This window comes from Oncorhynchus nerka, linkage group LG8, assembly GCF_034236695.1.
Source record: "Oncorhynchus nerka isolate Pitt River linkage group LG8, Oner_Uvic_2.0, whole genome shotgun sequence".
Lineage (NCBI taxonomy): Eukaryota > Metazoa > Chordata > Actinopteri > Salmoniformes > Salmonidae > Oncorhynchus > Oncorhynchus nerka.
The window spans coordinates 43,987,556-44,059,644 of record NC_088403.1 but is presented as its reverse complement, the minus strand read 5'-3'; the positions used below and the strand labels follow the sequence as shown (position 1 = coordinate 44,059,644).

General features: G+C 45.0%; 1 protein-coding gene across 1 annotated transcript; it reads left to right on the top strand.

Moving 5' to 3' along the window:
- Nucleotides 1-41,976: 41,976 nt before the first annotated feature.
- Nucleotides 41,977-70,191, top strand: LOC115133839 (uncharacterized). The gene is made up of 25 exons (XM_065021133.1): nt 41,977-42,211; nt 42,419-42,546; nt 42,789-43,135; nt 43,423-43,618; nt 46,739-46,834; nt 48,985-49,218; nt 49,911-50,058; nt 50,815-50,841; nt 51,192-51,459; nt 51,744-52,009; nt 52,962-53,057; nt 53,224-53,477; nt 53,645-53,742; nt 53,986-54,175; nt 55,599-55,775; nt 55,970-56,265; nt 57,207-57,280; nt 58,809-59,680; nt 64,194-64,289; nt 66,534-66,655; nt 66,777-66,888; nt 67,617-67,764; nt 67,913-67,939; nt 68,273-68,448; nt 68,579-70,191. The coding sequence occupies exons 1-25, from the start codon at nt 41,992-41,994 to the stop codon at nt 68,957-68,959; spliced, it is 5,049 nt and encodes a 1,682-aa protein (XP_064877205.1). The 5' UTR covers nt 41,977-41,991; the 3' UTR covers nt 68,960-70,191.
- The last annotated feature ends 1,898 nt before the right edge of the window (nt 70,192-72,089 follow it).

The following is a 72,089-nucleotide window of genomic DNA, read 5'->3' as shown; positions in this document are numbered from 1 at the left end:
GAGAACAAGTTCTCATTTGCAACTGCGACCTGGCCAAGATAAAACATAGCAGTGTGAACAGACAACACAGAGTTACACATGGAGTAAACAATTAACAAGTCAATAACACAGTAGAAAAAAAGGGGAGTCTATATACATTGTGTGCAAAAGGCATGAGGAGGTAGGCGAATAATTACAATTTTGCAGATTAACACTGGAGTGATAAATGATCAGATGGTCATGTACAGGTAGAGATATTGGTGTGCAAAAGAGCAGAAAAGTAAATAAATAAAAACCGTATGGGGATGAGGTAGGTAAAAATGGGTGGGCTATTTACCGATAGACTATGTACAGCTGCAGCGATCGGTTAGCTGCTCAGATAGCAGATGTTTGAAGTTGGTGAGGGAGATAAAAGTCTCCAACTTCAGCGATTTTTGCAATTCGTTCCAGTCACACGTAGCAGAGAACTGGAACGAAAGGCGGCCAAATGAGGTGTTGGCTTTAGGGATGATCAGTGAGATACACCTGCTGGAGTGCGTGCTACTGATGGGTGTTGCCATCGTGACCAGTGAACTGAGATAAGGCGGAGCTTTACCTAGCATGGACTTGTAGATGACCTGGAGCCAGTGGGTCTGGCGACGAATATGTAGCGAGGGCCAGCCGACTAGAGCATACAAGTCGCAGTGGTGGGTGGTATAGGGTGCTTTAGTGACAAAACGGATGGCACTGTGATAAACTGCATCCAGTTTGCTGAGTAGAGTGTTGGAAGCAATTTTGTAGATGACATCGCCGAAGTCGAGGATTGGTAGGATAGTCAGTTTTACTAGGGTAAGTTTGGCGGCGTGAGTGAAGGAGGCTTTGTTGCGGAATAGAAAGCCGACTCTTGATTTGATTTTCGATTGGAGATGTTTGATATGAGTCTGGAAGGAGAGTTTACAGTCTAGCCACATATTCAAGGTCGGAACCATCCAGGGTGGTGATGCTGGTCAGGTGTGCGGGTGCAGGCAGCGAACGGTTGAAAAGCATGCATTTGGTTTTACTAGCGTTTAAGAGCAGTTGGAGGCCACGGAAGGAGTGTTGTATGGCATTGAAGCTCGTTTGGAGGTTAGATAGCACAGTGTCCAAGGACGGGCCGGAAGTATATAGAACGGTGTCGTCTGCGTAGAGGTGGATCAGGGAATCGCCTGCAGCAAGAGCAACATCATTGATATATACAGTGAAAAGAGTCGGCCCGAGAATTGAACCCTGTGGCACCCCCATAGAGACTGCCAGAGGACCGGACAGCATGCCCTCCGATTTGACACACTGAACTCTGTCTGCAAAGTAATTGGTGAACCAGGCAAGGCAGTCATCCGAAAAACCGAGGCTACTGAGTCTGCCGATAAGAATATGGTGATTGACAGAGTCGAAAGCCTTGGCAAGGTCGATGAAGACGGCTGCACAGTACTATCTTTTATCAATGGCGGTTATGATATCGTTTAGTACCTTGAGCGTGGCTGAGGTGCACCCGTGACCGGCTCGGAAACCAGATTGCACAGCGGAGAAGGTACGGTGGGATTCGAGATGGTCAGTGACTGTCTAGTCTAGTCTCATGGTTCCATTGCGGTTCGTCTCTAGTCTCATGGTTCCATTGCGGTCCCTCTCTAGTCTCATGTTTCCATTGCGGTCCCTGTCTAGTCTCATGGTTCCATTGCGGTTCGTCTCTGGGGTCATGGTTCCATTGCGGTCCCTCTTGTCTCATGGTTCCACTGCGGTTCGTCTCTAGGGTCATGTTTCCATTGCGATCCCTCTAGTCTCATGGTTCCATTGCGATCCCGCTGTATTTTCATGTTTCTATTGCGGTCCCTGTCTAGTCTCATGTTTCCATTGCGATCCCTCTAGTCTCATGGTTCCATTGCGGTCCCTGTCTAGTCTCATGTTTCCATTGCGGTTCGTCTCTATGGTCATGTTTCCATTGCGATCCCGCTAGTCTCATGGTTCCATTGCGGTCCCTGTCTAGTCTCATATTTCCATTGCGGTTCGTCTCTAGGTTCATGTTTCCATTGCGATCCCTCTAGTCTCATGGTTCCATTGCGGTTCGTCTCTAGGGTCATGGTTCCATTGCGGTCCCTGTCTAGTCTCATATTTCCATTGCGGTCCCTGTCTAGTCTCATGTTTCCATTGCGGTCCCTGTCTAGTCTCATGTTTCCATTGTGGTCCCTGTCTAGTCTCATGGTTCCATTGTGATCCCTCTAGTCTCATAGTTCCATTGCGGTCCCTGTCTAGTCTCATGTTTCCATTGCGATCCCTCTAGTCTCATGGTTCCATTGCGGTCCCTGTCTAGTCTCATGTTTCCATTGCGATCCCTCTAGTCTCATGGTTCCATTGCGGTCCCTGTCTAGTCTCATGGTTCCATTGCGGTCCCTGTCTAGTCTCATGTTTCCATTGCGGTTCGTCTCTGTGGTCATGTTTCCATTGCGATCCCTCTAGTCTCATGTTTCCATTGCGATCCCTCTAGTCTCATGTTTCCATTGTGGTCCCTGTCTAGTCTCATGGTTCCATTGCGATCCCTCTAGTCTCATGGTTCCATTGCGATCCCTCTAGTCTCATGGTTCCATTGCGATCCCTCTAGTCTCATGGTTCCATTGCGGTCCCTGTCTAGTCTCATGGTTCCATTGCGGTCCTTGTCTAGTCTCATGTTTCCATTGCGGTTCGTCTCTGTGGTCATGTTTCCATTGCGATCCCTCTAGTCTCATGTTTCCATTGCGGTCCCTGTCTAGTCTCATGGTTCCATTGCGGTCCCTTTCTAGTCTCATGTTTCCATTGCGGTCCCTGTCTAGTCTCATGTTTCCATTGCGGTCCCTCTGTAGTCTCATGTTTCCATTGCGGTCCCTCTAGTCTCATGGTTCCATTGCGGTCCCGCTGTAGTCTCATGGTTCCATTGCGGTCCCTGTCTAGTCTCATGTTTCCATTGCAGTCCCTCTCTAGTCTCATGTTTCCATTGCAGTCCCTCTCTAGTCTCATGGTTCCATTGCGGTCCCTCTAGTCTCATGGTTCATTGCAGTCCCTTTCTAGTCTCATGGTTCCATTGCGGTCCCTCTCTAGGGTCATGGTTCCATTGCGGTCCCTCTCTAGGGTCATGGTTCCATTGCGATCCCTCTCTAGAGCTTGTGGTTCCATTGCGGTCCCTCTCTAGAGCTTGTGGTTCCATTGCTGTCCCTCTCTAGAGCTTGTGGTTCCATTGCGGTCCCTCTCTAGTCTCATGTTTCCATTGCGGTTCGTCTCTAAGGTCATGGTTCCATTGCGGTCCCTCTCTAGGGCTTGTGGTTCCATTGTGGTCCCTCTAGTCTCATGGTTCCATTGCGGTCCCTCTGTAGTCTCATGGTTCCGTTGCGGTCCCTCTAGTCTCATGGTTCCATTGCAGTCCCTCTGTAGTCTCATGGTTCCGTTGCGGTCCCTCTCTAGGGCTTGTGGTTCCATTGCAGTTCCCCTAGTCTCATGGTTCCATTGCGGTCCCTCTGTAGTCTCATGGTTCATTGCAGTCCCTTTCTAGTCTCATGGTTCCATTGCGGTCCCTCTCTAGGGTCATGGTTCCATTGCGGTCCCTCTCTAGGGTCATGGTTCCATTGCGATCCCTCTCTAGAGCTTGTGGTTCCATTGCGGTCCCTCTCTAGAGCTTGTGGTTCCATTGCTGTCCCTCTCTAGAGCTTGTGGTTCCATTGCGGTCCCTCTGTAGTCTCATGGTTCATTGGTTCCATTGCAGTCCCTCTCTAGTCTTGTGGTTCCATTGGTTCCATTGTCCCTCTCTAGAGCTTGTGGTTCATGGTTCCATTGCTGTCCCTCTCTAGAGCTTGTGGTCCCTCTCTAGTCTCATGTTTCCATTGCGGTCTAGGGTCATGGTTCCATTGCAGTCCCTCTCTAGAGGTTCTTGCAGTCCCTCTGTAGAGCTTGTGGTTCCATTGCGGTCCCTCTCTAGGGCTTGTGGTTCCATTGCTGTCCCCTCTAGAGCTCATGGTTCCATTGCGGTCCCTCTCTAGGGTCATGGTTCCATTGCGGTCCCTCTCTAGGGGTTGGTTCCATTGTCCCTCTCTAGAGCTTGTGGTTCCATTGCGGTCCCTCTCTCTAGATGGTTCTTTTCTAGTCTCATGGTTCCATTGCTCCCTCTCTATTGTTTCCATTGCGGTCCTTAGGGTAGTCTCATGTTTCCATTGGTTCCATGGTTCCATTTCCATTGCGGTCCCTCTCTAGGGCTTGTGGTTCCATTGCGGTCCCTCTAGTCTCATGGTTCCATTGCGGTCCCTCTGTAGTCTCATGGTTCCGTTGCATGGTCCCTCTAGTCTCATGGTTCCATTGCAGTCCCTCTGTAGTCTCATGGTTCCGTTGCGGTCCCTCTCTAGGGCTTGTGGTTCCATTGCGGTTCCCCTAGTCTCATGGTTCCATTGCAGTCCCTCTGTAGTCTCATGGTTCCATTGCGGTTCATCTCTAGGGTCATGGTTCCATTGTGGTCCCTCTCTAGGGTCATGGTTCCATTGCGGTCCCGCTCTAGTCTCATGGTTCTGTTATATATATATTTACAACTTTTTTTTCACATACATTTTATTTTTATTTTCCATCAACTCATCTTCAATACACTCTCCTGCAACCTGCCTCGGTCCCTCTGTAGTCTCATGGTTCCATTGCGGTTAGTCTCTAGGTTCATGTTTCCATTGCGGTTCGTCTCTCGGGTCATGGTTCCATTGCGGTCCCGCTCTAGTCTCATGGTTCCATTGCGGTTCGTCTCTAGGGTCATGGTTCCATTGCGGTCTCTCTGTAGTCTCATGGTTCCATTGCGGTTCGTCTCTAGTCTCATGGTTCCGTTGCGGTCCCTCTGTAGTTTCATGGTTCATTGCGGTTCGTCTCTAGGGTCATGGTTCCATTGCGGTCCCTCTCTAGGGCTTGTGGTTCCATTGCGGTCCCTCTGTAGTCTCATGGTTCCGTTTCAGTCCCTCTGTAGTCTCATGGTTCCATTGCGGTTCGCCTCTAGGGTCATGGTTCCATTGCGGTCCCTCTCTAGGGCTTGTGGTTCCATTGCGGTCCCTCTGTAGTCTCATGGTTCATTGCGGTCCCTCTGTAGTCTCATGGTTCATTGCGGTCCTTCTGTAGTCTCATGGTTCATTGCGGTCCCTCTGTAGTCTCATGGTTCATTGCGGTCCCTCTGTAGTCTCATGGTTCATTGCGGTCCTTCTGTAGTCTCATGGTTCATTGCGGTCCCTCTGTAGTCTCATGGTTCATTGCGGTCTCCTTGGGGTCTCCCTCTTGGTTTTTCTTTGGTCGGTCGCCACAGGGTGGTGTTTTTTATCTTGACCCCCTTTGGATGCTGCTCTATTAAATAGGCCTCCTAATGATAAGAGAGATGGGGAAGAGAGAGAGAGAGAACATAGAGAGAAAATGAAAAGAGAGAGAGAGAGACGATTCATTAGTGTCCCAGTCAGTCCCTACTGTCCCCTGGGGGCCACCGCTGTTCAGCAGCTACAGATACAGACACACATGCACGTACACGTGCACACATACACACACACACACACAATGAGAGAGGGGAGCTCCACAGAGAACTTGGCATATTTAGAAGGAAAAAAACTCCCAGGGAAAGGCGTATGACATGAAACATAATCTAAAGGCAAGACACACACACGCAGACACAAAGACACACACAGAGAGAGACACACATAGAGAGAGACACATGCACTGGAAACAGAAGCATCGGAATTCACTGGGCAATGACTGGAGAGATTGGACGTGATAAACGTGATTTTGTGTGGCGGGGATATGCAGTCCCCACACAAACACATGGTTATGCAGTTCTGTAGCCTATGAAAGGAATGGTAGCTATCCTCTTCATCCTTGTGTGGTCTTAACATTCTGTATATTCCCCTTGTCCTAAGGGTAAAAATGACCCACCTTCACTAAACCCCTAAAATAAAGCAGCTTAATTGAATTTTAAACCCCAAATCTATTTTGCATGAAGAAACAACCTGTCATTCATCACAAACTTTGTGAATATCTGGGTTTTCCCTCTTCACAGTACAGAAATACTGCATTTAATCAGTGGACACTTGTTTTCATTACATCACACCTGTCATAATTGTTTACTTTACTAAAGTAGAGGTTACTTATGATTATTATTGCTAAAGGTACTGCATAGGTGTAAACATATATTTTTTTTTAGCAAGAGATAGCACTTGTATAGCCTAAGAAAGTAGCAGAAATGTGCAGAAATGCATTTTATTGAAGGGAAACAATAACAGTCTTGAACTTTTTTCGCAACATAGATATATTCTTATATACTGTACAATGGGGAATTCAACTACAAAATACTAGTGTTCTCCCATTTTTGTTAACCTTTGCCCCCACCCACAAGGTGTATAAACAACAACAATAAATAAGAATCAAATAAGATAATAGATACAAAACAAAAACTTGAAGAGCAGAAATTAATCAACTCTAATTAGCACATGTAGGGCAAGTGTGTGTGCATGGACTTGATGTATTTCTCACATGTGCAGCACATAGTATTTGTTTTACTGTCCTTCTTTGTGGGGCAGAATTGGCATCTCCTCCTCTTGCCTGCCCCAGCTGCAGCCTCAGGTGGATCAGGACAAGATTCAGCCCCCTGAACAGCTTTCACAAGCGCTGCAGAGGCTGCTGTGTGGGGGAAGTGCTCCCTTCTTTGAATGTGTTAGGTTACAGTTGCCTTTCCCAGCTGCTCCAGGAACACCCTCCTGTTGTTCTGCTTATCAGGCATCCAGGTAGGGTTGATCTTGTTCCATATCACAAAGGCATTGTGTGAGGACACATCAATGATGTTATGGAAGATGACCAGGGGCCAGCGGGCGGTCATCCTCCTGCAGCTGTAAGTTCCAATCACCTTGTCCAGGTTGTCCACGCCTCCTTTGTTGTGGTTGTAGTCCAGGATGATGGCTGACTTCCTGTCCTCACGACCACTGATCTCAGCCGTTTTGTGCAGTGTGCTCAGGGGGACCGCATTCTTGCTCCTCTTTGGGAGGTAAGAAACTAGAGTGGTGGTGGGGGTGAAGGCTAACTTTGATGAGAAGGCCTCTCTCCCCCTTGTTGCGAGGAGTGCAGGGTGGAGCTCAGGCTTGTTCTTTCAAACCAACCATGGTGATTTTCCTCATCAGGAGCTGCTGGCTGAGTTCAATCAGTCCACTCATTATCATTGTGTGTGTATATGTGTGTGTGTTTTTTTGTGGTGGGTAAATGATTTTATAACTGCCGGGTCAAAAATGACCCTAAGACAATATTTGTACCCTGGTGGTATACAGCTTTCATGGAAATATGAACAAAGGCGATGTTTCACTTTTTAAAATTATTATTATTGTTTTTTTTATGTTGGGGTCACTCTAGGAAAAGTAATCACATTTCAAGTTGAAAAAATATAATTTAGGGTGTTTTCTCTGCTGTTCAACAGAGTGGCGGGTAATTTTTTGACCCTTAAGGCAACACAAGGGTATTAAAACTGCTTACAACACCAATTCTGTTAGTAATATCAAAAGTCTTCTCTTTTTTACTAGGCAAATCATTTAAGAACAAATTCTTATTTTCAATGGCAGCCTAGGAACAGTTGGTTAACTGCCTTGTTCAGGGGCAGAACGACATATTTTTCACCTTGTCAGCTCGGGGATTTGATCTTGCAACCTTTCAGTTGCTAGTCCAACGCTCTAACCACTAGGCTACTTGACACCCCAATAGAGCTCAACTGGTTCATACATTGCATGTTGTGTTAGCGAGGCAGAAGGCCGTGGCACGGACAGTTCACCCTGAGTTGTACTAAGAGAGGGAGGAAGGTATACTGCTAAGCTAGCACACTGACGTCGGTTTCACGTGCGCTTATCAAATTGTATCTTATCAAATTGTATTTGTCACAGGCACCGAATACAACAGCTGTAGACCTTACAGTGAAATGCTTAATTACAAGACCTTAACCAACAATGCAGTTCTAAGAAAAATACCTACAAATAATAATAAATAAAAGTAACAAATAATTAAGGAGCAGCAGTAAAATAACAATAGTGAGACTATATTCAGGGGGTACCGGTACAGAGTCTATGTGAAGGGGCACCGGTTAGTCAAGGTAATTGAGGTAATATGTACATGTCGGTAAAGTAATTAAAGTTACTATGCGTAGATTATAACAGAGAGTAGCAGCAGTGTAAAAGGGGAGGGGCAATGCAAATAGTCTGGTGGCCATTTGAATAGATGTTCAGTAGTCTTATGTCTTGGGGGTAGAAGCTGTTTAGTATCCTCTTGGACCTAGACTTGCCGCTCCGGTACCGCTTGCCGTGCGGTAGCAGAGAAAACAGTATATGACTAGGGTGGCTGGAGAATTTTTAGGGCGTTCCTCTGACACCACCTGGTATATCCTGGATGGCAGGATGCTTGGTCCCGGTGATGTACTGGGCCATACGCACTACCCTCTGTAGTGCCTTGCAGTCGGCGGCCGAGCAGTTGCCATACCAGCCAGTGATGCAACCTGTCAGGATGCTCTCGATGGTGCAGCTATAGAAACTTTTGGGTATCTGAGGACCCATGCCAAATCTTTTCAGTCTCTTGAGGGGAATGGGTTATGTCGTGCCCTCTTCACGACTGTCTTGGTGTGCTTGGAACATGTTCGTTTGTTGGTGATGTGGACGCCAATGAACTTGAAGCTCTCAACCCGCTCCACTTCAGCCCCGTCGATAAGAATGGGGGCATGTCTGCTTCCTTGTCCTGCAGTCCACAATCATCTCCTTTGTCTTGATCACGTTGAGGGAGAGGTTGTTCTCCTTGCACCACATGGTCAGGTGTCTGACCTCCTCCCTATAGGCTGTCTCGTCATTGTCGGTGATCAGGCCTACCACTGTGGTGTCATGGGCAAACTTAATGATGGTGTTGGAGATGTGCCTGGCCGTGCAGTCATGAGTGAACAGGGAGTACAGGAGGGGACTGAGCAGGCACCCCTGAGGGGCCCCTGTGTTGAGGATCAGAGTGGCAAATGTGTTGTTACCTACCCTTACCACTTTGGGGCTGTCCGTCAGGAAGTCCAGGATCCAGTTGCAGAAGGATGTGTTTAGTCCCAGAGTCCTTAGCTTAATGATAAGCTTTGAGGGCACTATGTTGTTCTCTGAGCTGTAGTCAATGAATAGCATTCTCACCTAGGTGTTCCTTTTGTCCAGGTGTGAAAGGGCAGTGTGGAGTGCAATAGAGATGGCATCATCTGTGGATCTGTTGGGGCGGTATGCAAATTGGAGTGGGTCTAGGGTTTCTATGATAATGGTGTTGATGTGAGCCATGACCACCCTTTCGAAGCATTTCATGGCTACAGACGTGAGTGCTACGGGTTGGTAGTCATTTAGGCAGGTTACCTTAGTGTTCGTGGGCACAGGGACTATGGTGGTCTGCATGAAACATGTTGGTATTACAGACTCAGACAGGGAGAGGTTGGAAATGTCAGTGAAGACACTTGCCAGTTGGTCAGCACATGCTCAGAGTACACGTCCTTGTAATCCGTCTGGCCCTGCGGCCTTGTGAATGAAGACCTGTTTAAATGTCTTACTCACATCGGCTATGGAGCTTGTGACTCACATCGGCTATGGAGCCGGAACAGCTGATTCTCTCATGCGTGTTTCAGTGTTACTTGCCTCGAAGCGAGCATACAAGTAATTTACCTCGTCTGGTAGGCTTGTGTCACTGGGCAGCTCTCGGCTGTGCTTCCCTTTGTAGTCTGTAATAGTTTGCAAGCCCTGCCACTTCCTACAAGTGTCAGAGCCGGTGTAGTACGATTCGATCTTAGTCCTGTATTGACACTTAGCCTGTTTGATGGTTCGTCAGAGGGCATAACGGGATTTCTTATTTCTTAATTCCGGGTTAGAGTCCCGCTTCTTGAAAGCGGCAGCTCTACCCTTTAGCTCAGTTCGGATGTTGCCTGTAATCCATGGCTTCTGGTAGGGGTATGTAAGTACAGTCACTGTGGAGACGACATCTTCGATGCACTTATTAATAAAGCCAGTGACTGGTGTGGTGTACTGAATTCCGTCGGAAGAACCCTGTAACATATTCCAGTCTGTTCTAGCAAAACAGTAGCTTAGCATCTGCTTCATCTGACCACTTTTTTATTCACCGAGTCACTGGTGCTTGCTGCTTTAATTTTAGCTTGTAAGCAGGAATCGCGAGGATAGAATTATGGTCAGATTTGCCAAATGGAGGGCGAGGGAGAGCTTTGTACGCGTCTCCGTGTGTGGAGTAAAGGTGGTCTAGAGTTTTTTTCCTGTGGTTGCACGTTTAACATGCTGGTTGAAATGAGGTAAAACAGGTTTAAGTTTCCCTGCATTAAAGTCCCCGGCCACTAGGAGCCGGGGACTCTGGATGAGCGTTTTCCTGTTTGCTTGTGGCCGTATACAGCTCATTGATTGCGATCTTAGTGCCAGCATCGGTTTGTGGTGGTAAATAGACATCTACGAAGAATATAGATGAAAACTCTAGGTAGATAGTGTGGTCTACAGCTTATCATGAGATACTACATCAGGCAAGCAAACGCTCAAGACTTTCTTAGATATCATGCACCAGCTGTTGTTAACAGATATACATAGACCGCCACCCCTTGTCTTACCAGAGGCTGCTGTTCTATCCTTCGATACAGTGTAAAAACCCGCCAGCTGTATGTTGTTCATGTCGTCGTTCAGCCACAACTCGGTGAAAAATAATATATTACAGTTTTTAATGCCCCGTTGGTAGTTTAATCTTGCTCGTAGTTCATCAATTTTATTTTCCAACGATTGCATGTTTGCCAATAGAACGGATGCCAGTGGGGGTTTGCTCACTTGCCTACGAATTCTCAGAAGGCAGCTCGACCTCCACTCCCTTTTTTCTGTCTTCTCTTCACACAAATGATGGGGATTTGGGCCTGTTCCCGAGGAAAGCAGTATATCCTTCACGTTGGACTCGTCGGACTCATTAAAGGAAAATGCTTCTACCAGTTCGTGGTGAGTAATCGCTGATCTGATGTCCAGAAGTTATTTTTGGTCATAAGAGATGGTAGCAGCAATATTATGTACAAAATAAGTTACAAACAACGCAAAAAAAACCTAACACAGTTGGTTAGGAGCATGTAAAACGTCAGCCATCTTCTCCGGCACATACTATCGTGCACCAGCTGTTGTTTACAAATATACATATATATACCGCCACCCCTTGTCTTACCAGAGGCTGCTGTTCTATAGCTGCCGATAGAGTATATAACCCGCCAGCTGTATGTTATTCATGTCGTCGCTCAGCCACGACTCGATGAAACACAAGATATTACAGTTTTTAATGTCCCGTTGGTAGGATATACGTGCTTTTAGTTCGTCCAGAAGCTTTTTTCGGTCATAAAAGACAGTAGCAGCAACATTATGTACAAAATAAGTTAGAAACAATGCAAAAAAAACCACACAAAAAATAGCACGGATGGTTAAAGCCAATAAAACGGTAGCCGTCCCCTCTGATGCCATTCTGTAATGTGAACTTAAACGGAGAATGAACTTGTCCAATGTACACTATTTAAAAGAGTCTGAATACACATTCTTTCAAATGACTAGTGCTAGAGATATGTTTGGTGCATCAGAGATGCGCTGCATTCGTCTGAAGTCCCATGATGCTGTAACTGCAGGCCTAGCTTACAGGTTGTCAGTAACATAAAGGGTGGGTACACACACACACACACACACACAATCTACCATCATCAATATCTATGGCAAGGCTGACTAGCTCAAGGGCACAACAAAGCACGGATCTCTCTACTGAGCGGATGGAAGGGGACCCTCAGCATGCAGACGTAGTGGGTGCGTGTTCGTGTGAGTATGGGCAGAGACCAACACACCTGACTGAATGCAGACATAGGCGACACACAGCTGTGAGGAACAGACAGGGAACTATGAAGAGGGTGCCTACCTGCTGTGTTCAGGTATATTCTTCTAGGAGAAACAATATCGTCTCTGCCGGTGTGTGTGTGTGTGTGTGTGTTTGTTTGGGAAATCCGCCATTGTCATGGGAAAGCAGAGCATGTGTGTGAGAGAGAGAGGGGGAGAGAAGGAGAGAGCTAGAGAGAGACAAGGGGTAAAGAGTGGGATCAAGATAGAGAAAGAGAGAGAGAAAGTGAGCTTAGAGAGAGCAAGGAGAGATAGAGAGAAGGGGGAAGACTAGAGAGAGAGAGAGATCAAGAGACAGAAAGAGGGTGGACAGAGAGAGAGGGGGATCAAGACAGGAAAAACACAGTGCAGCAGTGCTTCCCGCAGCTGTGCTAAGTGCTAGAGTGCGGGGGTGGAGAAAAGAACAGGAAGAGAAAGAAAGAGAGAAAGAGAGAGGGAAAAGGGGAGAGCTATGGAGGAAGGGGGGTATAGCAACTATTTATAAACCTGACAGGGAACACTAAGGTAGGGTTATGGAATAGAAGACAGAGAGAGAGAGATAACATGGACATACAGTAGAAGAGATGGAGGATGTCAAGATCAAATGATGCAAAGAGAATAGTGGGACTAAAAATTATGTGACATCAGAACGAAGAGACGGGAGGGGTGTGTGTGAGAGCGATAGATAGAGAGTAAGACAGAGACAGGGAGAGGGGGTAGGTCCAGAGAGAGAGAAAGAGAGAGTGAGAGGGGGGGAGATGAAGGGGTAGGTCCAGAGAGAGAAAGAAAGAGAGGAGGGGTGTGAGAAGGGAGTAGGTCCAGAGAGAGAGAGAGGGGTGGGGGCATAGATGGATGATGAGAAAGGGAAATGGTTGAGCTCCTGCTACCTTGAATGACACTGCGACAGTAAGACAACACGCGAGGGAGAGAAGCAACATCTCATGATTCCATGAATCTACTATCAGCACCAATGCAGCTGTGGAATTCTCCTCCCAGCTCACTGCAGTGGTTATGCTGGGAGTGTGTGTGAGAGAGAAAGAAAGGGGAAAGAGATGTGTGTGTGTGGGGGGGGATTACTGCAGTGGATATACTGTCATCATGAAGTACTTTGAGAGGCTAGTAACAGATCATATCACCTCCCTAGACCCACTACAATTTGCATACTGCCCTAACAGATCCACGGATGATGCAATTTCCATCTGAACACGATGAATAACCACTGAACAAAATTATAAACGCAATATGCAACAATTTCAAAAGTTTTACTAAGTTACAGTTCATATAAGGAAATCAGTCAATTTAAATAAATTCAATAGGCCCTAATCTATGGATTTCACATGGCTGTGATTACAGATATGCATCTGTTGGTCACACACATATATAGATATAGATATAGATATAGATATATAAAAGTATGTGGACACACCCCTGCAAATGAGCGGATTTGGCTATTTCAGCCACACCCATTGCTGGTAGGTGTATAAAATTGAGCACACGGCCATGCAGTCTCCATAGACAAAACATTGTCAATAGAATGGTCTTACTGAAAAGCTTATAGACTTTCAACGAGTCACCATCATCGGATGCCACCATTCCAACAACTCAGTTCGTCAAATTTCTGCCCTGTTAGAGCTGCCCCGGTCAACTGTAAGTGCTGTTATTGTGAAGTGGAAACGTCTAGAAGCAACAATGGCTCAGCCGAGAAGAGGTAAGCCACACAAGCTCACATAGTGCTGAAAATCGTAGCTCGTAAAAAATCTTCTGTCCTCAGTTGCAACACTCACTACCGAGTTCCAAACTGCCTCTGGAAGCAACGTCAGCACAATAACTGTTAGACGGGAGCTTCATGAGATGTGTTTTCAAGGCTGAGCAGCCGTACACAAGCCTAAGATAACCATGCACAATGCCAAGCGTTGGCTGGAGTGGTGTAAAGCTTGCCGCAATTGGACTCAGTGGAAACGCGTTCTCTGGGGTGATTAATCACGCATCCCCAACTGGTAGTCCGACGGACGAATCTGGGTTTGGAGGATGCCAGTAGAACGCTACCTGCTCGAATGCATAGTGCCAACTGTAAAGTTTGGTGGAGTAGCAACAATGGTCTGGGGCTGTTATTTATGGTTTGGGCTAGGCCCCTTAGTTCCAGGGAAGGGAAATCTTAACGCTACGTTATACAATGACATTCTAGACAATTATGTGCTTCCAACTTTGTGGCAACAGTTTGGGGAAGGCCCTTTCCTGTTTCAGCATGACTATGACCCCGTGCACAAAGTGAGGTCCATACAGAAATGGTTTGTTGAGATTGGTGTGGAAGAGCTTGACTGGCCTGCACAGAGCCCTGACCTCAACCCCATCAAACACCTTTGGGATGAATTGGAACGCCAACTGCGAACCAGGCCAAATGTTAAATATCAGTGCCCGACCTCACAAATGCTTGTGGCTGATTGGAAGCCACAGCAATGTTCCAACATCTAGTGGAACGCCTTCCCAGAAGATTGGAGGCTGTTATAGCAATAAAGGGGGGACCAACTCCATATTAATGCCGATGATTCTGGAATGAGATGTTCGACGAGTACGTGTCCACATACTTTTGGTCATGTAGTGTACCTTAAAAAAATTATGTAGGGACGTGGATCAGAAAACCAGTCAGTATCTGGTGTGACCAACATTTGCCTCATGCAGCGCAACGCATCTCCTTCGCATAGAGTTGATCAGGCTGTTGATTGTGGCCTGTGGAATGTTGTCCCACTCCTCTTCAATGGCTATGTTGCTGGATATTGGTGTGAACTGGAACACGCTGTCGTACACATCGATCCAAAGCATCCCAAACTTTCTCAATGGGTGACATGTATGGTGAGTATGCAGGCCATGTAGGAACTGGGACATTTTCAGATTTCAGGAGTTGTGTACAGAGCCTTGCGGCTGAGTCCGTGCATTATCATGCTGAACTATAAGGTGATGGCGGAGGATGAATGAGATGACAATGGGCCTCAGGATCTTATCACGGTATCTCTGTACATTCAAATTTCCATTGATAAAATGCAATTGTGTTTATTGTCCTTAGCTTAAGCCTGCCCATACCATAACCCCACCGCCACCATGGGTCACTCTGTTCACAATGTTGACATCAGCAAACCGCTCGCTCACACAAACCCATACACACTGTCTGCAATTTTTATTTTACCTTTATTTTCCTAGGCAAGTCAGTTAAGAACAAATTCTTATTTTCAATGACGGCCTAGGAACAGTGGGTTAACTGCCTGTTCAGGGGCAGAACGACAGATTTGTACCTTGTCAGCTCGGGGATTCGAACTTGCAACCTTTCAGTTACTAGTCCAACGCTCTAACCACTAGGCTACCCTGCCGCCCCAATCTGCCCGGCACAGTTAAAACCGGGATTCATCCGTGAAAAGCACACTTCTCCAGCGTGCTAGTGGTTATCGAAGGTGAACATTTGCCCACTGAAGTTGGTTACGACGCTGAACTGCAGTCAGGTCAAGACCCTGGTGAGGACGACAAGCACGCAGATGAGCTTCCATGAGACAGTTTCTGACAGTTTGTGGAGAAATTCTTCAGTTTTGCAAACCAACTGTTTCATCAGCTGTCCGGTGACTGGTCTCAGACGATCCTGCAGGTATAGAAGCCGGATGTGGAGGTCTTGGGCTGGGGTGGTTACACATGGTCTGCGGTTATGAGGCCGGTTGGACGTACTGCCAAATTCTCTAAAATGACCTTGGAGGCAGCTTATGGTAGAGAAATTAACATTAAATTATCTGGGAATGGCTCTGGTGGGCATTCCTGCAGTCAGCATGCCAATTTCACATTCCATCAAAACTTGAGACATCTGTGTCATTGTGCTGTGTGACAAAACTGCACATTTTAGAGAGGGCTTTTATATTTCCCAGCACAAGGTACACCTGTGTAATGATCATGATGTTTAATCAGTTTATCGATATGCCATACCTGTCAGGTGCATGGATTATCTTGGCAAAGGAGAAATGCTCACTAACAGGGATGTAAACAAATGTGTGCACAACATTTTAGAAAAATATTTTTTTTTGTGTATATGGAACATTTCTGGGATATTTTATTTCATGAAACATGGGACCAACACTTTGCATGTTGTGTTTATATTTTTGTTCAGTATAAGAATGCTGTTTATCGACTACAGGTCGGCCTTCAATACCATAGTGGCCTCCAAGCTCATCACTAAACTCGGGACCCTGGGTCTGAACCCGGCCCTGTGCAACTAGGTCCTATACTTCCTGACGGGCTGACCCTAGGTAATGAAGGTAGGCCACAACTCCTCCGCCACCCTGATCCTCAACACGTGGGCCCCACAAAGGTTCGTGCTCAACCCCCTTCTGCAATCCCTGTTTTCCCATCGGCCACCCACGTCTCCCACTCAATCATCACGTTTGCAGACGACAACAGTGGTAGACCTGATTACCAACAATGACGAGACAGCGTACAAGGAGGAGGTGAGGGCCCTGGAGGAGAGGTGCCAGGAAAATAACCTCTCCCTCAATGTCAACAAAACAAAGGAGCCGACCGTGGACTTCAGGTGACAGCAGAGGGAGCACTCTTCGATCCACATCAATGGGGCCGCAGTGCAAAAGGTTAGAGGTTCCTCGGCATGCACATCACTGACAACCTGAAATGGTCCAGCCATACAGACAATGTGGTGAAGAAGGCGCAACCTTGCCTCTTCAACTTCAGGAGGCTGAAGAAATTCAGCTTTGCCCCTAAGACCTAACAAACTTCTACAGATTCACCATTGAGAGCATTCTGTCGGGCTGTATCACCGCCTGGTATAGCAACTGCACCATCTGCAACCGAAGGTCTCTCCAGAGGGTGGTGCGATCAGCCCAAGAAGATCATCAAGGATTTCAGCCACCCGAGCCACAGCCTGTTCACCCTGCTACCATCTAGAAGGCAGAGACAGTACAGGTGCATCAAAGCTGGGACCGAGAGACTGAAAAACATCTTTTATCTCCAGGCCATTATACTGTTAAATAGTCATCATTAGCCGGCCTCGCCCAGTACCTTGCCCTGTTCTCAGTAACTGTTACTAGCCGGCTAACAACCGGTACTCAACCCTGCACTTTAGAGACTGCTGCCCTACGTACATAGTCATTCAACACTCTTCTCTTTAATAATATTTACATACTGTTTTACCCACTTCATATGTACAGTAACTACTGCTGTTCACAACTGTTCTATTCATATACTGCCCGTAATGTGTATACAGTCACAATTGAGAATGGCACAAATATTAATTTTCACAAAGTTTGCTGCTTCGGTGTCTTTAGATATTTTTGTCAGATGTTACTATGGAATACTGAATTATAATTACAAACATTTGATATGTGTCAAAGGCTTTTATTGACAATTACATGAAGTTGATGCAAAAAGTCAATATTTGCAGTGTTGACTCTTCTTTTTCAAGAACTCTGCAATCCGTCCTGGCATGCTGTCAATTAACTTCTGGGCCACATCCTGACTGATGGCAGCCGGTTCTTGCATAATCAATGCTTGGAGTTTGTCAGAATTTGTAGGTTTTTGTTTGTCCACCCGCCTCTTGAGGATTGACCACAAGTTCTCAATGGGATTAAGGTCTGAGTTTCCTGGCCATGGACCCAAAATATCAATGTTTTGTTCCCCGAGCCACTTAGTTATCACTTTTGCCTTATGACAAGGTGCTCCATCCTGCTGGGAAAGGCATTGTTCGTCACCAAACTGTTCCTGGATGGTTGGAAGAAGTTGCTCTTGGAGTGTTGTTACCATTCTTTATTCATGTCTGTGTTCTTAGGCAAAATTGTGAGTGAGCCCACTCCCTTGGATGAGAAGCAACACACATGAATGGTCTCAGGATGCTTTACTGTTGGCATGACACAGGACTGATGGTAGCGCTCACCTTGTCTTCTCCGGACAAGCTTTTTTCCGGATGACCCAAACAATCCTGAAAAGGGGATTCATCAGAGAAAATGACTTTACCCCAGTCCTCAGCAGTCCAACCCTATACCTTTTACAGAATATCAGTCTGTCCCTGATGTTTTTCCTGGAGAGAAGTGGCTTCTTTGCTGCCCTTCTTGACACCAGGCCATCCTCCAAAAGTCTTCACCTTACTGTGCGTGCAGATGCACTCACACTTGCCTGCTGCCATCCCTAAGCAAGCTCTGTACTGGTGGTGCCCCGATCCCACAGCTGAATCAAATTTAGGAGACGGTCCTGACGCTTGCTAGACTTTCTTGGGCACCCTGAAGCCTTCTTCACAACAATTGTACCGCTCTCCTTGAAGTTCTTGATGACCCAATAAATGGTTGATTTAGGTGCAATCTTACTGGCAGCAATATCCTTGCCTGTGAAGCCCTTTTTGTGCAAAGCAATGATGACGGCACGTGTTTCCTTGCAGGTAACCATGATTGACAGAGGAAGAACAATGATTCCAAGCACCACCCTCCTTTTGAAGCTTCCAGTCTGTTATTCAAACTCAATCAGCATGACAGAGTGATCTCCAGCCTTGTCCTTGTCAACACTCACACCTGTGTTAACGAGAGAATCTCTGATATGATGTCAGCTGGTCCTTTTGTGGCAGGGCTGAAATGCAGTGGAAATGTTTTTGGGGGATTCAGTTCATTTGCATGGCAAAGAGGGACTTTGCAATTAATTGCAGTTCATCTGATCACTCTTCATATCATTCTGGAGCATATGCAAATTGCCATCATACAAACTGAGGCAGCAGACTTTGTAAAAATGAATATTTGTGTCATTTTCAAAACTTTTGGCCACGACTGTACACACCACACACCATCATATACATTTATATTTATATTCCGGACTCTGACATTGCTCGTTCTAATTTTTCTATATTTCTTCGTTCCTTTCTTTTTCTTTTTTGTATTTGCGTGTCTTGTTAGGTATCACTGCACTGCTGGAGCTAAGAACATAAGCATTGCGCTACACCCACGATAACATATGGAGAATATGTGTACGCGACCAATACAATGTTATTTGAATTTGATCTTGAATATTACATGGGCATTGGGCACACATGGCTTCAAATAGCATCAGTGAGCTTCAACATTACTGTAGCCGCAAATAGGCCTTGGGTAATGCTCCCCCACTTGCGGAAGGCTACCTGATCATCTAACCTTCCCTGTTTGTTCAGCTATACACATAGATTTTTTAGTCTAGATACAAGTTGCCCCTAACCTATACCCCAAACAAAGTGTATACGTGTTTATAATCAACATTATACAGTGGGAAATGGAAGAAAGTAGAAGTGTTGCAGAAAGAAAATCAACCTAGGCTGCATCGCCTTTCCCCACCCTTCTCCTGATGCTTGCACTTGCATACTCCCTAGTCATCGGTTGCACCCCGATAATCTCTTTCTCCCGAAGTGTGCACTTGCAGAACTCCCAGTGATGGATTTAACAATGGTGGAAACTCTCCAGCCAATGCCAACACCAATACGAAGCTTTTAAATCCATGAGATAGTGTGCCAAGTGCATACTTTCGGAGAGATGTGTAGAAAGAAGTGGGATGGATAAAAATTTTAAAAAGCATTGCTCTCTTACTATGTCTTATTATCTACAACATTCTGAACCTCTCACCCCAATTAATTTGGAGCGATTTTGAAAAAAATTGGCAAGTGTTTATAGAAATCGACACTGCCCAGTGCTTGGCTTGGACTGAAATAGATGCCAGTACTCCTTTTGAGTGCCGGTACTGTTGATATTTAGTTGCAAAACCTTTGAGCTAATATTCTATAGGAAATGCAGGAACTTGAGCAGTGTGGTGACACTGATGGTTTATCGAAACGGCTGGCTTCTATGGATGTGACTCGATGGAGAATTAAAGTAGCAGGGTTAGGAGAATTAGGTTATGGTTAGGAAAAGGGTTAGGCTTAGCTAAAATGCTGTACTCCATCTAGCCACAACCATAGAAGCCATCAGTTCCGAGAAAACATCAGTGACCATCAGTATCACCACACCGATACCCAGTTCCTGTGAGCTCCTACCCAATTCAAGCACGGCGTGTGCCTAAACCATGGCCGTGTCTGAAAACATTGCTAACCGTCAAACCTCGCTTCGTCATCCTGGTCTCCTCAATTCCTTAAAGTGCATTGGAGGAGAGGATCCATCGTCCCTTCTTCTGACCACCTCCTCCAATGAGATTGGAGAGGAATTGGCAAAACAAGGACAGAGGAAGCAAACACTTAAAAGCTATTAACGTTTTCAGATTCCGCCTATGTAAAGTGAAAATGAGGCGGTGACACTATTTTCTCCCCTTTATCGGAGGGGAGAGACATCGGTTTTCTATGTGCAAGAATAAGGAACTAGAGGTAAATAGAAAATATATATAAAAAATACAGTACCAGTGAAAAATTTGGACGCATCTACTCATTCAAGGGGTTTTCTTTATTTGTACTATTTTCTACAATGTAGAATAATAGTGAAGACATCAACACTATGAAATAACATATTTGGAAAACTGTAGTAACCAAAAAAGTGTTAACAAATCAAAATATATTTATATTTTAGATTCTTCAAAGTAGCCACCTTTTGCCTTGATGACAGCTTTGCACACTTGGCATTCTCTCAATCAGCTTCAACTGGAATGCTTTTCCAACAGTTTTGATAGAGTTCCCACATATGCTGAGCACTTGTTGGCTGCTTTTCCTTCACTCTGCGGTCCAACTTATCTCAAACCATCTTAATTGGGTTGAAGTCGGGTGATTGTGAAGGCCAGGTCATCTGATGCAGCACTCCATCACTCTTCTTCTTCGTCAAATAGCCCTTACACATCCTGGAGGTGTGTTGGGTCATTGTCCTGTTGAAAAACACATGATGGTCCCACTAAGCACAAACCAGAAGGGATGGCGTATCGCTGCAGAATGCTGAGGTAGCCATGCTTGTTAAGTGTGCCTTGAATTCTAAATAAACCATGACAGTGTCACCAGCAAAGCACCCCCACACCATCACATTCTAATTCTAATTGATTCTAATTGTGGTTTTAAAAGAAAGTGAGCAGTTGTAATCTGGATGAAGAGAAAAGGGCCATTCTTGAACATGGGGTGAGACATTCTTATTAATTTACTAGAGAACCATTTCGTATTTAAGTATAACTTTTGTATGACTGATGCCTTTAGTGAGAGGTCTAATGCTTTAATATTTAATAATTTTTGCCCTCCGAATTCATATTCATTATATAAATAGGTCCTTTTAATTTTGTCTGGCTTGTCATTCCAAATAAAATTTTATATTTTATGTTCATATAATTTAAAAAGCAGGTCACTAGTTGTAGGCAAAACCATAAGCAAATAGGTAAACTGTGATATAACTGAAGAGTTAATCAGGGCGATTTTCCACAAATAGACAGTTTTTTCCCTTTCCATGATAGCAGGAGTTTATCTATTTTTGCTAACTTTCTATTAAAATTGATTAGATTGAGATCGTTTCTTTCTTTCGGGATCTGTATACCGAGTATGTCCACATTCCCGTCAGACCATTTTATTGGTAAACTACACGGTAATGTAAAAGTAGAATTCTTTTGTGATCCAATACATAATATACACTTATCACTATTTGGTTTTAATCCAGAGAGGTTAGAAAATGTATCTAGATCCTCTATGAGGCTGTGGAGGGATTCTAATTGTTGTTTTAAAAGAAAACATGAATCATCAGCATACAATCAATCAAATATATTTATAAAGCCCTTTTTACATCAGCCGATGTCACAAAGTGCTGTACAGAAACCCAGCCTAAAACCACAAACAGCAAGCAATGCCGATGTAGAAGCATGGTGGCTAGGAAAAACTCCCTAGAAGACCGGAAACTAGGAAGAAACCTAGAGAGGAACCAGGCTCTGAGGGGTGGCCAGTCCTCTTCTGGCTGTGCCGGGTGGAGATTATAACAGAACATGGCCAAGATGTTCAAATGTTCATAGATGACAAGCAGGGTCAGATAATAATAATCACAGTGGTTGTAGAGGGTGCAACAGGTCAGCACCTCAGGAGTAAATGTCAGTTGGCTTATCATAGCAGATCATTCAGATTTAGAGACAGCAGGTACGGTAGAGAGTCCAAAACAGACAAGGTAGCACGTCCAGTGAACAGGTCAGCGTTCCATAGGCACAGGGAGAACAGTTGAAACTGGAGCAGCAGCACAACCAGGTGGACTGGGGACAGCAAGGAGTCATCAGGCCAGGTAGTCCTGAGGCATGGTCCTAGGGCTCAGGTCCTCAGAGAGAAGAGAGAGAGAAAGAGAGGGAAGGAAAAAGAGAAAAAGCGAATTTAGAGGGAACATACTTAAATTCACACAGGACACCGGATAAGACAGGAGAATTACTCCAGCCTCCCGACACATAAACTATTGCAACATAAATACTGGAGGCTGAGACAGGAAGGGTCAGGAGACACTGTGGCCCTGTCTGATGATACCCTGGACAGGGCCAAACAGGCAGGATATAACCCCATCCACTTTGCCAAAGCACAGCCCCACACCACTAGAAGGATATTTTCAACCACCAACCTACTACCCTGAGACAAGGCCGAGTGTAGCCCACAAGATCTCCCCTCGGGAAGAACCCAAGGGAGGTGCCAACCCGGACAGGAAGATCACGCTCAGTGACTCAACCCACTTATGACGCACCCTCCTAGGGACGGCATGGAAGAATACCAGTAAGCCAGTGACTCAGCCCCCGTAATAGGGTTAGAGGCAGAGAATCCCAGTGGAGAGAGGGGAACTGGCCAGGCAGACAGCAGGGACGGTTTGTTGCTCCAGTGCCTTTCCATTCACTTTCACACCCCTGGGCCAGACTACACTCAATCATAGGACCTACTGAAGAGATGAGTCTTCAATAAAGATTTAAAGGCCGAGACCGAGTCTGCATCTCTCACATCGATAGGCAGACCATTCCATAAAAATGGATCTCTGTATGAGAAAGCCCTGCCTCCAGTTGTTTGCTTATAAATCCTAAGGACAGTAAGGAGGCATGCGTCTTGTAACCGTAGCGTACGTGTAGGTATGTACGGTAGGACCAAATCTGTAAGATAGGTAGGAGCAAGCCCATGTAATGCTTTGTACGTAGATTAGCAGTAAAACCTTGAAATCAGCCCTAGCCTTGAATTTAAGTGTGCTCTCTCTAATTCTCTCTTTCTCTCTTTCTCTCTCTCGGAGGACCTGAGCCCTAGGACCATGCCTCAGGACTACCTGATATGATGACTCCTTGCTGTCCCCAGTCCACCTGGCCGTGCTGCTGCTCCAGTGTTCTGCCTTATTATTATTTGACCATGCTGGTCATTTATGAACATTTGAACATTTTGGCCATGTTCTGTTATAATCTCCACCCGGCACAGCCAGAAGAGGACTGGCCACCCCACATAGCCTGGTTCCTCTCTAGGTTTATTCCTAGGTTTTGGCCTTTCTGGGGAGTTTCTCCTAGCCACCGTGCTTCTACACCTGCATTGCTTGCTGTTTGGGGTTTTAGGCTGGGTTTCTGTACAGCACTTTGAGATATCAGCTGATGTACGAAGGGCTATATAAATACATTTGATTTGATTTGATTTGTAGAGAGGCTAGCACTGGAGTAATATGATCAAATTTTTTGGTTCTAGTCAAGATTCTAGCAGCTGTGTTTAGCACTAACTGAAGTTTCTTTAGTGCTTCATCCAGGTAGCCGGATAGTAGAGCATTACAGTAGTCTAATCTAGAAGTGACAAAAGGGATGAATATTTCTGCATCATTTTTGGACAGAAAGTTTCAGATTTTTGTTCGATGTTACAAAGATGGAAAAAAGCTGTCTGTGAAATATTCTTGATACGTTCGTCAAAAGAGAGATCGGGGTCCAGAGTAACTCCGAGGTCCTTCACAGTTTTATTTGAGGTGACTGTACAACCATTAAGATTAATTGTCAGATCCAACAGAAGATTGCTTTGTTTCTTGGGACATAGAACTAGCATCTCTGTTTTGTCCAAGTTTAAAAGTAAAATACACTTCCTTATGTCTGACACTTTTGTTTTTAAGCCATAGGTTTCTAATCCCTTAATATTATTGTTGGATCTAATTTTAACAGCTAACATTTCGATGGCAATAATAAATAGTTATGCCGATAGTGGACAACTTTGTTTTACTCCTCTTGACAGTTTAAAACTTTGAGATGTAGCCATTATTTACTAGTTTACACCTAGGGTTACGATACATAAATTTAACCCATTTTATACTAGGAGATTCTCCAAAATTGAAATATTCCAGGCATTTATATATAAACCCCAGTCGTGCTTATCAAAAGCTTTTTCAAAGTCAGCTATGAAAACCTGGCCTGGTTTCCCCGATATTTCATAGTATTCCATTGTTTCCAGTACTTGTCTTATATTATCTCTAATGTATCATCCATGTAAAAAACCTGTCTGATTAGGATGAACAATATCTGACAAAACTTTTTAAATTCTATGCGCCAAACATTTAGCTAGGATTTTGGCATCACAACACTAAAGTGTAAGAGGCCTCCAATTTTTTTAATGGACTGGATATGTATATATACACCACTTGGATCCTGTTTCAGTAATAATGAAATCAGACCTTCTTGTTATGTGTCAGATAAACTACTGTTTATATAGGAGTGGTTAAAACATGCTAATAATAGTCAAAAAAAGTTTGATATACTTCCAATGGTATGCCATCAAACTCTGGAGTTTTCCCAGACTTAAAGGCTTTAATTGCATCAAGAAGTTCTTCCTCTGTAATTTGGCCTTGTCACGCCCTGACCTGAACTTTTTATGTCTCTATTTTGGTTTGGTCAGGGTGTGATTTGAGTGGGCATTCTATGTTCCTTTTTCTATGTTTTTGTATTTCTTTGTTTTGGCCGGGTATGGTTCTCAATCAGGGACAGCTGTCTATCGTTGTCTCTGATTGGGAACCATACTTAGGTTGCTTTTTCCCACAGGGTTTTTGTGGGTAGTTCATTTCTGTTTAGTGGTTTCACCTTACAGAACTGTTTCGGTTATTCTCTTGTTTATTTTTGTTATAGTGTTCAGTTTGAATAAAAACAAGCATGAACCAAGTTAGTCTTTCAGTGGGTACTGAAAGTTAGGAAATACCTACCTGTGAGGAACTTGTTTGCTGGCATCATGCTCGCTAGTATTTAGAAAAACAATTTTGTTTCGCTAACCAGTTTGCTATCTCTTTAGAGCTACTTGCTGGGTTAGTTGGCTACTGCCATCAGTTTATCATATTTTGCCTGTTCCGCCGTTTGCAGAATACATACTGGTATTTTGAATATAGCGCAGGAGAAAGGAATCCGGACACTTAAGTGTAGGTGCATGGCGCGTTCGGAATTCCATGATAAAACTGAATATTAAACTGCATGCATTGTCTTCCGGGTTGGAGCGATCTGGTCGCATCCGCGCTTCGGTCTGCAGGTTGTATAACTTTTTCATTACATTTCATTACATTTCATTATAGTACAACGGTCTGATTTGTCTAATCTTAGCAATTTCCTCTTAGCTAGCTACATAGTCGTCGTTGTATCAAAGATAATTGCGTATTATCGTATTTCGTCGTCTCCTATCTGTCGCTCCTATCTGTCCAACACGTTCACCGTCTACCGTAGCACTGTAGTACTATCACACTCAACTGAACGTCTTGATTAGTGTAGTGTTAGCTAGCTACATAGCTAGCTACATAGTTGTCTTTGCTGTCTTCGTATCCAAGATAATTGTGTAGCTTAGAGTGTGGAGTCTTAGAGTGATAATTGCGTTATTATCGTATTTCGTCGCCTCCTATCTGCCTAGCAGCTAGCCAGCTAGCATACGTTCACCGGCTACCGTAGCACTGTAGTAACTATCACACTCAACTGAACGACTTGATTAGTGTAGTGTTAGCTAGCTACATAGCTAGCTACATAGTTGTCTTTGCTGTCTTCGTATCCAAGATAATTGTGTAGCTTAGAGTGTGGAGTCTTAGAGTGATAATTGCGTTATTATCGTATTTCGTCGCCTCCCCTATCTGCCTAGCAGCTAGCCAGCTAGCATACGTTCACCGGCTACCGTAGCACTGTAGTAACTATCACACTCAACCGAACGACTTGATTAGTGTAGTATTAGATAGCTACATAGTTGTCTTTGCTGTCTTCGTATCCAAGATAATTGTGTAGTTTAGAGTGTGTAGTCTTAGAGTGATTATCTTAATTCACCGAGGTTAGCTAGCCAGCTATTTTGTCGTCCTTAACGTAGGAGACACTCCTAGCTAGCCAATAGCCACAGCCAACGTCTACTGAATAGAACTTTCGCATTCGGTCGCATTCCGCGTCGCTCCACAGGTAGTATCACTTTTTCACTTCATTTCATTACAGTCCCAACGGTGTGATTTGTTTGATCGTAGCTAGCTACATAGCTAGCTACATAGCCGTCTTTGTTTCAAAGATAATTGTGTAGTCTAGAGCGATTTTCTAGGTTAGCTAGCCAGCTATTGTCGTTCTCCTAACGCAACGTAACGTAACCAACACTGCTAGCTAGCCAGCTAGCTCCCGATAAGCAGCATTGTAGAAACTTCACACTCAACGGTACGACTTGATTAGGGTAGTGTCAACAACGCAGCTAGCCTACCCCAGCAGTACTCTATCATTTTAATCATTTTAGTCAATTAGATTCTTGCTACGTAAGCTTAACTTTCTGAACATTCGAGACGTGTAGTCCACTTGTCATTCCAATCTCCTCTGCATTAGCGTAGCCTCTTCTCTAGCCTGTCAACTATGTGTCTGTCTATCCCTGTTCTCTCCTCTCTGCACAGACCATACAAACGCTCCACACCGCATGGCCGCAGCCACCCTAATCTGGTGGTCCCAGCGCGCACGACCCACGTGGAGTTCCAGGTCTCCGGTAGCCTCTGGAACTGCCGATCTGCGGCCAACAAGGCAGAGTTCATCTCAGCCTATGTCTCCCTCCAGTCCTCGACTTCTTGGCTCTGACGGAAACATGGATCACCACAGACAACACCGCTTACTCCTACTGCTCTCTCTTCGTCCGCCCACGTGCTCGCACACCCCGAGAGCTTCTGGTCAGCGGGGTGGTGGCACCGGGATCCTCATCTCTCCCAAGTGGTCATTCTCTCTTTCTCCCCTTACCCATCTGTCTATCGCCTCCTTTGAATTCCATGCTGTCACAGTTACCAGCCCTTTCAAGCTTAACATCCTTATCATTTATCGCCCTCCAGGTTCCCTCGGAGAGTTCATCAATGAGCTTGATGCCTTGATAAGCTCCTTTCCTGAGGACGGCTCACCTCTCACAGTTCTGGGCGACTTTAACCTCCCCACGTCTACCTTTGACTCATTCCTCTCTGCCTCCTTCTTTCCACCCTCTCCTCTTTTGACCTCACCCTCTCACCTTCCCCCTACTCACAAGGCAGGCAATACGCTCGACCTCATCTTTACTAGATGCTGTTCCTCCACTAACCTCATTGCAACTCCTCCAAGTCTCCGACCACTACCTTGTATCCTTTTCCCTCTCGCTCTCATCCAACACTTCCCACACTGCCCCTACTGGATGGTATCGCGCCGTCCCAACCTTCGCTCTCTCTCCCCCGCTTCTCTCTCCTCTTCCATCCTATCATCTCTTCCCTCTGCTCAAACCTTCTCCAACCTATCTCCTGATTCTGCCTCCTCAACCCTCCTCTCCTCCCTTTCTGCATCCTTTGACTCTCTATGTCCCCTATCCTCCAGGCCGGCTCGGTCCTCCCTCCCGCTCCGTGGCTCGACGACTCATTGCGAGCTCACAGAACAGGGCTCCGGGCAGCCGAGCGGAAATGGAGGAAAACTCGCCTCCCTGCAGACCTGGCATCCTTTCACTCCCTCCTCTCTACATTTTCCTCCTCTGTCTCTGCTGCTAAAGCCACTTTCTACCACTCTAAATTCCAAGCATCTGCCTCTAACCCTAGGAAGCTCTTTGCCACCTTCTCCTCCCTCTTGAATCCTCCTCCCCCTCCCCCCCCTCCTCCTCTCTGCAGATGACTTCGTCAACCATTTTGAAAAGAAGGTCGACGACATCCGATCCTCGTTGCTAAGTCAAACGACACCGCTGGTTCTGCTCACACTGCCCTACCCTGTGCTCTGACCTCTTTCTCCCCTCTCTCTCCAGATGACATCTCGCGTCTTGTGACGGCCGTCGCCCAACAACCTGCCCGCTTGACCCTATCCCTCCTCTCTTCTCCAGACCATCTCCGTGACCTTCTCCCCTTACCTCACCTCGCTCATCAACTCATCCCTGACCGCTGGCTACGTCCTCCCAGTCTTCAAGAGAGCGAGAGTTGCACCCTTCTGAAAAACCTACACTCGATCCCTCCGATGTCAACAACTACAGACCAGTATCCCTTCTTTTTTTCTCTCCAAAACTTGAACGTGCCGTCCTTGGCCAGCTCTCCCCGCTATCTCTCTCAGAATGACCTTCTTGATCCAAATCAGTCAGGTTTCAAGACTAGTCATTCAACTGAGACTGCTCTTCTCTGTATCACGGAGGCGCTCCGCACTGCTAAAGCTAACTCTCTCTCCTCTGCTCTCATCCTTCTAGACCTATCGGCTGCCTTCGATACTGTGAACCATCAGATCCTCCTCTCCACCCTCTCCGAGTTGGGCATCTCCGGCGCGCCCACGCTTGATTGCGTCCTACCTGACAGGTCGCTCCTACCAGGTGGCGTGGCGAGAATCCGTCTCCTCACCACGTGCTCTCACCACTGGTGTCCCCAGGGCTCTGTTCTAGGCCCTCTCCTATTCTCGCTATACACCAAGTCACTTGGCTCTGTCATAACCTCACATGGTCTCTCCTATCATTGCTATGCAGACGACACACAATTAATCTTCTCCTTTCCCCTTCTGACGACCAGGTGGCGAACGCATCTCTGCATGTCTGGCAGACATATCAGTGTGGATGACGGATCATCACCTCAAGCTGAACCTCGGCAAGACGGAGCTGCTCTTCCTCCCGGGAAGGACTGCCCGTTCCATGATCTCGCCATCACGGTTGACAACTCCATTGTGTCCTCGTCCCAGAGCGCTAAGAACCTTGGCGTGATCCTGGACAACACCCTGTCGTTCTCAAATAACATCAAGGCGGTGGCCCGTTCCTGTAGGTTCATGCTCTACAACATCCGCAGAGTACGACCCTGCCTCACACAGGAAGCGGCGCAGGTCCTAATCCAGGCACTTGTCATCTCCCGTCTGGATTACTGCAACTCGCTGTTGGCTGGGCTCCCTGCCTGTGCCATTAAACCCCTACAACTCATCCAGAACGCCGCAGCCCGTCTGGTGTTCAACCTTCCCAAGTTCTCTCACGTCACCCCGCTCCTCCGCTCTCTCCACTGGCTTCCAGTTGAAGCCGTATCCGCTACAAGACCATGGTGCTTGCCCTACGGAGCTGTGAGGGGAACGCACCTCACTACCTCCAGGCTCTGATCAGGCCCTACACCCAAACAAGGGCACTGCGTTCATCCACCTCTGGCCTGCTCGCCTCCCTACCACTGAGGAAGTACAGTTCCCGCTCAGCCCAGTCAAAACTGTTCGCTCTCTGGCCCCCAATGGTGGAACAAACTCCCTCACGACGCCAGGACAGCGGAGTCAATCACCACCTTCCGGAGACACCTGAAACCCACCTCTTTAAGGAATACCTAGGATAGGATAAAGTAATCCTTCTCCCCTCCCCCTTAAAAGACCTAGATGCACTATTGTAAAGTGGCTGTTCCACTGGATGTCATAAGATGTAAATGTCTTAAATGTAACACTTACCACACTGCGCTTTGGTCCGATGATTCCTCTTCTTCCGACGATGAATACCGTTACAGGCCTTCACATGTGTCTTTCTGTACAGATTTTAATTTTACATTATTTATCCATACAATTAGCTTCGGTTAGATGAGATGGAGGAGACTGAAACAAAAACATATTCTTAAAGTACTTTACTTCCTCTTTCAAAATATAGTTTGGTGCATCATGAGTGACTCCATCATTTGTAACAAGTTTCAATAAAAAAAAAATTGGTAGCATTTCAGTGTTGAAGATTGAAAAAGAATTTGATGCATTTTCCCCCGTATTCCATCCAGTTCGCGTTATTGTTATAATATATTCAAGAAAGATTCAGTGTAATAAGTTCTTCCATTTATTTTCCTCTATGGTACCGTTTTTATTGCTACCTATCTGTACTGTTAGTCCTTCAATTTCCTTTGTTAATATGGACTCTATCGACCTAAATTGCTTTTGTTTTATAGATGAGTACTGAATAGCATGGCCTCTAAAGACACATTTAAAAGTGTCCCATACAATAAGGGGATCTGCTTTGCCTATGTTATGTCAGAAAAAGTCAGTTGTAAATTATTCTATCCTAGTTTTTAAAAAATTATCATCCAGTAGGCTTTGATTACATTTTCTATATCCTCGCCCACATGGAAATTCTGTAAGAGTAATATATATGCCAATTGTGTGATGGTCCGACCGCATTCTGTCCCCTATCAACATTTTTTAAAACTTTTGGTGCCAGAGAAAATGACATAAGAAAGTAATCAAGACGACTAGCTTGATTAAGCTTCCACCATGTATATCTCACTAGGTCAGTGTATTTAAGCCTCCATATATCGACTAATTCCAGTATATCCATGACATTCATGATTTCCTTAAGTGCCTGAGGGTGATAGTTTGTAGTGTGATTTCCTTTACGGTACATAGAGGTATTTAAAACCGTATTAAAATCTCCCACCATAATAATAGAGTCTAGTATTGCTTGTAGAGTTGATAAATTCTTACAGTATATATATTTTCAAATAAGCTTGGATCATAATTTTTTGGACTGTCTAGGCTAATAAGCCAAAGCTGTTTATGGTCCAATAACATATTTAAAATCATCCATCTACCTTGATGATCGGTTTGGACAATTTGCACATTTGGATCAAAATTACTGTTAATTAATATCATCATACCTTTTGAATTTCTTTGCCCATGGGAGAAATATATTTTGTCCCCCCCCCCCCAGTCCTTTTTCCACAAAACTTCATCTAAAATTGTTGAATGAGTTTCCTGTAAAGAATAGATATTATATTCCTTCTCTTTTAGCCAGGTAAATACTGATTGTCTTTTCTTATTATCTGCTAAGCCATTACAATTATAACTGGATATACTTAGTTCACTAATGACCATAATGAGACAGGGTTGGTTAACTATTGACTTTCCTCGGGTCTCCACTGAACTGGGTAAATCCGCTTAAAGTTTTAACGCTCCAAATTTTTTGGAATCACTTCATTACATTTGGAGTCCCTGGTGCCACTAGGGCAGTTTAAAACCCTGATGATAAATGAGTTCACCAAGGAGTGCAATTGTTTGAATTGATTGACCTTAACAACTTTTTCATGGCGGCGGTGATAGTTGTGATGTTCTATGTAATGAACTTGTTATTCTATCTTGTTATTCCATCTTGTATCTTGTAGTTCTCTCTTTTCTTTAATGTCCTCAGGGCACCTCTGAATAAATAAAGTTAGTAAGAATCTAACCTTCTAACACCTTCTATATTATGTTCTACCATAGAGATGTACAAAACTAGAGCACTTTGGGCCAAGCGTGCCCTCTATCCGACTCTATGCCTTCTACATACTGTGCTCGTTTGTGTTCCAATGGCTTCAGGTGGTGGTTGTGGCCAAAAGCATCTCCCAGCGGTGTTCAAAGACCCAGAACTCCTTCTCGGGGGTGAGATTCAGCTGTTGTGATGTCATGGTCATGGAGGACTCCGTTTTTCCACCCACACACCACACGCCAGATCCAGTTCCAGTCCCTCACCTCCACCTCCCAGGAGGCTCTGTGGCTGGTGAACCATTGGTTGGCGATGACGCACGGCGCCTGGGTGAAGTGCTGGGCAGATGGGGTGCCCGCCTGGATCTCACAGGACGCCCGAGAGGAGGAGAAAAGAGGGGATGATTAGGGATAGATATTTATCCGGCAGAGCCAAAGGTTAGATAAGGGTTAAGGTTGGGGGGGGGGATAGGTAGGAAAACTTTACGATTAATTGTTTCATTCATCCCCCCCCCCCCCCCCAATTATAGATGGTATATCCACAAGTTCAGTAAGGGTTACTGTCAAAGTGAAGCATACCAAGGGTTATCAAGCCACCATCTGGAACCGTTCATAATCTGCTGGGTGTTCACACAGACACAATATGAAACACAACATGGGAGGCAGACTCTCAGGACTACACCTAAACTCACCTGTGAGCTCTTTACCATAGGAAGCTCTGAGGAATAAACAGAAAAGGTCTAAACAAAATGTAGAAAATGTAGAACTGCAAAATAATGTAAAATGATCAGATGGATTACCGCTGGAATGCGTATAGCGGAACAGAATGTACGCTCGGGAGACTTCCGCGTGGTTGTATGAAGTTAGTACATCTCAAATCAGATCAAACTTTATTTGTCACATGCGCCTAATAAAACAAGTGTAGACTTTAACATGAAATGCTTACTTACAAGCCCTTAACCAACAGCGCAGTAACAAGAATAAGAAAATATTTACCAAGTAGGCTAAAATAAAAAGTAATAATAAAAGGTAACACAATAACAATAACAATAACGAGGCTATATACAGGGGGCACCGGTACCGAGTCAGTGTGCAGGTGTACAGGCTAGTTGAGGTAATCTGTACATGTAGGTGGGAGCGAAGTGACTATGAATAGGTAACAAACAAACAGCGAGTAGCTGCTCAGGAAGGAGACGTGTTCTGTCTCCTAGAGATGAACGTACTTTGATGCTAAAAGTGAAAATCAATCCCAGAACAACAGCAAGGGACCTTCTGAAGATGCTGGAGGAATCAGGTACATAAGTGTCTATATCCACAGTAAAATGAGTCCTATCACAAAGTAGATGGCATCATGAGGTAGGACAATTATGTGGATATATTGAAGCAACATCTCAAGACATCAGTCAGAAGGTTAAAGCTTGGTCGCAAATGGGTCTTCCAAATGGACAATGACCCCAAGCATACTTTCAAAGTTGTGGCAAAATGGCTTAAGGACAACAAAGTCAAGCTATTGGAGCGGCCATCACAAAGCCCTGACCTCAATCCTATAGAACATTTGTGGGCAGAACTGAAAAAGCGCGTGCGAGCAAGGAGGCCTACAAACCTGACTCAGTTACACCAGCTCTGTCAGGAGGAATGGGCCATAATTCACCCAATTTATTATGGGAAGCATGTGAATTCTACCTGAAACATTTGACCCAAGTTAAACAATTTAAAGGCAATGCTACCAAATACTAATTGAGTGTATGTAAACTTCTGACCCACTGGGAATGTAATGAAAGAAATAAAATCTGAAATAAATCATTCTCTACTATTGTTCTGACATTTCACATTCTTAAAATAAAGTGGTGATCCTAACTGACCTAAGACAGGGAATTTTTACAAGGATTAAATGTCAGGAATTGTGAAAAACTGACTTTAAATGTATTTGGCTAAGGTGTATGATAACTTCATACTTCAACTGTAGGTCCTGGATGGCAGAAAGCTTGGCCCCTGTGATGTACTGGGCCATTCTCACTACCCTCTGAAGCGCCTTACTGTCAGATGCAGAGCAGTTGACATACCAGGCGGTGATGCAACCGGTCAGGATGCTCTCGATGGTGCAGCTGTAGAACCTTTTGAGGAAGGGCAGTGTGGAGTGCGATTGAGATTGCGTCATCTGTGGATCTGTTGGGGTGATAATTGGATTGGGTCTAGGGTTTCCAGGAGGATGCTGTTGATGTGAGCCATGACCAGCCTTTCAAAGCACTTCATGGCTACCGACGTGAGTGCCACGGTGTGGTAATCATTTAGGCAGTTCACCTTCACTTCCTTGGGCACAGGGACTATGGTGGTCTGCTTGAAACATGTAGGTTTTACAGACTCGGTCAGGGAGAGGTTGAAAATGTCAGTGAAGACACTTAACAGTTGGTCCGCGAATGCTTTGAGTACACGTCCTGGTAATCTGTCTGGCCCAGCGGCTTTGTGTATGTTGACCTGTTTAAAGGTTTGGCTACCGAGAGCATTATCACACAGTTATCCAGAACAGCTAGTGCTCTCATGCATGCTTCAATGTTGCTTGGCACGAAGCAAGCATAAATGGCATTTAGCTTGCCTGGTAGGTAGGCTTGCGTCACTGGGCAGCTCGCGTCTGGGTTTCCCTTTGTAGTCCATAAGAGTTTTCAAGCCCTGCCACATCCTGAAGAGCGTCCTGAAGAGCGTTAGTATTACATACTAATCCAATGTATGCATTCAGAGTAATTCAATTTCTGAATACAAATTAATTTCTGTTGGCACTAATATCACTCCATATGCAGGTCCTTGGCTCATCGTCTCTCTAGATGGGAAAGAAGTCTTGAAATCACCAATGAAACAGAAGGTTAACAAAACCCAGAAAGATTCATCAAAGATGTTTGTGTCTTGGATTAAGACTAGTTCAGCTCTGGAAAACACTATTGGGAGGTGAGATGAGAAGAGACGACATGTTACTTCATTATTTGGTTTTGCATCACAAGCTCCACGTCACACACAATAGAAAAGTTAAAAAAGGCAGACAGCAAAATGTCCCATATTCTGTAACACATCATCACAGAAGACATAACATGTCATCTAGTGCCGCAAAAACCATAACTTCAAAAACATCCCTGGCTTTTCAGAAATCCCAGTTGAAAGATTCCTGGTATCAGGATTTCTGGAAATCCGGGGAGTTTTGGGAAAGTTCTTGGAAACCAGTTCAATAACAGGCACATTATAAGTGTCAGGTGGGGGTGCAAGGTAAATCCAACTGGTGCTTAGGAGTCGCACGGCAATCGGTGAGTAGGAAAGAGTTCATTGTGGCGAACCCCAACCAAGTCATGTGGTCTCCGTGTCTCATCAAAGGCAAAGAGATCCATGCCTGTACCAACATTGCCTTTTCTCTCACCCTTACTGGCGGCTTGCCTACAAAAGTGGGGGTGTTTGTGAATTACGACTGCGGTCAGGTCTCGTTTTACAACGTCGAGACCAAGTCTCATATGTACTTGCTCGTCGGTTGTACATTCAGGGAGAATGTGCTTCCTTTCTTTGCCCCTTGTCAAAGTCATAATGATAAGAAAGAGCTCCTCCCTCTGGTTATATCTCCAGTTCATGGAACAGAATGATTAAAAAATGTTTCGTTAGTTCTAGGATTTCTGGAAAACGTGGGATTTTTGGAAAGATACCAGAACTTTTCAATACAGAGTTAGGTGAAAACATCTCATAATGTTATTACTGTGTAAGAAAGCCATGTACAGTGATGAACTGAATTTCTCAGTATTCCTCAATATTAACCTTGTGATTCTATTCTCAATGTGGACTGGTGTTAATCGGGAGATTATTGTGTTGGTATATTGTACACTGAACAAAAATATCAACGCAACATGCAACAATTTCTAGAAGGAATTGCTAGAATTTCTATAGCAGAGGATTTCAAGGCTGCTACTGCTGAACTGGACACCAAAATCAAGAGCACCAATCGAACGGTTGCTTCACAGGGACAGAGTATTGTGGACCTAGCGAAGGCTTCTGAATTCAACGCTGGTAGGATCGATGGATTAGAGAAGCTATGCATGGCCTTGCAGGAAAGTATGCAGAGGCTTTTCGTGAAAGATGGTTTACTTAGCGGGCCTGGTCCAGGCGCCATAACCTTCGCATGGTTGGTCTGGCAGAGGGGGTGGAGGCCGGCTCTCGCCCCACAACTTCTTCGCCGAGCTACTGAGGGATACAATGGGATTGGATGTTTTTGCTTCGGATCCGCAGCTGGACCGTGCACACCGCGCACTTGTCCCCGTGCCTGGACCGGGCCAACGTCCTTGCCCAGTAATCATCTGTTGTCACAGTTTCAAGACCAAGGATCTTATACTGCGTGAGGCTCAGAGGGGTAACCTGTTACATAAAGGACATCCCTCCGTGTCTATGATGATTACACGCCTGATGTGGCAAAGCAGCACGCCGGCTACGGGGATGTCATGACCAAACTCTACAAACTCCATTTTTGCCCCAACCTTTCTCTTCCCTGCCAGACTCAGAATTAGACTCCTGAGAAGATTTGTCTCTCCTCGGTTTTGGACCCAGAGAAGTTAACCCGGGAATACACACCAGTCCCCTGTACAGGTTAGAGCACCTTTTCATTGCGTGTTAGGGTCTGCTCATGGACTCTAATCCATAATGTGTCATAGCGTGGGAAATTCTATCAAACTGTTTCAGTAAGGGCTGCCGATTGACGTTTTATCATTGTTCCCGGGCATTGTAGGATGCTGGTCCGGCCACTGAGGGGCGATCGGAGCTTTCATATCACTTTCATTCTGGCTGGACGACTGACCTGTCGCTGGATTACCATGTTGAGAGCCGAGCCTGTTTGATTGGCTTGCCAGGTTTGATCATTGACACTTTCGGGTGGATGTCCTTATATTCCCCCATCAATGCTATTTATTTATTTCCCCAATTCGTACTTATTATTATTATTATTATTTTTATTTTTTGGGGGGGGGGGGGGTTGGGTCGTTCCAGACCTTAAGAACTGAAAAAGCGTTTGCGAACAAGGAGGCCTACAAACCTGACTCAGTTACACCAGCTCTGTCAGGAGGAATGGGCCAAAATTCACCCAATTTATTGTGGGAAGCTTGTGGAATGCTAGCCGAAACGTTTGACCCAAGTTAAACAGTTTAAAGGCAATGCTACCAAATACTAATTGAGAGTATGTAAACTTCTGACCCATTGGGAATGTGATGAAAGAAATAAAAGCTGAAATAAATCATTCTCTCTACTATTATTCTGACATTTACCAACATTCTAAAACCCTGTTTTCACTACGTCATTATGGGGTATTGTGTGTAGATTGATGAGCATTTTGTTGTTGTTATTTAATCCATTTTAGAATAGGGCTGTAACGTAACAAAATGTGGAAAAAGTCATGGCGTCTGAATACTTTCCGAAGGCACGTTATCTTATTTAGTGTTATTTATTTTTTTACCTCAAACTCTGGGTCTTCTTGTATCTGTCTGCTCTTGTATGTTTACTGTATATACAAATTGCATACTTGTCTTTTCTACAAAGTACCTACACACCATTCTTGAGTGTGTTAAAAAAAAAAAGATATTTGAGCAGAAATTGTGGCCCCTACGTTTCAAAACACAGTTTCAAAATGTCACACCAGCCTCAGCTCTCTCTAAATGAGCATCCTGAACAGATTAAAAGGGAGAATCGTATTTGCATACTCCTCGCGGCCTCTATCATCTCTCTTGGCCTCCTTCTTAAAAAAAAAACATTGAATGAGAAAGCCAGAGGTCCCTTGTTTGAAAAATGGGTGGATTGTTCTCCATCCTCCCCTGATTCAGAATGCACAATTTTCATTGCCCTGGCATGCTTGGTTCAATAGCTATTTACAAGAGAAAGCCAAATATCCAATATAAAACTAATTTTACCTCAGTGCCAAATTTAACCATATACTTATTGAACCACAGGCTCTAAAAAGTCAGGTAAGCAATACTTTCCTGTAGATATTTTGTATCACATTTCAAGCAGCTGAAGGAGAAACCTCACAGACAACTGGTAGAGTAAGTTTAAATGTAATTTTATTAAATATTCTGGCTTGTAAGGAACATTTACACGATTTTGCAGACATTAGTTTCAGGCTGTATATATCAATTCAATGTGAATTACAGCCTGATTAATCAGACTTGCTTCTGAAGTGCTTGGCTGTGTTCGAAATCATCAAAACCATGATGTATCTTGGGTAAATTGTGACAGACTGATCTACAAATAATATTGAGTAGATATTTATGAGGGAAAGTGATTTGTAGATGTCTACACGCCCACCACCCTCTGCCCCCAGCTGTGCTCTGGACACAATATGTTAACTGATTGTCCCCCATCTATCTTCAGAGCTCGTGCTGCTAGGTGACCTAACCTGGAACATGCTTAACACCCCAGCCATCCTACAATCTAAGCTTGATGCCCTCAATCTCACACAAATTATCAATGAACCTACCAGATACCACCCCAAAGCCGTAAACACGAGCACCCACATAGATATCATCCTAACCAACTTGCCCTCTAAATATACCTCTGCTGTTTTCAACCAAGATCTCAGCAATCACTGCCTCATTGCCTGCATCCGTAATGGGTCAGCGGTCAAACGACCTCGACTCATCACTGTCACTGTCTTTTAAGGGGGGGGTGAGAAGGATTACTTTAGGATAGGATAAAGTAATCCTTCTCACCCCCTTAAAAGATTTAGATGCACTATTGTAAAGTGGCTGTTCCACTGGATGTCTTAAGGTGAACGCACCAATTTGTAAGTCGCTCTGGATAAGAGCGTCTGCTAAATGACTTAAATGTAAATGTAAATATAAATGCTCCCTGAAACACTTCAACGAGCAGGCCTTTCTAATCGACCTGACCGGGGTATCCTGTAAGGTTATTGACCTCATCCCGTCAATAGAGAATGCCTGGTTAAAAAAAAGCCTTCCTCACCATCTTAATTAAGCATGCCCCGTTCAAGAAATTTAGAACCAGGAACAGATATAGCCCTTGGTTCTCTCCAGACATGACTGCCCTTAACCAACACAAAAGCAACCTATGGCGCTTTGCATTAGCATCGAACAGCCCCCGTGATATGTAACTTTTCAGGGAAGCTAGAAACCAATATACACAGGCAGTTAGAAAAGCCAAGGCTAGCTTTTTCAAGCAGAAATTTGCTTCCTGCAACACAAACTCAAAAAAGTTCTGGGACACTGTAATGTCCATGGAGAATAAGAGCACCTCCTCCCAGCTGCCCACTGCACTGAGGATAGGAAACACTGTCACCACCGATAAATCCACTATAATTGAGCATTTCAATAAGCATTTCTCTACGGCTGGCCATGCTTTCCACCTGGCTGCCACTACCCCTGTCAATAGCACTGCACCCCCCACAGCAACTCGCCCAAGCCTTCCCCATTTCTCCTCCCAAATCCAGTCAGCTGATGTTCTGAAAGAGCTGCAAAATCTGGACCCCTACAAATCAGCCGGGCTAGACAATCTGGACCCTTTCTTTCTAAAATGATCTTCTGAAATTGTTGCAACACCTATTACTAGCCTGTTCAACCTCTCTTTCGTGTCATCTGAGTATCCCAAAGATTGGAAAGCAGCTGCGGTCATCCCCCTCTTCCAAGTGGGGGCCACTCTTGACCCAAACTGCTACAGACCTATATCTATCCTACCCTGCCTTTCTAAGGTCTTCGAAAGCCAAGTCAACAAACAAATTGCCGACCATTTCGAATCCCACCGCACCTTCTCCACTATGCAATCTGGTTTCAGAGCTGGTCATGGGTACACCTCAGCCCCGCTCAAGGTCCTAAACGATATCTTAACCACCATCGATAAGAAACAATACTGTGCAGTATTCGTTGACCTGGTCAAGGCTTTCGACTCTGTCAATCACCACATCCTCATCTGAAGACTCGATAGCCTTGGTTTCTCAAATTATTGCCTCGCCTGGTTCACCAACTACTTCTCTGATAGAGTTCAGTGTGTCAAATCGTAGGGCCTGTTGTCCGGGCCTCTGGCAGTCTCCATGGGGGTGCCACAGGTTTAAATTCTTGGGCCGACTCTCTTCTCTGAATACATCAATGAGGTCGCTCTTGCTGCTGGTGAGTCTCTGATCCACCTCTACGCAGACGACACCATTCTGTGTACTTCTGGCCCTTCTTTGGACACTGTGTTAACAGAAGAGCTTCAATGCCATTCAACTCTACTTCCGTGGCCTCCAACTGCTCTTAAATACAAGTAAAACTAAATACATGCTCTTCAACCTATCTCAGCCTGCACCTGCCCGCCCGTCCAACATCACTACTCTGGACAGTTCTGACTTAGAATATGTGGACAACTACAAATACCTAGGTGTCTGGTTAGACTGTAAACTCTCCTTCCAGACTCACATCAAACATCTCCAATCCAAAGTTAAATCTAGAATTGGCTTCCTATTTTGCAACAAAGCGTCCTTCACTCATGCTGCCAAACATACCCTTGTAAAACTGACCATCCTACCAATCCTCGACTTCGGCGATGTCATTTACAAAATAGCCTCCAATACCCTACTCAATAAATTGTATGCTGTCTATCACAGTGCCATCCGTTTTGTTACCAAAGCCCCATATACTACCCACCACTGCGACCTGTACGCTCTCGTTGGCTGGCCTTCGCTTCATACTCGTCGCCAAACCCACTGGCTCCAGGTCATCTACAAGACCCTGCTAGGTAAAGTCCCCCTTATCTCAGCTCGCTGGTCACCATAGCAGCACCCACATGTAGCACGTGCTCCAGCAGGTATATCTCTCTGGTCACCCCCAAAACCAATTCTTCCTTTGGCCGCCTCTCCTTCCAGTTCTCTGCTGCCAATGACTGGAACGAACTACAAAAATCTCTGAAACTGGAAACACTTACCTCCCTCACTAGCTTTAAGCACCATCTTTAAGGAATACCTAGGATAGGATAAAGTAATCCTTCTCACCCCCCCCCCCCCCTTAAAAGATTTAGATGCACTATTGTAAAGTGGCTGTTCCACTGGATGTCATAAGGTGAACGCACCAATTTGTAAGTCGCTCTGGATAAGAGCGTCTGCTAAATCACTTAAATGTAAATGTAAATCTGTCAGAGAAGCTCACAGATTACTGCACCTCTACATAGCCCATCTATAATTTAGCCCAAACAACTACCTCTTCCCCTACTGTATTTATTTATTTATTTTGCACCTCATTATTTCTAACTCTACTTTGCACATTCTTCTACTGCAAATCTACCATTCCAGTGTTTTGCTTGCTATATTGAATTTACTTCGCCACCATGGCCTTTTTTTGCCTTTACCCCCCTTATCTCACCTCATTTGCTCACATTGTATATAGACTTATTTTTCTACTGTATTATTGACTGTATGTTTGTTTTACTTCATGTGTAACTCTGTGTTGTTGTATATGTCAAACTGCTTTGCTTTATCTTGGCCAGATCGCAATTGTAAATGAGAACTTGTTCTCAACTTGCCTACCTGGTTAAATAAAGGTTCAATTTAAAAAATTTAAAAATGTAAAATTGAGATTTCTGGCTATTGGGGGGAGGAGGGTGTGAGAAAAGGTGGAGATGAGGGAGGCACACATTTTCTACTAGGTACTGTAGTCATAAAGCATCTGATTAGGATTGCTGATCTAGGATCAGCTTTGCATTTTAACCATGATGAATATGACAAAGGGGCCTGATCCTAGATCAGCACTTCTGCTTTGTAAATACAGGCCCAGGTGAAGTTTGGACACACCCACAGAGTGCATATTACTCAGAGCAAAGGAAGAGGGGGAAAGAGAGATACTACAGTACATGTGATGTTAAGAGAGAGAGCGGGTGGGGCACTGTAGTGAGTTCGTTTTCACAGGGCCAAAACCTGTTGTGGATTTACATAAACAGACGGCCTGTATAATACTATACAGTGGTGTGGGGCTCCAACACCCAGAGGACTGTACAGAGACACGACACTGTGTGGACTCACACAAGAAAATCAGGAAAACTTCATCAGCATGCAGAGTAAGTTATATACCTTTATATATAATGACCTTTGATCCCTTTCATAGGCCTGTTATATAATCGCGATCTCATAGGTTAACCTCGAATTGGTTACCAGTAATGATTGTAAACTTTTTTGGACATTGGAGTTTTTTCATAGTATGTGGTTGAATAGTTTTCATCAGTCTATTTAAAGAAATATTGATGTAGTAAGGAACATAACGTACAAAGATCTGACTCAATGGTGTGGGAGGAGAAATTATCAAGGTCCCACATTGTGTTTGAAAGTCAATGTGAATTACTAGTGTATTTTTTTGGTGTTTTTTGTGCATGAATTTGATGATACTTGTGTAGAAATTGACATTGGTGATTTTGCCATATGCTCTCACTTTAAAATGTCAAACTTCCTGTATTTGAGGAGCTGAAGTTTTGCTAAAAGAGTATCGTTATTGGAAGTTGAAAAGGCATTTATTGAAACATGGCTGGTGTCATTTCAGTTTATATAGGCACAGTGCACTCACTACCTTTGACCAGAGTGCTCTAAATAGGCAATATGGTGGAATTTGAGACACAATCAAACTGTGTGGTACCATCCAGGATGATTCGTTGTACTTTAAACCTAGAGCAGGTGCATGGTAGAGGTACAGCCTGCATTTCTACATTCCAGGGATGGTTTACAGCTGAAGCATACGGATCAATCTTTTTCACAACCCGTTTCCTGATAGGAGTGAGCGAGCCTTGTGTTGGTGTTTTGTATTTGTGTTTAATCGCAGGTAGTGCATGGATGAAGTTAGAGCTGTTGAGCTCTTTTGAATTTACTGTCATTTTTGTTAACCAGCCATAAACACTCTCTCTCGCTCTCTCTCTCTCGCCTCTCTCCTCTCTTTTTCTCTCTCTGCCTCTCTTACACACTCACTCACCCACACACTCTGTCTCACCCACTCTCTCTATCTCTCGCTCTCTCTCTCTCCCCCGTCAAGGTGTGAGTTCCCCAGGGAGGGGGGGAACCCTGTCGGAGGAGTCGTTCCAGTGTTCTATCTGCCTGGAGGTCTTTGTGGAGCCCGTCTCTACCCCCTGCGGACACAGCTTCTGCAAGGCCTGTCTGCAGGTATCACATTTACTTTATAAAGCCCTTGTTACATCAGCAGCTATCACAAGGTACTTTGCAGTTACCTGGCCTAGAGCCCAAAGAGTAGGCAAAGCAGAAGCAAAAGTTCAGTGTCTAGGAAAACTATGAGGGGTGGCTGAAACAGACTCTGTTATTCCAACTCCTCGTGGGTGTGTGTGTTTTCATGGACCATAAGGAAAATGAATCAATAACCTTCTTCTCCTGCTGCTCCTCCTCCTAAGGGCTACTGGGACCACAGCAAGAAGTTCCTGTGCCCCATGTGTAAGAAGAGCTACAGCCGGAGGCCGGAGCTCAGCATCAACCGGGTCCTCGCCGAGATCGCTGCCCACTTCCAGGGCCTCGAAGTAGGGGCTGTTTCACCAAACACGAAGGGGGGTGCGGTGGCTGGGAGTCCGGTGGCGGGTCACAGGATTCATGGAGAGTCACCAGCAGCTGCGGCGGAGGGTGGAGAGTTTGCCCGGGCAGGCGAGGTGCCGTGTGATGCGTGCATTGGGAGGAAGATGAGGGCACTGAAGTCGTGTCTCAACTGTCCAGGGTCATTCTGTGAGGCACATCTCCGACATCATAAGTGAGAAATAACACAAATAATTGATTTGCTTTTATCTTCTTCTCTTTATTTCTTTCACATTTTACGTCATTGTACAACTGTGAGATTTAGATAAACATCCCCTGTTGTGTCCTTGGAATTCCAAAAAAGGTGAAAGGTGATTGTTTTTTAAATCTTGTTGCAGCAGTAATTTATGGGAGTCAACCTTCCTTGTTTCTAACCCCGCGGACTACATGACTATGCCCAGAAAAGCACACCAATCCTTTGTTACCGCCAACACACCTAACCTAAAATGAATGTTAACACAGGAAGGTGAAGTCTCTGACGTTTCACCACCTCGTGGAGCCTGTGCATCATCTGGAGGAGAAGCTCTGTAAGAAGCATGAGCGCCTGCTGGAAGTCTACTGCCGCAACGACCACGGCTGTGTCTGTATCTCCTGTGCCGAGGCCACCCACAAGACTCACGAGATCGTCTCGGTTGACCGCGAGTGGAAGAAAAAGATGGTGAGTCCAGGGGAGAACAGGGTGGATGGGGACAGTAGGCAGATAGCTCAGCAGGTTTACATTTTAGCTGATCTTGTGGCGCTCTGGAGTCCATCGTGGGTCAAAATTGCATTGATAGAGTAATTGCCCAATGTAAAAGTTACAATAAAAACTGGGTGGTTCTATCCCGGAATGCTGATTGGCTGACAGCCGTTGTATATCAGACTTTATACCCCGGGTATGACAAAACATTGTCACATCTGTTCGTGCAACGCCCTCTACTGCTTATCCTGTGTCTCCTTGAACTGCCACCACTCCCCCAGTACTCTCTCCCTCTCCCCATCTCCTTGTGTGTGTCTGTGTGATTGTGTGGGAGGAGACAGGTGTGCTGGAGTCAGAGCAGATCCACACCAGCTGTAACCAGTTCCTTAATCAAGACCTCTACAAATACTCAGCCCTGCCACTTCCACACTGCCAGATCGTAATCTCTGCTCAGTCCTCCCGCTCTGACTGTGGTCCCTGTCTCCAGTTCCACGTCTCGTCATCCTGCTACTCTGTCCTGGATTCCCCACTCTATTACTCCCTTGGATTCCCCTCCGGACCTGCTTACCCTGTCCCAACGCCTCTCGCTCCAGCCTCAGCCTCCACACCTGGTTCCCTGCAACCCACCCAAGCTTCCCCTAGCCTGCACTCCGTCTTCCCCCTGTGTTTCAATAAATACCTTGGTTACTTCATCCCAGTCTCCTCATCTGAGTCTGCTCTTGGGTTCCCTTGTTCCACTCCTTGTAACAGTACGATCTGGCCAAAGAGAAGAACCCAGCAGACTCTCTACCAAACCCTCGCCGGCCAAGGTGCCCTGCTCGAGCAACATGACCAAGCCCTAAAAACCCTTCTGGAGCACATTAAGGAGTTTTCACGGAACCTTCGCCCAGAGCTCACAACCAGTCCCAAGCCATTCTTCTCCACTCCGGGAGCCGTTTGTTCCAACTCCCGAGCGTTACTATGGCAACCTCTGAGCTTGCAGAGCCTTTTTGGTACAATGTTCACTAGTATTTGAGGAACAGCCCTACTCTTATGCTAGCGAACAGGCCAAGATTTCATTCCTGATTGGCTGCCTCCATGGAGCAGCCCTTTCCTGGGCCACGGCGGTGTGGGAGAGACAGTACTCTCAGTACTCCAGATTCACGTAGGAGATGAAGACAGTCTTCGGCCACCTGGTCTGCGGTAAGGATGCCGCTAATTGACTCCTGTCCCTCCGTCAAGGCTCCCATAGTTTTGCTGAGATGGCATGTGAGTTTCGCACCCTCATCACTAAGAGTGGCTGGAATGAGGAGGCCCTTCAGGGAGCATTCCGGAACGCGCTCACTGAGACCCTCAAGGATGAGTTGGTGTCCAGGGATGAGCCTGATGGACTTGATGAACTCATCTCTCTCGCTATCCGCATCGACAACCGTCTCCATGAGCATCGGAGGGAGAGGGTAGGTAGGGTTGCATGCCCCATAACATCTGCTTCAGTGCCTTGTCCTCCTTCTCTGACTGCATCCCTTTCCAAGGCACTCCCAGATCTGGAAGCCATGCAGCTCGTCGGGCCAATCTCTCTCCAGAAGAGTCAGTGGCGAATCGGCACTATAAGAGCTGCCTATACTGTGGCCAGGTTGGTCACTTTGTCTCCACTTTTTTTCAACCAGCCTGACCCGGGTAACGGTCCTAGTAATGCTCTGTTTGTTCCTGATTGTGTTGGCTCTGATGTTCTTCAATGGGGCTATTCTACCCACCTCACCTGTCACCCTGGTATGACCCGGACCCTCGCCTTCCTGCGTCAGCGCTTTTGGTGGCCCACCATGTAGAGAGATGTCCGGGAGTTTGTCTCAGCCTGTTCGGTTTGTGGCCTGAGCAAAACCTCCACCAAACCCACTTCTGGTCTGCTCCACCCTCTTCCAATACCCAGTCATCGGGCCCTGGTCACACATAGCTCTGGACTTCTTCACTGGCCTTCCCCCATCTAACAGTAACTCCGTCATCCTCACCATTATTGACAGGTTTTCCAAAATTGCTCACTTCATTCCCCTCTCCAAGCGCCCGTCCTCCAGGGAGACTGTATCCCATGTGTTTCATCTGCATGGCATCCCCATTGACTTCGTTTCTGACAGAGTCCACCAGTTTACCTATCAATGTCAGTCTTACTTCTGGCTATCACCAACGGCCAGACCGAACGGGCCAACCAAGAGATGGAGACTGCCATACACTGCGTGACTATTGCTAACCCTTCCTCCTGGAGCGCTCAGCTACCCTGGGATGAATATGCCCACAACACCCTTAGCAACGCCTCATCAGGTATGTCACCCTTCAAGGGTGCTCTGGGTTACCAACCTCCCTCGTTCCCTGACCAAAAGGTTGAGGTTGCAGTTCCCTCTGTCCAGGACCATCTGCGCCATTGTCACTGTACCTGGAGGAAGGCCCGGGCTGCCCTTCTTCATGCCTCCAACTGGACCCAGTCCCAAGCCCTTGGATTCCCATCCGGACCTGCTTACCCTGTCCCAACCCCTCTCACTCCAGCCTCAGCCTGGTTTCCTGCAACCCACCCGAGCTTCCCCTGGCCTGCACTCCATTTTCCATACCTTGGTTACTTCATCCCAGTCTCCTCGTCTGAGTCTGCTCTTGGGTTCCCCTGTTCCACTCCTCATAACAAACATACATTTATACTGCTCTAATTACGTTGGTAACCAGTTTATAATAGCAATAAGGCACCTCAGGGTTTGTGCTATATGGCCAATATACCACGGCTGAGGGCTGTATCCAGGCAATCCACGTTGCGTCGTGCATACGAACAGCCCTTGGCCATGGTATATTGGCCATATACCAACCCCCCTCGTGCCTTATTGCTTAACTATACAGCTGTTTATAGCCCATAGACTACTCCATGTCAGCTTGTGTCTTTCCATGTGAAAAATTGTTTGGTAAAAATTGATTAATGAAGTCCAGTGAACCTGCCTTATGTGTATAATGTAGAGTATTAAACAGTATCTCTTGGATCTGGGTGCTGATCTAGGGTCCATGCAATCTTATGATTTAATAGACAAAACTGACCCCAGATTAGCTACCATGAGATGCTTTATGAAAATGAACCCTGCCCTCACACAGAATTATTTGGGCAAGAGGAGGTTGGAGCTGAAATACATGATCAAGGAGCGGACCAAGAAGCTGGAGGAGATCAAACAGTCAATACGGGTCATCAAAGTGAGTCCATTGTATAAATGTTGATGTCATCGAAATGCGTCAACTTTGTCTTTTGTGCTGTTTGGTTGAGTGAGAGTGAGCTGGGTTGTGTTCATTTGGGCAAAACATAGAAAAACAACAATAGTCAATAGTACAGCAGGGGCAGGCCTCTAGATTCAGCCACAGGTCGATTTTCAGAACGGATGGTCGGTGGCAGGAACATAATTATAATAATTTGCACACTGCAATTTTACCACAACTAAGCACAAAAAAGAGATTGAATTAGAAAATACAATAATTTCATACCTTGATGACATTGAGAAACGATCACGCCTTTTGTTTTAAATGCAGAATTCCTGCAGTTGCCTACCAGTTTTACAGTAAGCCATGGCTGATTGTCAAACTACCTCTTGACCCTGGCTTTTTGTTTTTTAGGTTCTATTATTTCTGTAAAAATAAATATTTGTCTTGATCGGACATATGGATGAATAAACTTACAATATATAAATAAAATCAATCCACATAGTCACATCCCCCCATAGTGTCCCATACAATACAGTGCCCCCTTATAACACAGTGTCCCCATATAACACATTGTCCATACTCTAGGCTACCACAGAAATCATTATTTGGGTGTTTTGTAATGGCTCTGGTCCAACCCCATAAGCCTAGGCAGACTAACCGGTTTGGCAAGTGCAAACATTTACCTGTGTCCCCTCACCCTGTTTCTACCCTATAGTCCTTACCTACGACCTCCTGGAAACTCCCTTCGCAGATTAAAGAGGTCAGCAGATAGAATTACCGTGTGCGGAAATCCGGGATTCGAAACACAACAAAACGGTCACCCCGCCACTTGTTTAGGTCAACAGCTTGAGAGATAAGGCTGTAGGAATGTAACAGCAGTGTTGGTTATTTACCAAGCCAGCCTAGGTTCACAGCTACACTGGGTGACAAGTCTCCTGGTCAGATATTGACTGTAAATAGAGTGCAGTGCGACTGTGGTCCGCTTGACCCGTATTTGGAAATACAATGGGGATGAGGTTACAGAGGGCGTGGATATCTTGGTGGGTGACTTTCCGACTTAGAGAAAGGGAGAGACGATCTGCTTTGTTTTGGGTTTTTTTCCCCCATAGGTTTTTGATTTCCTGTGCTCTCATAATCTTTCAATCTCTTGTCCTCAAATGTCTACAACTAGGTGATATTACACTCTTTCCATATGCTATCACATTGACGTGTGACTTGGAAAGGAAACATAACAAAACACGTACTGGTCCCCCCCAACTCAAGCAGGTAGATATTTGCCTATAGGACAGTCGAACTGGTTAGGCCAGTTGTGCTGCATGTGTGCCAAACAGAGCTTTAACAGATTTAGAGTTATTTTACATCACTCAAACACCGACCTCAAGCTGCTGTGTGTTTTAACTAAAAAACCTCTCTCCCGTATCTCCCCATCTTAAGAGCGGTGCCCAGAGGGAGTTGGGAGGGAGCTGCCAGCTGTAGCTGCATTGATGCTGCAGTATGCTACTCTATGTGCAGTATGTCTTTATAACCTAGTCCATCTCTGACTATTAAGCAGGGCTCCGAAGGAACCGGAGGAGAGCTGGCAGGTGTTGCTGTATGTCTCTGGTGTGTATGTCTCTGCGGTATGTCTCTGGTGTGTATGTCTCTGCGGTATGTCTCTGGTGTGTATGTCTCTGCGGTATGTCTCTGGTGTGTATGTCTCTGCGGTATGTCTCTGGTGTGTATGTCTCTGCGGTATGTCTCTGGTGTGTATGTCTCTGCGGTATGTCTCTGGTGTGTATGTCTCTGCGGTATGTCTCTGGTGTGTATGTCTCTGGTGTGTATGTCTCTGCGGTATGTCTCTGGTGTGTATGTCTCTGCGGTATGTCTCTGTCCCTATAACCTCTTCTACCATCTCTACGTATCTTCAGAGCAGTTCTCAGAAGGAGCTAGAGATGTGTCCCTGTATGCCACCTCATCTCGGTTAAGAGTGTATCAGGCACGTTGTGCATAAACTGAGGTGTGAGGATTGGATGAGTCAGTTTTGGACGAGGATTGGATGAGTGAGTTTTGGACGAGTTGTTAACATGTTGATCTGAAGTAAAGGCGTTCTGTTTAATTGCACGACAATTTGCAACAATATGCCACTATAACCTCTACTATGTCTTTAGAGCAGTGCTCAGAAGGAGTTGGAGGAGAGCTGGCAGGTGTACGCGGAGCTTCAGTGTCTAGTGGAGCAGAGCCAGGCTGAGCTGGTGGAGCTGATCGCTACGAGGCAGCGCGAGGCTGAGAGGCATGCCCAGGAGCTGGCCCGAGGACTGGAGAGCGACCTGAGTCATCTCAGGAAGAGGAACGAAGAGTTGGAAGCCCTGGCACAGAACCAGGACAAAGTCATCTTCCTCCAGGTTGGCTACGACACAACGAGGAGATACATACACACAGAAACACAGAGAGAGAGACCCACACGCTCTTTTAAACCCAGTGGTGTAACGTACTTAAGTAAAAAATACTTTAAAGTACTACTTAAGTTGTTTTTTTAGGGTATCTGTACTTTAATTTACTATTGATATTTTTGGCAACTTTTACTTCACTACATTCCTCAAGAAAATAATGTACATCTTACTCCATACATTTTCCCTGACACCCAAAAGTACATTTTGACAAGAAAAGTCCAATTCACACACTTATCAAGAGAACGTCCCTGGTCACCCCTACTGCCTCTGATCTGGCGGACTCACTAAACACAAATGCTTTGTTTGTAAATGATGTCTGAGTGTTGGAGTGTGCCACTGGCTATCCGTCAATAACAAATATTTAAAAATCGTGCCATCTGGTTTGCTTAATATAAGGAACTTGAAATGATATATTATTTTACTTTTACTTTTTATACTTAAGTACATTTTAGCAATTCAATTTACTTTTGATACTTAAGTACACTTAAAACAAAATAATTTTAGACTTTTACTCAAGTAGTATTTTACTGGGTGAATTTCACTTTTGAGTGATTTTCTATTAAGGTATCTTTACTTTTACTCAAGTATGACAATTTAGTACTTTTTCCACCATTGCTTAAACCCTGCCTTGTCCTCTCCTGCAGAGACTGTCCGCCCTAGCGCTCCTCCCGGAGCCCATTGATTGGTCAGGAGTGAGTGTGAACACTGACCTGTACCTGGGTACCATCCAATCATCCGTCAGTGCTCTCGTCGACAAGTTCCAGGAAGAAATCAAGAGGCTGTATGGAAAAGGTGGGCAAAATCTGTTAATATTACATAGAGCAAATCTTACTTTGTTTGCCATGTACAGTAGTGCACTTCCTGCAGTATAAGGCACTATTAAAAAGTGGAGCAGTATGTTTTAAAAAGGTGTAATTCCAGAGACAAACATAGTCACTTACTTCCTGTTGTGTGACCTCACTTCATGTGTCCAAATCCCATCTCTCCAGGTACAAGGTAGCTATAGCCATAAGCACTGATATAGGATCAGCTTCCCTTCCTCAAATCCTTACCTCAACTATAGTGCAGGAAAAAAACAAACTGACCTTAGATCAATGTCTAGGTGCGACTCAATCAGAGATATCTAGGTCATTAGACTGGCATCTCTATATAGAGAGTGAGTCATCAGATGGGATACATAGTGAAGTATAGTAGATGCCAAAGTTCAGCCATCTGTCAGTAATGAGATGGCAACAACAGGCTGTCAGACTGATACCCTCACAGGTGGTGGGATTAGTCTGTTTTCCTCCAATTCCAACACGTGTCTGCTGTGACTTTGACTTGCTGACTCCCTCTCTGACTGTCTCTCTCTTTCTCTCTTTCTCTCTCTCTCTCTCATTCCTCCTCTCTCTCCCTCTTTCTTTCTTTCTTTCTTTCTCTCTCTCTAACTCTGACTGATTTTCACTCTGACTCCCTCTAACTGACTGTCGCTCTCTCCCTCTTTCTCTCTCTCTCTCTCTCTCCCTCTCTCTGTCTCTGACTGTGTGTGTCTCTCCCTCTCCTTTACAGAGCTAAGGAAGCTGCAGAACTATGCAAGTGAGTACAGTTAGAGTTCCCTTTTTCTCTTTTTAAAGATTGGTGGGAATTTGACTTAGCAGAGGCTTTGTTGATCCTCAGTTTTTCTGCTCTGTCGACTCTGCACCACATGGTGGCAGCACTGGGTCATCATAACAGTTTGGAATGATACAAACCTATACAGTATTAGTGGAAAGAAAGTGATATGTTGTTTACTCTAGAGTGTTTTACATTGCTTTAAATGGAACTCAGACTGGTTACAATAGAACCGACCCTCTTCTAAATAGGACTTCTCATTAGAATCAATGCTGTTCTCAATAGAACCAGCAGTGTTCTCAACCCGCTTCTCTCTCTCTGCTCCTCCCCTCCAGGTGAGGTGTTCCTGGACCCGGGCACAGCCCAGAGGAACCTGGTCCTGTCAGAGGACGGTCGCCAGGTGATGTACGAGGAACGAAAGCACAACCAGTCAGAAGACACTCGCCGCTTCAACCCCGCCCTCTTCGTGCTCGCATGCGAGTGCCTCTCCTCGGGACGCCATTACTGGGAGGTCGATGTGGGCCGTAAGACTGCCTGGACTGTGGGCGTGGTGCGAGCATCGGCCCGCCGGAAGGGAGAGATCAAGCTGAGCCCCGATGGAGGGTACTGGGGGCCTTTTTTAAATGATGTTTTTACTTTTTGAATTGAGATTCCATACATTTTGAAAGATTCAAAAGTCAAATCAAACTCTACACATCCCTCAACAAATGTGTGCACAAAACACAGGGTTTCACATTCAAAGGAATTCAAACCGTTTAGGAGAGATCATGACTTATCAGTGTGGCAAAGTACTTATCTAATTTTAATCGAAATATATAGTGATCAACTCCCATAATTGTATGGATGTAATATTTAGCAAGAATAATAATCTCATCTCATCACATCAGGTACTGGTGCCTGTGGCTGAAAGGTGGGGAGGTCAAGGCTCTGGCATCCACCCGACTGTCCCTGCAGCTGGCCTCTCACCCCCAGAAGATCGGGATCTTCCTCGACTACGAAGGCGGCCAGGTGTCGTTCTACGACGTCAAGAAGCACACGCACCTCTTCACATTTGAGGATACCTTTCATGAGAGTTTGTACCCCATCTTTAGCCCCTGTCTCAATCAGGAGGGAAAGAACGCAGCCCCGCTCATCATCAGTGCAGTGAAGCATAGCTGAGATGAGACATAGCCTACATGCCAAATTCCACCCAATTCCTAGAGTGCACTAATTTTGACACAATGTATAGTGCACTACTTTTGACACTATGTAGCGAGTGCACTACCTTTTGACCAGGGCCCATAGAGCTTCAGTCAAAAGTAGTGCACTATTTCGGAGTGCATTTAAGACACAACCATGACATGACGTGCCCCCTTCTGCTCAGAGGTTGACCAATCACAGTTTAGTCACTTGAAAAGGGCCTGAGTTGTTCCTCACGGTGTGATCGTAACAGGAACAACTCTGGGACCTAAATGATGGCCTATCTCCTGTATAACTACAGCCCAGAGTTTTCCCTGGTCAGACGTTAGGCTAAGCAGTAAACAACTAAACATGTTAAGGATCTGTTAAAGAGATGGTTCTTTGAATAAAAAACATATATTCTAAAAATCCTCACTGTGAAACACTGTGTTTATTATTCCTTGGACATTTTTAAGTCTATAAGTCAATTGGAAGCTGTTAACATAACTACAGTATGTAACGCTTGAAGAGTGATGGGTGTAGAGTCAGGCGCAGAGAGCAGAGGAGCAAATCGTAAAACACTCCAACAATGTATTAACTGGTACATACGCTGTACAGCGGTAATCCCAACAAAAAACAGGAACACTCCTTGACAAAACAGCTAACTAGCCCGCACGAACACAGTCGGGCTAATTGAACTAAAATAACCCCAAGCCCAAAACCCCAACAAGGAACAGGTGAAACCAATTAGACTAAACAAAACTAAAAGGGGAAAAAGGGATCGGTAGCAGCTAGTAGAAGCGCGCCGACACCGGCCTCGAGGACGACCCGGGGGGCGAGGCGCAGGGCGATCCGGATGGAGGCGATGGAATTCCCTCAGCATAGATGGATCCATTATGTCCCCCACCGGGACCCAGCACCTCTCCTCCGGCCCGTACCCCTCCCAGTCCACGAGGTACTGCAGGCACCTCCCCGGCATCTCGGGTCCAGAATGGCCCGTATCATGTACGCCGGGGACCCCTTGATGTCCAGAGGGGGCGGAGGTACCTCCGGAACCTCACCATCCTGCAGGGGACCAGCTACCACTGGCCTGAGGAGAGACACATGAAACGAGGGGTTAATACGATAATACGAAGGAAGTAGTAATCGATAACACCCCTCGTTTATCCTCCTCATGACTTTGAATGGCTCCACACACTGCGGACCCAGCTTCCGGCAGGGCAGGCGGAGGGGCAGGTTTCAGGTCGAGAGCCAGACCCTGTCCCCCGGTGCAGACACAGGGGCCTCCCTGCAGTGACGGTCAGCGCTCCTTTTCTGCCGTCCACTCGCCTGTCTTAGTGATTCCTGGGCGGTCCTCCAGGTCTCCTGAGAGCGCTGCACCCACTCCTCCACCGCAGGAGCCTCGGTCTGGCTCTGATGCCACAGTGCCAGGAACGGCTGGTAGCCCAACACTCACTGAAACGGTGACATGTTGGTAGAGGAGTGGCGGAGTGAGTTCTGGGCCATTTCAGCCCAGGGGACGTATCTCGCCCACTCCCCTGGCTAGTCCTGGCAATACGACCGCAGAAACCTACCCACCTCCTGGTTCACTCTCTCCACCTGCCCATTACTCTCCGGGTAATACCCCAAGGTCAGGCTGACCGAGACCCCCAGACGTTCCATAAACGCCTTCCACATTCGGGATGTGAACTGGGGACCCCGATCAGAAATGATGTCCTCGGGCACCCCGTAGTGCCGGAAGACGTGGGTGAACAGAGTCTCCACAGTCTGTAGGGCCGTAGGGAGACCGGGCAACGGGATAAGACGGCAGGACTTAGAGAACTGATCCACAACGACCAGGATCGTCGTGTTTTCCTGAGATGGGGAAAATCAGTGAGGTCAGTCCAGATGAGGAAAGGGTGCTTAGCCCCCTCGAGCCAGTGTCTCCACACCTTCAGGGCTTTAACCACAGCCCTGTACTCCACATCATAGTTTTGCTCCGCCGGCCCGAGCTTCTTCGAAAAAAAAGCACAGGGGCGGAGCTTCGGTGATGAACCCGAACGCTGTGAGAGCACGGCTCCAACCCCAGCCTCGGATGTGTCCACCTCCACTCAAACGGAGGAAAGCTCTGTCCGCCTCTGCCGACCACTGCAACCGCACCGGCCTCCCCTTCAGCAGTGAGGTAATGGGAGCCGCCACCTGACCAAAACCCCGGATAAATCTCCGGTAGTAATTGGCAAACCCTAAGAACCGCTGCACCTCCTTTACCGTGTTCGGAGTCGGCCAATTACACACGGCCTTGACGTGGTCACACACCATCACCACCCCCAAGGTGGAAATGCGATAACCCAGGAAGGAAACGGCTTGTTTGTTTAACGTACAGGTCATGCTCCAGCAGTCGCCCAAGAACCTTGCGCACCAGAGACACATGCGCGGCGCGTGTGGCGGAGTAGATCAAGATATCGTCAATATACACCACCACACCTTGTCCGTGCAGGTCCCTGAGAATCTCATCGACAAAGGATTGAAAGATGGTTGGAGCATTCTTTAACCCATACGGCATGGCGAGGGTACTCGTAATGGCCAGATGTGGTACTAAACACAGTTTTCCACTCATCTCCCTCCCGAATACACACCAGATTATACGCTCTCCTGAGGTCCAGTTTCGTGAAGAACCGCTCTCCGTGAAATGATTCCACCGCCGTAGCGATGAGAGGTAGCGGGTAACTAAAACCCACCGTAATGGAATTGAGACCTCGATAATCAATGCACGGACGCAAATCTCCCTCCTTTTTCTTCACAAAAAGAAACTCGGGGAGACGGGTGACATGGAGGGCTGAATGTACCCCTGTCCCAGAGCTTCCGTGACATATGTCTCCACAGCCAACGTCTCCTCCTGGGACAACAGATACACGTGACTCCTGGGCAGTGCAGCGTTTACCTGGAGGTTTATCACGCAATCCCCCTGTCGATGGGGTGGTAATTGGGACGCCTTCTTTTTACAGAAGGCGATAGCCAAATCGGCATACTCAGCGGGAATGCGCACGGTGGAAACCTGGTCTGGACTCTCCACCGTCGTTGCACTGATGGTAACTCCTACACACCTGCCTGAACACTCCTCTAACCACCCCTGGAGAGCTCCATGTCTCCACGAAATCCTAGGATTGTGACTAGCCAGCCAGGGAACCCCCAGCACCACCGGAAACGCAGGTGAATCGATAAGGAACAGACTAATCCGCTCCTTATGACCCCCCCGCATAATCATCTCCAGTGGAACCGTGGCCTCCCTGACCAGCCCTGACCCTAATGGTAGACTATCTAATGCACGAGGAAGGGGGGGGGGCTCTATCTGTACTAACGGAATCCTCAACCTCTGGGCAAGTCCGCCATCTATAAAGTTCCCAGCTGCGCCTGAATCGACTAGCGCCTTATGCTGGAGAGAAGGAGAAAACTTGGGGAAACAAATTAATAAAAACATGTGACCAACAGGAAGCTCTGGGTGAGTGTGGTGCTGACTCACCTGGGGTGACCGAGAAGTGTTCTGCCTGCCCTCTCGACTCCCAGATGGACTCCTCCAACACCGACCGGAAGTGTGCCCTCTCTAGCTACAGCTGGTGCAGGAGGAGCCTCCTCCTCCGGTCTCCCTAGATGCAGCCCCCCCTAGCTCCATAGGTATGGGAGCGGGCGGTCCAGGAGGTGGAACAGACAGGACCCTTTCAGAACGTCCGCGAGCAGCCAGCAGATTGTCTAGCCGGATCGACAGGTCTATGAGCTCGTCCAGGGTGAGCGTAGTGTCCCGACAAGCCAGCTCCCTGCGGATGTCCTCTCTCAGGCTACACCTGTAATGGTCGATTAGGGCCCTGTCGTTCCACCCCGCCCCAGCAGCCACAGTCCGGAACTCCAGCGCGAAGTCCTGCGCGCTCCTCGTCCCCTGCCTGAGATGGAACAATCTCTCACCTGCTGCTCGCCCCACCAGAGGGTGATCGAACACGGCCCAGAAGTTGCAGGTGAACTCCGGGTAGTGGCCCCTCGACCGAGTCGGGCCCGTTCCAGACGGCATTGGCCCACTCCAGGGCTCTACCCGTCAAGCAAGAGACGAGGACACTCACGCTCTCCTCGTCCGAGGGAGCCGGCCGAATGGTGGCCAGGTAAAGCTGGAGTTGGAGCAGGAATCCCTGGCACACCACCACCGCTCTATCGTACTCCGTTGGAGGCGCAATACGCAGGGCACTGGTACCGGATACCGCTGGTGGAGGTTGTAGCTTTCAGGGGGTGGGGGGGGGGGGGGGGGGTGGAGGGGAAGTAGGGAGACCACTCCTCTCCCATCGGTCCATCCTCTCCATCATCTGATCCATCGCTGATCCGATGTGATGGAGGATGGACGTGTGATGAAGGACACGCTCTTCCATCGTGGGGAGAGGGGTGGTCGCTGCTCCTGCTGACTCCATCGTAGATGGGTGCGATCTTCTGTAACGCTTGAAGAGTGATGGGTGTAGAGTCAGGCTCAGAGAGCAGAGGATTCGGGAAACCACTTTATTCTCCGTACAGTAACAGCAGGCAAACAAGTGACGCTGAGTAATCCCACCAAAAAACAGGAACACTCCTTGACAAAACAGCAAACTAGCCCACACGAACACAGGCGGGCTAATTGAACTTAAATAACCCCAACAAGGAACAGGTGAAACCAATTAGACTAACCAAAACAAAAAGTGGAAAAAGGGATCAGTAGCAGCTAGTAGACCAAGCGCCACCCGAACTGGAAGGGGAGCCACCTTCGGTGATATTCGTGACACAGTACTTCTATAAATTCACCGATAATACATTATTCTTACTTTTGTACCTCAATCAGCAACTTCTAAATAAAGATGTTCTATCAATAAATAAATTACCCCTGACATGTTATCCATCTAAAGTTCTAGGAACTGAAATAACTAAAGCAAATTCAGAGTAGACTTGGAGGTATGTAACTTTACACCTAAAGTGAGAGACCTAGTTATTTATTGTGTTGAGTGTGTGAAAAATATACACAAATGTTAATAAGATCTAGGGCTATAAGCAAAGACAGAAAAACGACCCCAGTGTCTGATTTAGGGCTAATGCTGTTCTCCTTCGAGCAGAGCGGTCCATGCCTGTGAAAGTGTAAATTGGTAACTGGGATAAGGGGGAGGGAGAGGGGCATATTTTAGGGCCGAGTAGCTGGGGGCTAGTGACAGCAGTGTCATGTGTCAGTGTTTGGCCAGAGCGGTCACTCTGTACAGTGGCTTTCTGCAACAGCTGCTTCTCTCTGGTGAGTGTCCGTAATTTCTTCTCTCTCTCTTTGCATGTTTTCTCTCTACCTTTTAACTGCGTCGGTAAAAATACACGTAAGGTTTGCTTTATGCAATAATCGTTTTTCGACTGTTTAAGTTCAATCAGGACAGATAGGAAAGAGATGAATAACATTTACATTGTGAGGCTTCAACAAAAGCTGGATCTGAACTTTCTCTTTTTTCTTCTAAGTTGTTGAAATATCTTGATTTCGTACTGCAGGCGGGATGGAGGAAGAATATAAAAACAAATTATTTGGAAATGGAATTATGTGAGGATTGAGAAGATACAGAACGTCCGTTCTTGGTTATGTCCCAATAATCTCTCCTTCCTCCTGAAGTGTGCACTTGTTCACTATTTTGGGGTGCTCCCGAGTGACGCAGAGGTCTAAGGCACTGCATCTCAGTGCTAGAGGCGTCACTACAGAAAATCCTGGTTCGAATCCATGCTGAATCACAATGGCCGTGATTGGGAGTCCCATAGGGCAGCGGACAATTGGCCGAGTGTCGTCTGGGTTTGGCCGGTGTTGGCCGTCATTGTAAATAAGAATTTGTTCTTAACTGACTTGCCTAGTTAAATAAAAAATAAATCTAATGTAAAAGCATTGTATTGATATACCCATCTTTTTCTTTAAAATCCATGAAGGGAAGTGAACGAGTGCACACTTCAGGAGAAAGGAGAGATTATTGGGACACTTGTTGTTTATGAGAAAGAAAGCAGAGCAGGAGAGCGACTAGACCGATATTTTTGGAAAGATGCTAATCTTTTACATCTATGAATAGCCAACCTTCTAGCCACGGTGGGTGTCACAAATGGTAGCCTATTCCCTACATTGTGCACTACTTTTGACCAGGACCATAGGGGACCTGCTCAAAAGTAGTGCACTCCATAGGGCAAAGGGTTCAATTTGGAAAGCAGCCCATGTGTTCATAAATGCTCACTGCTCAAAAAGCTATGTGCACGCGCGGCCCGCGGGTGCACATAGCTTTAACTTGCTGACAGCCCGCTTTCTAAACCAAACAATTCTTGCTTAGTATATTTAGCATGGGGGATAATTTAAGTAAAGAATGCCCACATGCTTTTCAATAGCTCTCACTTGGCTCGTGATCGAAGTGGCCAGGACTTCAACTAGATGTGGTTAGGGTTGTAATATGACCTTTGAGAAGCAATAGAAGCTAATATCTAAGTTTGAATCTGCTGTTAGGGTTCCAGAAATACATTTTGGAGGCCATACAAGTCAACATCCGATTAACATCCAAAGAGAAGCAGGAACATTATAACACATCCACATCCACATTACAACACATACACACTAAAATAAACCTGATCTGATATACTGCCTGCTTTATGGCCTGGATCTCACAGGTCCGATATGACAGGTCAGACAACGATCCCAATGTGAAGTGTTACCGAACACTGTAATATAAGGTGTTTCCGAAACACTGCAATATAAAGTGTTACAGAACACTGTAATGTTAAGTATGACCGTGCACGGTCTTCTCTGCCAGTAATGGCTTACCTTGCAGGAAATCATGGAAATCTGACGGAGGAGCAGGTCCACTGCTCCATCTGTCTGGACGTGTTCACCAACCCTGTCTCCATCCCCTGTGGACACAACTTCTGCCGCTGCTGCATCCTAGACTACTGGAAGACCACCGCCCTGTTCCAATGCCCCATGTGCAAGAAGACCTTCTTCAAGCGGCCCGACATTAGCATCAACACCGTCCTGAGGGAGATCGCTGAGCAATTTAAGGACATCAGGGTTAGCAACGCCGAGCGTCTCCAACGGCAGGAACTGAAAGAGGAACGAGATTTGCAGAAGAAGATGGAAGAGCAGAAACAGAAGGAGGAGGAGCAGAAACAGACGGAGCGGGAGACGAAGAAGAAAGAGCAACAGGAGCTGGTTCAAAAGCAGCAGAAACTTCTCCAGGAGCTGAGACTGAAGCAGGAGATGCAAAAGCTACAGCTGCCACAGCTGCAACGAACGATGAGCCAGGAACCAGAGAAACCAATAGAAGAGAAGCCAGAGGGAGAGCCAGAGGAACCTCCAGCCGATGCTCCTCCATCCCCACCCCACAGCCCATGGGGCGAGGTGTCTTGTGATGTCTGCATGGGCGACCGGATGAAGGCCGTCAAGTCCTGCCTGGTGTGTCTGACCTCATACTGCGAGGAACACATCAAGAACCACAACACACGCTTCACCAAACACAAGCTGATCGAACCCGTGACTAACCTGGAAGAGAGGATGTGTCCCAAGCACGAGAGGCTTCTGGAGCTGTTCTGTAAGAAAGACCATATCTGTGTGTGTGTGCTGTGTACGGAGACGGACCACAGAGCTCACTTTACTGTACCTGTAGAGAGGGAGTGGACTGATAAGAAGGTGAGAATAATTTGTAGAGGCTATTACAGTGTAAAGGCTATAGTGTATGTTACATTTTTACATATATATAAATATGGTGAAACGTCATTCATCCAGGTTAGTTTTGATGCGATTAATCAAGTGTAAAGTACACTACCGTTCAAACATTTTAGGACACCTATTCATTCAATGGGTTTTTCTTTATTTTTACTATGTTCTACATTGCAGAATAATAGTGAAGACATCAAAACTATGAAATAACACATGGAATCCTGTTGTTACCAAAGAAGTGTTAAACAAATCAATATATATTTTATATTTGAGATTTTTAAAATAGCCACCCTTTGCCTTGATGACAGCTTTTCACACTCTTGGCATTCTCTCAACCAGCTTCATGAGGTAGTCACCTGGAATGCATTTCAATTAACAGGTGTGCCTTCTTAAAAGTTCATTTGTGGAAGTGTTTCAGCCAACCAGTTGTGTAGTGACAAGGTAGGGGGGGTATACAGAAGATATCCATATTTGGTAAAAGACCAAGTCCATATTATGGCAAGAACAGCTCAAATAAATCAAATCAAATCCAAATCAAATCAAATTTTATTTGTCACATTCACATGGTTAGCAGATGTTAATGCAAGTGTAGCGAAATGCTTGTGCTTCTAGTTCCGACAATGCAGTAATAACCAACAAGTAATCTAGCTAACAATTCCAAAACTACTACCTTATAGACACAAGTGTAAGGGGATAGAATATGTACATAAAGATATATGAGTGAGTGATGGTACAGAGCGGCATAGGCAAGATACAGTAGATGGTATTGAGTGCAGTATATACATATGAGATGAGTATGTAAACAAAGTGGCATAGTTAAAGTGGCTAGTGATACATGTATTACATAAAGATGCAGTAGATGATATAGAGTACAGTATATACATATACATATGAGATGAATAATGTAGGGTATGTAAACATTATATTAGGTAGCATTGTTTAAAGTGGCTAGTGATATATTTTACATCATTTCCCATCAATTCCCATTATTAAAGTGGCTGGAGTTGAGTCAGTGTGTTGGCAGCAGCCACTCAATGTTAGTGGTGGCTGTTTAACAGTCTGATGGCCTTGAGATAGAAACTGTTTTTCAGTCTCTCGGTCCCAGCTTTGATGCACCTGTACTGACCTCGCCTTCTGGATGATAGCGGGGTGAACAGGCAGTGGCTCGGGTGGTTGTTGTCCTTGATGATCTTTATGGCCTTCCTGTGACATCGGGTGGTGTAGGTGTCCTGGAGGGCAGGTAGTTTGCCCCCGGTGATGCGTTGTGCAGACCTCACTACCCTCTGGAGAGCCTTACGGTTGTGGGCGGAGCAGTTGCCGTACCAGGCGGTGATACAGCCCGACAGGATGCTCTCGATTGTGCATCTGTAGAAGTTTGTGAGTGCTTATGGTGACAAGCCAAATTTTTTCAGCCTCCTGAGGTTGAAGAGGCGCTGCTGCGCCTTCTTCACGATGCTGTCTGTGTGGGTGGACCAATTCAGTTTGTCTGTGATGTGTATGCCGAGGAACTTAAAACTTACTACCCTCTCCACTACTGTCCCATCAATGTGGATAGGGGGGTGTTCCCTCTGCTGTTTCCTGAAGTCCACAATCATCTCCTTAGTTTTGTTGACGTTGAGTGTGAGGTGAGAAATGATAGTGCATCATTACTTTAAGACATGAAGGTCAGTCAATACGGAAAATGTCAAGATCTTTGAAAGTTTCTTCAAGTACAGTCGCATAAACCATCAAGCACTATGATGAAACTGGTTCTCATGAGGACTGCCACAGGAATAGAAGAAGACCCAGAGTTACCTCTGCTGCCAAGGATAAGTTCATTAGAGATACCAGCCTCAGAAATTGCAGCCCAAGTAACGGACACATCTCAACATCAACTGTGTGAATCAGTCCTTCATTGTAAAATTGCTGCAAAGAAACCACTAATAAAGGACAGCATTTTGAAGAAGAGACTTTCTTGGGCCAAGAAACACGAGCAATGGACATTAGACCGAGGGAAATTTGTCCTTTGGTCTAATGAGTCCAAATTTGAGATTTTTGGTTCCAACTGCCGTGTCTTTGTGAGACGTGGTGTGGGTGAACGGATGAACTCTGCATGTGTATTTCCCACCGTAAAGCATGGAGGAGGAGGTGTTATGGTGTGGGGGTGCTTTGCTGGTGACACTGTCTGTGATTTATTTAGAATTCAAGGCACACTTCACCAGCATGGCTACCACAGCATTCTGCAGCGATACGACATCCCACCTGGTTTGCGCTTAGTGGGACTATCATTTGTTTTTCAATAGGACAATGACCCAACACACCTCCAAGCTGTGTAAGGGCTATTTTACCGAGAAGGAGAGTGATGGAGTGCTGCATCAGATGACCTGGCCTCCACAATCCCCCGACCTCAACCCAAATGAGATGGTTTGGGATGAGTAGGACCGCAGAGTGAAAGAAAAGCAGCCAACAAGTGCTCAGTATATGTGGGAACTCCTTCAAGACTGTTGGAAAAGCATTCCAGGTGAAGCTGGTGGAGAGAATGCCAAGAATGTGCAAAGCTGTCATCAAGGCAAAGGGTGGCTATTTGAAAAATCTCAAATATATTTTGATTTGTTTAACACTTTTTTGGTTACTACATGATTCCATATGTGTTATTTCATAGTTGTGATGTCTTCACTATTATTCTACAATGTGGAAAATAGTAAAAATAAAGAAAACCCCTTGGATGAGTAGGTGTTCTAAAACTTCTGACCGGTAGTGTATACTTTCGAGAATCCATTGTCAATTGGTTTATCATTTTCAAAGACATACAGTAACTATTGTGCCGTTCAGGCTTGATGCAGCAATCAGAAGCTAAATGCAGCTATATAAAAAAACCTAGTCACATTTTGGCCACACGATTTGCAGACATTTATGGTCAGCTCCTAATAAAACTGACACAATGATTGCCATTGAAGCTGTAAAAGTACATTTTAGAAGAGGTCAACTGTATTTGGTACACAAATCCACCAATAACACACTACAGTTTGTGAGGTCTAGCTCTAGATGGTGTTGAAAGTAGGCCGCCTAGCCTGAATTTCGGCCTGTTTCCTTGTCAGTCATTGTCAACATGTTGTATAAACAAATCTGGGACCAGGCGATAGACTGCCAAATGTAAGATTAATTATCTCTCACCCATAGTGCCTTAGATACAGAGAATTCACACCCTTTGTCTTCTTCCACATTTTGTTGTGTTACAGCCTGTATTCAATAGATTTTTTTCTCACCCATTGACACACAATACCCCATAATGATGAAGTGAAAACATGTATTTTGACAGTTTTGCAAATGTATTAAAAACGAAATACGGACACAGCTCATTTACATAAGTATTCAACCCTTAAGTTAATAAATGTTAGAATCACCTCTAGCAGCAATTACAGCTGAGTCTTTCTGGGTAAGTCTTAAATATTTTTAAAGTCTTGCCATACACTTTCAAGATGATTTAAGTCAAAACTGTAACTAGGCCACTCAAGAACATTCAATGTCGTCTTGGTAAGCAACTCAAGTGTAGATTAGGCCTTGTGTTTTAGGTTATTGTCCTGCTGAACGGCGAATTTGTCTCAGTGTCTGTTGGAAAGCAGACTGAAATAGGTTAACCTCTAGGATTTTGCCTGTGCTTAGCTCTATTCCATTTATTTTTATCCTAAAAAACTCCCTAGTCCTTGCCGATGACAAGCATACCCATAGCATGATGCAGCCAATGCTTGAAAATGTGATGTGATTTGTTGGATTTTCCACTTTTATTGCAATTTCTCAGTTTTCTCCTATTCCCAGTCATTAAACTCTGTCACTGTTTTAAAGTCACCATTGGCCTCATGGTGAAATTCCTGAGCGGTTTCCTACCTTTCTGGCAACTGAGTTAGAAAGGACGCCTGTATCTTTGTATTGACTGGGTGTATTGATACACCATCCAACGTATAATTAATAAATTTACCATGCTCGAATTTATATTTAATATCTCCTTTTTAAAATTTGGACCCATCTACCAATAGGTCCCCTTCTTTGCAAGTCATTGGAAAACCTCTATGGTCTTTGTGGTTTAATCTCTCTTTGAAATTCACTGCTCAACTGAGGGACCTTACAGATAATTGTATGTGTGGGGTACAGAGATTAGGTAGTCATTCAAAAATCATGTTAAACACTATTATTGTACAGAGTGAGTCCGTGCAACTTATTATGTGACTTGGTAAGCACATTTTTACTCCTGAATTTATTTAGGCTTGCCATAACAAAGGGGTTGAATACTTATTGACTCAAAACATTTCAGCTTTTAATTTTGTATTCATTTAGTAAAACATAATACAATCATAATTCCACTTAGACATTATGGGGTATTGTGTGTAAGCCAATGACACAACATCTCAATTGAATCCATTTTAAATTCAGGTTGTAACAAACAAAAGAAGGTGGGGAAAGTAAAGGGGTGTGAATACCTCCTGAAGGCACTGAATGTTCTCCACAGGCTCAGCTGAAGAAGACAGAGATAGATGTACAGCAGATGATCCAGGAAAGACTGAAGAAGATGGAGGAGATCAAGCACTCAGCGGAGCTGAATAAGGTGAGCTATTGAATGCATCCGAAATGGTGCCCTATTCCCTACATAGTTCACTACATCGGGAATAGGGTGCCATTCCGGACGCAATATTTATTTGTCCCAGTGGTAAAATACATGCTAATTTGTCATGTTGCCAGTTGGGATTTACACTGCACAACACTTTTGATCATATAGTCAACATCTGATGTAACTGACAAAATAAACTGCTGGATTCTAGAATATAATTTAGCTTTGAACATTAACCCAATGTGGGGGACCAGAATACATGGCTTCTGGATATATTTGATCTTTGCTTCGAAGCACTGGCAAACTTTATTGAGTCGTAGGAAAACAAAATCTAAACGGTTTCTAGTCAGGCAACCTAACGGTTGCCTTGTGGGAGGAGTTATGGGTCTTCCGTAACATCCTGTCACATCCAAAGACGAATTTATCAGCCATAAAAGGCCAAAGAGACCAGATTCCCTATGTAGTGCACTACTTTTGACCAGGTTGCATAGGGCTCTGATTAGGGCTGTTGTGGTGACCATATTACCGCCACACCGGCAGTCATGAGCTCAGTAAATATACACTTGACCGTTGTCACGGGATAATCTACTCTTTATGCACTCTGGCCAAGCTTTGATAGGACCCAACTTGTTAACGACCAACAGGTTGCTAATGGCTTGGTACTCAGGGCTCTATAGTCCCTTTAACCACTCTGACATCGATGCGAATGCGATCGAAAATCACATCAAACACTTATCAAAATAGTAGGTCTATCATACTTTTAAAACTCACCTTACTGTGATGATCCATTTGAGGAGAAGAAGTTCAACAGCAGGTTGAAACAGTAAAACTTGTTTGTTGTGAATGTCTTTAATTACTTGTTACTTTTATTTTGTACTTTTTACTTATCTATTTTTTACTTAGCATGTATTTTTCTAAAAACTGCATTGTTGGTAAAGGGCTTTTAAGTAGGTATTTCACTGTAAGGTCTACACCTGATTGCATTCGGCGCATGTGACAAATAACATTTGATTTGTTGTTTCAAAGCCTGACACGATGAAATTGGCAGGGCTTTCTAAGGTGACGATTAATTCAAAACACGCATATGAATAGGCTTATGAGCCCAAGCCCCCCCCACCACCTGAATTGAAATTATGATTATACAATACATAGCCTATCGCATATTACGCATGGCAGAAAAACCGAAAACAAAACTATCCTTTCTATTTTATTAAGCTAAAGTTCAATTATATTCTTCTTACGATAAAATCCTATAAAATAAAATAACGTAGTTCAGTTGGCAGAGCATGTAAGCGACAGGGTTTTGGGTTTGATTCCCACGAGGGACCAGTACGAAAAAAGTATTACAATGTATGCACTCACTACCTACAGTATAAGTCGCTCTGGATAAGAGCATCTGCTAAATGACTCAAATGTAAATGTAAACAAGGAGCCTAGACAGATAACGTAGGCCAATTCATACTGTGTTCTTCTGAAATCCATTTTCTCCATATCATAATGTTTGTTCAGGCCTGACTCAATTACATCATGTATCTATTGTGATGGTGTGTATTCAATTCATTTATTAGCCATATTTAACGGCAGATATTCCAAAGGCGTGCATCCGCGGCTTGCATGCGTGGAGGCCTGGGGATGCGTGCTTAAGTTAATTAACGGTCAATTATCGTGAGACCAGCAGTTTGTTACGTGCCAATAACCCGCCTTCATGACCGCCACAGCCCCAGGCCTCTGATTAAAAGTAGGGAATAGGGTTCCATTTGGGATGCGATTTGGACCTCTTGGCAGTGTTATTACTGGTGTGTCTACCACAGTACATTAGACAGAATACTGTCGCATACTGCATAGCTGCTGCTCAATAAATTATATAATCTTCTACCCTCTAGGGGTGTGTCCCAATACAGTATAATAATAACATTGATTATACCCAGTTACCAACAAGTAAGAAATATGCAAAAATGGTTATTACCATATTATTCAATGTGACCATCTCCTGTATTATGAATTCTGGAAAATGTCCAGGGAAAATGACACCCGAAAAGGTAATAGTATTGTTTTTGTTTTGTTGACAAGCAGAGGTGAGGAGCATTACATATGCTGTTGTTCTATCGTGCGTGCAACGATGACCGAGAGAGAGAAAAAAACATGTTTTTGTCGTTTGCTGTTGTAATATCGCAAACGGACGTGTCAGTTTCACCATTAAAGACACCAGCTTTAAGTCATGACGATCTCTTTCCCCTTTAGTCCAGTGCCCAGAGGGAGATCGAGGACAGCATGCAGGTGTTCCAGGAGCTGATTCGGTCCATCCAGAGGACCCAGGCTGAGCTGGTGCTGGCTATAGAGGAAAAGCAGAGAGAGACAGAGAGGTGTGTAGTGGAAGTACTACAGTACCCATCATGCTCTGTGCCTTGTATCTGGTTTTATCTTACGAAAAAGGTTCCTGGAGCTAACATTATGGTGTCTGACCTCTGTGTTAATGCGTACAAGGTGGTCCCAGGGCCTGATAGGGGAGCTGGAACAGGAGATCACTAAACTACAGAGGAGGAATACAGACCTGGAGCACCTCTCACGCACAGAGGACCACATCCACTTCCTACAGGTGGGAGGGGTTGCCGATTTCATTAATAATACATAGCAGAATATGCACACATTGTAGTCTAGAAATATAGATCACAAATTTGGTTCGGTCTTGTCATTATTTTCTTTGTCCCAAATTTTTATCACGAAATAAGAAATATTGCACACAAATACTCTGATAGTACAAAACATTAGCAACACCTGCTCTTTCCATGACATAGACTGACCAGGTGAATCCAAGTGAAAGATATGGACCCTTATTGATGTCACTTGTTAAATCCACTTCGATCAGTGTAGATGAAGGGTAGAAGACAGGTTAAAGAAGGATTTTTAAGCCTTGAGGAAATTGAGACATGGATTGTGTACGCGTGCCATTCAGAGGGGTGAATGGGAAAGATGAAATACTTAAGTGCCTTTGAACGGGATATGGTAGCAGGTGCCAGGTGCACCGGTTTTTGTCAAGAACTGCAACGCTGCTGGGTTTTTCACACCCAACAGTTTTCCGTGTGTATCAAGAATGGTCCACCACCAAAAGGACATCCAGCCAACTTAACACAACTGTGGGAAGCATTGGCGTCAACATGGGCCAGAATCCCTATGGAACATTTTCAACGTCCATGCCCTGACGAATTGAGGCTGTTCTGAGGGTCAAAGGGGGTGCAACTCAATATTAGGAAGGTGCTCTTAATGTTTTGTACACCGTATAGATTGACTAAATTGACCCATTGTTTTTCCTATCTCTCGCTGTAGAGATTCCCAGCCCTGTGTACCCCTCCAGCCACTAAGGACTGGTCTGGGACCAGTGTACATACTGAAGTGTGTGTTGGGATCATCAGGAGAGCTGTGTCTAAATTGGAAGAGACGCTGAGTGAGGAAATTGACAAACTGGTGGAATCCGGTAGGTTTTTCATTAAAGGACCGATATGTGTGATTTCTTTCACTTATTACCCTATTTCCAAACCTCTTGTTCTCTGCAAATTGTTGAGCAAGAAGTGATGTGTTTTGTTTTTAAATCATTTAATTGTGGTTTGTGTCCATTTTCACAGAGCTGAAGAAGATTCTTAAGTACACAGGTCGGCATTCAAATCAAAATCAAATCAAATCACAGTTTATTGGTCCCGTACACAGCTTAGCAGATGTTATAGCGGGTGCAGTGAAATGCTTGTGTTACTAGCTCCTAACAGTGCAGTAAAAATGTCAAACAAGTACACAAACAATAATCAAAACTAGAAACAAGAAATCCCAAATGTCAGGATGAAGTCAGTTAACAACCCAATTAACACTATATCAGTAATCCAAAATCAATCTGTTTATATACACCAAAAATATATGCTTACAATGATATGTACAGCTGTAGATATATTACATGTTCACATCCTCCATAATTTCACACTCGCCGTTTCCAGTGGACCTGACCCTCGACCCAGACTCAGCCAACCCGTGGCTCCAGCTCTCGGAAGACCGCCGTCAAGTTAGGCACCTGGGAACTTGGCAGGACCTCCCGGACATCCCTGAGCGTTTTGACACTGTGGTCATTGTCCTGGGTCGCGAGGGCTTCACGGCGGGACGCCACTACTGGGAGGTTTGTTGATTATGATTATGTTTTTTTCGTTGTCTCTTTGCCTAGCTTTCAAAAACAAAACAACATACAAAGCAAGGTCTATCGCTCTGTCTGTCCATCTATCCACCTATCCATCCATTCATATATCTAGGTCCAGGTGGGGGACAAGGATGACTGGTACCTAGGTGTGGCCAAGGCATCAGTCAACAGAAAGGGCCGTATCGCCGTCAGCTCCTCCCAGGGCTACTGGGCGCTGGCCATGAAGAAAGACCAGGGATATAGGGCCTCCACGACCCCGCCGTTACCTCTAACCCTTGACCCCAAGCCGAAGAGGGTTGGGGTGTATGTGGATTGCGAAGAGGGCCAGGTTTCGTTTTACGACGTGAAGGAGAGGAGTCATATCTATACATTCATGGAGGACAACTTTAAGGATAAGTTGTTTCCGTTCTTTTATCTGTACTGTTGTGATAAACAGTCGGATGCCATGGTGATCTGTCCGATCAATGAAAAGAGTCTGATCAAGCAATGCTGAGAAATACTCTGACAACAACTCTGAAAGACTACAATTCTGTCTGCAGAAAATACTGTGACATATGATCTTGGTAGGGAAACCGTAAAACAATTATACATTGACACTTAGTGGTGGCTTAAAGTACCTTGGGGTTGAGTGCCCGACGTCAACATCCTTGACCTTATTGATATTTGTTATGGTGATAACAAGCTGATTTATTTTGTTGTCCAGCCCCCCTAGGCCCCTGGTCAGTTGAACCCTGTTGAGAAAGATTGCAACTCTGGCAACAACTCTGAAAGACTACAATTATGTATGCAGAAAATAGGGGAGAGTGGGGTATGTTTAACCATTGTTTACATTCGGCGTCACTACGCCAAGGGAAATATAGTATTCTTTCTAACAAAGATATCTACATATATTTCACAATGTGGTTTATCCCTGAAAATAATTAGAATTAATGTAAACATAACGGTTTTGAAAACATAGCCTTTCCAAAAAAAAAGTGGTTTGCTCAACTTACCCTGGGTATGGGGTAAGTTGAGCAGCCTTGGGGTAAGTGGGTGATGGTGTCCTGTGACAGTGGTTGATGGTGCTGTTAGGTCAAAGTTTAATTCATGGAATGGGTATACTGTATATGTTAAATATATGTCTACATTCAGATATAGAACACTCGGTTCAATATCCCATACCCTTCTATTTCTTGACCAGTTGTCTGGGACAGGGATGTTGTTTTGATGTGCCAATTTGTCGGCTAGTTCTCTGCATTTGAGGCTACAAAGCCCATGAAAAAGGTCCAAAAGATTATTGATACGTTTAGCAAAGCTCAAACTCTATGTCATCAGATAAGACCATACAGAATGTGCACCTGCTACTCCTTATCATAGCCTCTCTTTCGCACAGCTACATGTTCATTTAGTTTTTCGGTCATTGTCTATTTTTTCATCCCTTGCTGCTGCTTGAGATGGACTTCTTCCCTTCTCTCACTTCCTTGGCTGCTCGCTCAAGAACCTCTTTGTGGCTGGAACCCTGCTTGTTTTACGTTTGTGTACACGGGACATGATGTCTGCTCTGTAACAATAGAAATGCACTCTTGAGTTCATATGTTCAGACACATTGCAAAAATACTATGCATGCTATGCATTAAACTGACAAAATGTAATCATTTGTATGGGGAGTCAATCACCACCTTCCGGAGACACCTGAAACCCCACCTCTTTAAGGAATACCTAGGATAGGATAAAGTAATCCCTCTCACCCCCTTAAAAGATTTAGATGCACTACTGTTCCACTGGATGTCATAAGGAGAATGCACCAATTTGTAAGTCGCTCTGGATAAGAGCGTCTGCTAAATGACTTAAATGTAAATGTTAAATGGGTATGGTGGCCATTGGCTCAGCTTAACCCATGACCATTGGCTCCACTAACCCCAAGGCAAACAAGAATGCACATTTGTGAAAGGTTTAGGACCTCATATTCATCAGATCCCAACTGATGTATAAAACAATCATAAAACGATCTACTTTGCTTTAAATACAAGCATCATGAAACTTATAAACAAAAAATGCATTTGCTTTGTGAAAATCTGTTTTTGGACCTAACTTGCTTGCCACTTTTTCCATGTGGTTTCTACCTTCACAGACTCCATGAAATGATGACCTCTTATATTTGGTCACTTGATTAATTTGATGTCTGCTTTCCTAGAAACAAGGGGTGGCTCAATGAACCTTTTTACTCAACTTTTCCCACTCTCCCCTACCTCAAAGCTGCAATATGTAACTTTTTGGGTGAACAGACCAAATTCACATAGAAATGTGAGTTATAGATCTGTCACTCATTGAAAGCAAGTCTAAAAAAGCAGTAGATCTGTTCTGTGTGTGCCTTTTCTATGCTTCCCATTCTTACGTTTAGTTTTTGCATCTTTTACTTTCGGTTTTGCAGACCAGCTTCAAACAGCTGAAAATGCAATATTTTCAGTTATTATATGGTACAATGATTCACTACACTATACATTGATTGTTTTGTTACATAAACTGACATTAGGTGAACTATTCGAAATTCTAGCATATTGCACCTTTAATATATAATCCTAATAGACTGGTAGGTAGGATGATAGTGTTGTTTTTTGTTTGTGTTTTTTTGATGGCATATATCCTGTTGATTAAAGTCTAGATTAAACATCAAAATGAATATGAATCTAACAGACATGGGTTTAAAATACTTGCAAATCATTTCAAATTCTTTATCTGTGCCTATTTCAGCTTGCCTGACTTAATAAACCAATAGATAAGTCTCAAAACTGCAAATCCCGTCCATCTGGCACTTCTGGCAGATTCAAGCAAACGCTCAAAGTATTTGAACCCAGGTCTATGTAACATGCCTTAATTAATTGTATCTATGTTGAAGACAGTGTTGTTTACTGACTTGCACTTTAGTATTGCATGCCTATTCACATATTCAATGTACACTGTAGAAATAGGACAAGGATTTTCAACAATAAATGTGTTTGTCTTTGGTCCATGTCTTTGTGAGATTTAGAAAGGTTTGAAAACACTAAACCTAAAAACGTAGGTTTCACCTGTGAATGCATTGTGTGAGAGTTTTAAGTTTCACCATCAGCGAAATGATGACACTTCCCATAGGAAAGCCACATCCACGATGAGATCTCCTTTAGATCTTATGTCAATCTCCTAGACAACAACAAAAAGAGCACTGGTCAATACAACAGTGAGATGTTGTGCGTTTTCTCATACCTCTCAATTGTCACTCGTGAGAAGTAGACATGGATCTGTCTCACGGTGATCACTGTATGAGTTCTCTGAACTCTCTCACAAGTGTCTCGTCTCTCAGTCTCAGCTACTGGATAAAGGAGAGTAGTACAAGATCTTAAATGAGTCTCAACGTGATACGAACAATTAGATGCTCTATCTCAAACATGTCTTACATTTATCCCATACAGATCTCAGTGGTATTTATACGTTGTCATCTTGGACCTATCTCACTACGAACTATATACGAGAATAATTATTAAACAGGTCTGATTAAATCATCGCAAATGTCATCTCAGACATATCTCTACATGACCTCAAAGCGGTGCTGAAGTGTAAAATAATCCTAAAAGTGGAGCAGATATGATTTATTTCCATTAATTCAT

Bases quoted from the DNA above. Each gene is read 5' to 3' on its own strand.
- LOC115133839 (XM_065021133.1), top strand. From the start codon at position 41,992: ATGGTGGAATTTGAGACACAATCAAACTGTGTGGTACCATCCAGGATG. The intron at 43,136-43,422 runs GTGAGAAATAAC...ATGTTAACACAG, and splicing joins GCACATCTCCGACATCATAA to GAAGGTGAAGTCTCTGACGT. The intron at 52,010-52,961 runs GCTGAGATGAGA...TACCCCTCCCAG, and splicing joins CATCAGTGCAGTGAAGCATA to TCCACGAGGTACTGCAGGCA.